The sequence below is a fragment of the Lolium perenne genome, chromosome 1 (genome assembly GCF_019359855.2).
Source record: "Lolium perenne isolate Kyuss_39 chromosome 1, Kyuss_2.0, whole genome shotgun sequence".
Taxonomy (NCBI): Eukaryota; Viridiplantae; Streptophyta; class Magnoliopsida; order Poales; family Poaceae; genus Lolium; species Lolium perenne.
The window spans coordinates 85,789,428-85,861,348 of NC_067244.2; the positions used below are offsets into that span (position 1 = coordinate 85,789,428).

Consider the following 71,921-nt stretch of genomic DNA (forward strand, 5'->3'; position numbering starts at 1 on the left):
ACTGTGATACTTAACTATTATGCCTCGCAACAACAATATTCCTGGGATTGCGATGTATGACATAATAGGCATCCGGACTTAAAAATCCGGGTGTTGACAAGTTGGTATCAGAGCCGTTGTTTGACCTTAGAAGACCTTAGTTAGAATGGGCGTTCTGAAAAACTTAACTTTGAAATCAAATGAAAGAAAGTATTTGTGAAAATCTACTTACACTCTTGTCTTTGAGACTTTGCCAAAATTTGATGAATCATGTCTATCTTATTTGAATCAACCTAAATTTTTGCCACACTTTGCACTCTCTAACTTACTCATCCAATTCTCTTTCAGATGGAGCCGAATGAACCCATCAACACCAAGTTTTACCAGCTTGGGAACGGAGGGAGCTTGATCTTCGAGCACGACCTCAACGCCGTCTCTGACTTCCTTGGGCGCCCACACCCCGAGTTCCACGGGGTTCAGCTGGACGACACGCCCGGAGGAGAGTTGCAGTGGGTGATCACTGCCGACTTGAGGGGCAAGATGGAGCCTCCCACCTCGGAGAGGATCCTATTCTCCTTCCGCGAGAGCAACTGGCTCGACGGACTCGCACGTGGCCTTCAGGAGGCACTTGCGCGCCTCTGTGGACAGAACGTGGTGCGCATCCTTGCGTCGCGCTATGCACACCTTGTGAGGCGTGATGCTGTGGGAGTGCCCATGGAGCTGCAGCCGCACCCGGAGTTGAGGCACCATGCTGAGCACCTGGACTTCATGCTCTACCAGACTCAGAGGGACCTCGATGCCACTCGCGCTTACGCGAATCAGACCCATGCTCACATCACCGAGCAGGGTGAGGCGATCAAGCTACTCAACAACGACCGCAAAAGCCTTCGCCAGCAGCGTGCCAAGAAGGACGCTACGATTCGGCGCCTTCGCGCCAAGATAGCATCACTCGAGGCCACTGTCAAGGCCCAGGAGGATCAGATTCGTGAGCTGGAGGATGACGATGGAGGCATCGACATTCAGGGAGGAGGAGCCTTCCTGAGCGATGACGACGACTTTGAGGAGGATGAGAACACCGAGGAGGAGGACTACGAGTTCCTGGAGGCAGGACCCGACGACTACGTCCCGATCGATGTCGAGGATGAGGAGTAGTTGCACTAGTTCACTTATGTAGGTGTGAGTTGTATCCCGTCCCTTGTATCGTAGCATGAGAATGGTTCTTAAAACCATTAGAGTATGTGTGTGTAGTTTGTACTATGTGTTGAATGAATGAATGAATGTTATGTTTGTCATGAAAAGATTACAAGTTTTCAAACGTTTTTCAAACTTAACCAAAATGAACCATAGAATGTTCCCTCTTATCTCATGATCTTCTATATCTTCAGATGGCCCCTCCAAATCGCACCAACGACGCAATGTTGCAACTGCTGCAGACCATGCTTGCCGACAGGGAAACAGAAAGAGCTGAATGCCAAGCCAACCTCGTTGCCTTGCAGAACATTGCCAACCAAGGCCATGGAAATCATGACCACCCCGGATCCAAACTCAAGAACTTCCAGAACACCAATCCCCCGGTGTTTAGCAAGACCGAGGAACCCCTCGACGCCGACGACTGGCTCCAGACTATGGATAACAACCTGGAGGTAGCCGGAGTGGAAGCCAACGAGAAAGTCTTGTTTGCAACCCACTATCTCGCTGGACCAGCCCGCGCTTGGTGGACAAGCACCCGTGCCATGAACGGAGGTCAGTTCATGACTTGGGAGGATTTCAAGCTAAAGTTCAGCAAGTACCATGTACCCCCGGGTCTTATCAAAAAGATGAGGGATGAGTTTCGTGAACTGAAACAAGGTCGCATGACGGTGGTTGAATACGCGACAAGTTTCTTACACTGTCGAGGTATGCCCCTGATGAGACCGACACCGTTGAGAAGAGGAAGGAGAGATTCCTGAACGGACTGCATGATGAGATGCAGACTGTCCTCGTCAACATCCCCTTCGCCGACCTTGAAGCCCTTGTTGACTCCGCCATCCAGATGGAGGGCAAGTTGAACCAAGCCAATGAGAACCGCAAGCGCCGCATGGCGAATCAAAGTGGATCAAGCCACCCCCAAAAGTATCGCCCTAGCTCAAGTGGAGGTTTCACTCTGAGAAACAATAAGCCACCGATGCAGACTCGCGCCCCGGTTATCAGAACCGGAGCGGAGGAAACTCCAAGCCAGGAGGCTACAACAACAACAACTACAACAACAACAACAACTACTACAACCGCGCTCCGCCCCGAGCCCCCAACAACAATAACAACAACACCAACACCGCTCCCAGAACCGGAAGCAACGCCGTCCCCGTTGCGAACAAGCAGGACAAGACCACCATCACTTGTTATGAGTGTGGTGTAGTGGGGCACTACTCCAACGAGTGTCCCAAGCGTCTTGCCAAGCTCGCTGATACGCGTACAGCACGCGTCCGTTGGGAACCCCAAGAGGAAGGTGTGATGCGTACAGCGGCAAGTTTTCCCTCAGTATGAAACCAAGGTTTATCGAACCAGTAGGAGCCAAGAAGCACGTTCAAGGTTGATGGCGGCGGGATGTAGTGCGGCGCAACACCAGAGATTCCGGCGCCAACGTGGAACCTACACAACACAACCAAAGTACTTTGCCCCAACGAAACAGCGAGGTTGTCAATCTCACCGGCTTGCTGTAACAAAGGATTAGATGTATAGTGTGGATGATGATTGTTTGCAGAAAAACAAGAAACAAAGATTGGCAAGAGATTGTATTTCAGTATAGAGAATTGGACCGGGGTCCACAGTTCACTAGAGGTGTCTCTCCCATAAGACAAACAGCATGTTGGGTGAACAAATTACAGTTGGGCAATTGACAAATAAAGAGGGCATGACCATGCACATACATATTATGATGAGTATTGTGAGATTTAATTGGGCATTACGACAAAGTACATAGACCGCTATCCAGCATGCATCTATGCCTAAAAAGTCCACCTTCAGGTTATCATCCGAACCCCCTCCAGTATTAAGTTGCTAACAACAGACAATTGCATTAAGTATTGCGCGTAATGTAATCAGTAACTACATCCTTGAACATAGCACCAATGTTTTATCCCTAGTGGCAACAACACATCCATAATCTTAGAGATTTCTGTCACTTCCCCAGATTCATGGAGACATGAACCCACTATCGAGCATAAATACTCCCTCTTGGAGTTACAAGCATCTACTTGGCCAGAGCATCTACTAGTAACGGAGAGCATGCAAGATCATAAACAACACATAGACATAACTATGATAATCAACATAACAAGTATTCTCTATTCATCGGATCCCAACAAACGCAACATATAGAATTACAGATAGATGATCTTGATCATGTTCGGCAGCTCACAAGATCCGACAATTAAGCACAATGGGGAGAAGACAACCATCTAGCTACTGCTATGGACCCATAGTCCAGGGGTAGACTACTCACTCATCACTCCGGAGGTGACCATGGCGGCGTAGAGTCCTCCGGGAGATGAATCCCCTCTCCGGCAGGGTGCCGGAGGTGATCTCCTGAATCCCCCGAGATGGGATTGGCGGCGGCGGCGTCTTTGGAAGGTTTTCCGTATCGTGGCTCTCGGTACTGGGGGTTTCGCGACGGAGGCTTTAAGTAGGCGGAAGGGCAGGTCAAGAGGCGGCACGAGGGGCCCACACTACAGGCCGGCGCGGCCAGGGCTTGGGCCGCGCCGCCCTGTAGTCTGGCCACCTCGTGGCCCCACTTCGTCTCCTCTTCGGTCTTCTGGAAGCTTCGTGGCAAAATAGGACCCTGGGCGTTGATTTCGTCCAATTCCGAGAATATTTCGTTACTAGGATTTCTGAAACCAAAAACAGCAGAAAACAACAACTGGCACTTCGGCATCTTGTTAATAGGTTAGTTCCAGAAAATGCACGAATATGACATAAAGTGTGCATAAAACATGTAGATATCATCAATAATGTGGCATGGAACATAAGAAATTATCGATACATCGGAGACGTATCACTCGCCGGCAACACCACGGCACCTGCTCAGCAGCAACGCCGTGTCTCCACCGGCAAGAAGTTCGCCCCCAACAACCCCAATAACCGCAACGGCCGCCTCTACCACATGAACGCCGAAGAAGCCCAGGAAGCACCAGATGTTGTACTGGGTATGTTTTCTGTCAACCACATCCCTGCCAGAGTGTTGTTTGATTCCGGAGCATCTCATTCTTTTGTCACTGAAGACTTTGCATCAACAAGTAAAATTCAACCCCTCAGTTTGAAGCATGTTATGATAGTTCAAATTCCCGGATCAACCACCAAATCCAGAAAATTTTGCAAAAATGTACCAATCAAAATCCATGATGTAGATTTCTATGCCAATCTAATCATTCTGGGAACCAAAGGTTTGGAAGTCGTACTAGGAATGGACTGGATGTCCAAGCACAATGGATTGATAGACTGTGCCAAGAAAGCCATAACCATGACTAGCAGCACCGGTATCGTAGTAGAGCACGTCTCTGAAAAACTACCCAGAAAATTCACCTGCAACCAAAGTGTATCCAAGCCAACTCTGGATCAAATCAGGGTCGTTTGTCGCTACCCTGATGTGTTTCCGGATGATCTACCCGGTATGCCCCCGGATCGGGATATCGAGTTTATCATCGAGTTAATCCCCGGAACTGGACCCATCGCCCAGAGAGCCTACAGCATGAACGCAACCGAGCTTGTGGAGCTGAAGAAACAGATAGATGATATGTTGGCCAAAGGTCTGATTAGACCGAGTGCATCCCCTGGAGATCACCCGTCTTGTTTGTGGACAAGAAGGATGGTGCAAATCGTTTATGTACGGACTATCGTAAGCTTAACGATGTCACCATCAAAAACAAATACCCCCTACCCAAGATAGAAGACTTGTTTGATCAACTCACCGGATCCAAAGTTTTCTCCAAGATCGACCTTAGAACTGGATACCATCAGCTAAAGATCCGAGCCACCGACATTCCAAAAACTGCCTTTACCACCAGATATGGGTTGTATGAGTACAACGTCATGTCGTTTGGACTGACCAATGCCCCCGCTTATTTCATGAATCTCATGAATAAGATCTTCATGAACTTTTTGGACAAGTTTGTCGTTGTGTTCATCGACGACATTCTCGTCTACTCCAAGTCCGAAGAGGAACATGAACAGCATTTGGAGACTGTCCTAGAAACCCTTAGACAGCACAAGTTGTATGCCAAGTTCAGCAAGTGTGAGTTATGGTTGGAAGAAGTTGGATTCCTGGGACACATCTTGTCTGCAGGAGGAATTGCCGTAGATCCCGCCAAGATCAAAACCGTTATGGAATGGCAAGCCCCAACCACACAAACCGAGGTCCGCGCTTTTCTTGGACTAGCCGGATACTACCGCAGATTTGTAGAAGGTTTTTCGAGCATCGCTCGACCAATGACCCAATTGCTGAAAAAGGACAGGAAGTTTGAGTGGACCGACAAATGCGAAGAGAGCTTTCAACAGCTCAAGAGTAGACTGACAACGGCCCCAATCCTGATCATGCCAGATAGCGCAAAGCCCTTTGACGTATATTGCGACGCCTCCAAGACTGGTCTTGGATGTGTGCTTATGCAAGAAGGCAAGGTTGTATCCTACCTCTCAAGACAACTCAAGCAACATGAACAAAACTACCCAACCCATGACCTCGAGCTTGCTGCCGTGGTCTTAGCCTTGGAAGTTTGGCGTCATTACCTCATGGGTAATCGATGCGAGATCTACTCCGACCACAAGAGCCTCAAATACATATTCACCCAGAAAGAGCTAAACATGAGACAACGCCGATGGATCGAATTGATCAAGGATTACGACATGGAGATTCACTATCACCCCGGCAAGGCCAATGTGGTAGCGGATGCTTTGAGTCGACTGCCGTGTCAGTTGAACTCCATGCTCGCAACCGAACAGCCCAGCTTGCATCAAGAGTTTGAACAGTTCAGACTTGAACTTGTTAGTGAAGGATTCCTAGCCAGCATAGAACTGCAACCCACCTTGGTTAGTCAGATCAAGGAAGCCCAGAAACACAACGCTAGCATCGACGGAATCAAGAAACAGATAGCCGCAGGAAAAGCCCCCGGATTCACCGTAGACGAAGCCGGAGTCCTTTGGTACAAAGAACGTCTCTGCGTACCATCGGACTCTGACTTGAAACAAGTCATCCTGCAAGAAGCCCATGACACCCTTTATTCAATCCACCCCGGAGGTACCAAGATGTACCAAGACTTGAAGGAGCAATTCTGGTGGCATGGAATGAAGAGAGAAATCGGCAGCTATATCGCCAAGTGTGACATCTGTCAGAGAGTCAAGGCAGAACATCAACGACCCGCCGGACTGTTACAGCCACTCCAGATTCCGGAATGGAAATGGGACTCCGTAGGAATGGACTTTATCACCGGACTGCCCAAATCCAGCAAAGGCAATGATTCCATATGGGTAGTTGTCGATAGATTGACCAAAGTCGCCCATTTCATCGCCGTCAAAACCACTTACCAAGGCCCAAAGTTAGCTGAACTATACATCTCCAGAATAGTCGCCCTGCACGGAACCCCGAAATCGATAGTGTCAGATAGAGGATCACAGTTCACCTCAAGGTTCTGGCAGAAAGTGCATGAAGGACTAGGCACCCGTCTGAATTTCAGCACCGCCTATCACCCTCAGACCGACGGACAGACTGAGAGAGTCAACCAGATACTGGAAGACATGCTGAGAACATGCGTACTGGAATACGGATCCAAGTGGGAAGACTGCTTACCTTACACAGAATTCTCTTACAACAATAGCTACCAAGCCAGCCTACAGATGGCCCCCTTTGAAGCCTTGTACGGAAGGAAATGCCGTACCCCCCTGAACTGGTCAGAAGTCGGAGAAAGCCAAGTTTTTGGCCCAGATGTTCTTCGTGAAGCCGAAGAGAAAGTCCACACGATTCGCGAGTATCTCAAGACTGCGCAATCAAGACAGAAGAGCTACGCCGATAAGAGACGTCGGGAGATGACCTTCGAGATCGGAGACTTCGTCTATCTCAAAGTATCTCCCTTGAAAGGAATGCAGAGATTCCAACTGAAAGGAAAGCTCGCACCCCGATATGTCGGACCTTTCAAAGTCCTCAGCCGCCGAGGAGAAGTATCCTATCAACTGGAGCTACCGGAAGAGATGTCGGCTGTGCACGACGTGTTTCACATCTCACTCCTCCGGAAGTGCCTTGAAGTCCCTGAGAAGACCGAAGTGTTCAAGAACATCGATCACCGATCGGTGGATATCAACCAGGATTTGACATACCACGAAGTGCCGATTCGCATCCTGGAAGAAGCTTACCGAACCACCCGTACCCGAAGTATCAAGTTTCTGAAGATCCAATGGAGCAATCATACCGAGGATGAAGCCACATGGGAACGCGAAGACTTCATGAAGAAGGAGTACCCAGATCTCTTTAGTACCTAACTTTCTTTTCGATCTCGGGACGAGATCTTTTGTAAGGGGGAAGGGTTTGTAACATCCCAAATTTCAATAAAAAGAAAGTTAGAGAATTCCAGAGAGCAAAATTTCAAACAAACAAAAACTTTTTAAATTGCATATAGTGCCATGCATAGGACTTGTGCATTTGAGTGATATGCCATGATGAGTGTTATTATTTTTATGTGCTATACTCTAAAACCCTAATGTGATCATATGAAGATCACCAACTAAATAAATCAAAGAGGAAGAAATTCACATAAATGAAAAACCCTAAAAACCCTCACATATGCTCTATGGCATTTTTATAAATTTTGACCCTAGACCATTTTGGTCTTCACCATTAGTTGAATAATGTTACTAAACACTTATTACAACTTTTGGAATCAAAGAATCACAATTCAAATAATTTCCAAACACAAATCTTGCTCACATATGATAATGGTCAAAATTGACAATTATAGTCTGATCACTACTTTGAGCCATTGCAATTCAATTTTCTCAAACCAAATCTTGCTAACTCTTTGCACCATTTCAAAGTCAACATCAAGGTGAACACTTTTTGTAAAGATAACCATGCTAAAATCTTTCTTGATCATTAGCTATGCTCATCCAAAGTTTCAACTTTTTAACATATGTAACAATCTCCCACTTATCAAATTTTGCAAAACTTTGAATTAAACTTTGCCACCACCACCTCTCATCATCTCTGGTCAATTACAACTCATCTAAACACACACCATTCAAATTTAGCAACTATTTGAATTAAACCAAATTTAGACAAAATTCACAAATTTCCAATATGGCACTATTTGCCACTATTGCAAATAGTGATCTACTCCACCTAATCTACCCCAAATCTATTCTACATTGTCCCCTGGTCCCCTTAATCCCATTCAATGCCAAATAGAACACTAGGGAGAGAGAGAGGAAGGCTAGACATGGCCATGCCGGCCATGTCGCCCAACCCGACGCTCTCCCCTCTCTCTTCTCTTCCTCTGCCCTGGCCCTGGTGCCACAGCTCGCCACCGCACCTCCCTACCCCTTCCTAGCACCGCCACGGTCGAGCTCGACGACGACACTGGCCGGACGACGCGCGCCCAGGACGCGCCCAGACGCCGCTCGTGTCGCGCATGCACGTGCATGGACGCGCTCTGGCCACCTCTCGCCTGGCCACCTCGCGCTCGCCCTGGCCCCGTTTACTAGCCGTTGAGCATCACCACGCCACCTGGACGCCGCCAGACACTCGCTCGACCAGACCCTGGGCCGCCGCCGCCGTAGACGGAGAAGAAGATCCCGCCACTGCCGCGACATGCCTGGAAGCAACGCGACCCAACCAAGCCCTGCCCGACCAAGCTAACGCCGCCAATAGCATCGCCAGGAACCGTAGAACACTGCCGCCACCTCGCCTAGCTCTCTAGCTCGCCAGAGACGCCGCGCCATGGTCGACCACCACCCTGCCCCGCAGCACTCTCGCATTGCTATAAAAGGAGACCTCCCCTGGACAATCTAAGCACACCACCGCACTCACCACCTCTCACTGCCTCTCAACCACCTCACCACTCTCTCGATTCACGCCGGAGCAAGGCCAATCTGGAGCTCGCCGCCGCGGAAGCTCTGCAGCAATCGCCGGCGAACCAGACCACCTCAGGCGACGCCACCTGTACCTGGAGCTTCGCCGTCGTCCACATCTACCCCGAGCACACTGCCATCCCTTGCTGGAGCAGTCGTAAGCCCTCCGACCCCCTACCGCCGCCGCCAGAGCGTCGGGTTCTCATCGGAGACGATGATGAACCACGGCCGTAGATCTTTGATCTAATCCAACGCATCATATTCACCCATACCGTTTCGGGTTTAAAACCCACTGACGGGTGGCCCCCGCTGTCAGGCAGCCCGCGCGTCACTGGACCGTGGCTGGGCTGGCCTTGGGCCGTTTTTAAATCTTTCAGCCCGTTTAGTTTTCCCGCCCGGCCTTTTAATTCAAATTCGTTTTAAACAATTCCAAATGAATTTCAATACTGCCTCCACTTTGAAAATCAATAGATTTAAATTGGCTAAACCAAATTCAATGAATTTTATGTTGTTGGAAAGCTAATGAAATTATCTACAAAATGCCACTGGTCTCATGACCAGATTCATTGTAGAATTAATGTGATAAAAAGAATAAGGCAGGGACTTTTCCCTATTCAAATAATTATTAAAAATCAACCAAAATAGATATTAAGTTAATTCCAACTCTAATAGCTCACATTTGACTTACACTAATTGATTATGCAATAAAATGGTGTGGTCACTTTGCATGATCCTGCCCTAGTTTAATTAATGGATAATATGGCTAGTTTAACTAGTTGATATTGTCCAAAACTATTAAAGTAAATTATGTGGAGTCTTATACTTCATTTAAACTTGTCTCACATGAATTCATGGGATGTTTGGACCCCTGGTCCCAACTCTCTTATATGAATTACTTGAGATTTAAATCATATGTAGTATTATTAAATGGTATGAGGTGAGCTACCCCATTTAAATCATCTTCTCAAATGATGATGATGAACATTTGACTTAGGTCAATATAAGTTCATACATGATTGTGTGAGAAATTAAATCTTAAGAAGATTTCAATGAGAGGAAATTATTTCTCAAGAACCCTATGGAAACTATCATTTACATATTTGATACAAAGAAGTAATTTCTCCTCAAAAAACACAACCCATGTACTCTAATTAGATTACTTGTGTGCATAGAATAGTTTGTGTGTTTATATGTGATATACGGAATAGCCATTGAATTAGTGAGTAATTATACTCGTATTCAAATTTAGACGCTAGCACCGGAGAGTACACCGAAGAAGAAGGTTGCTACCAAGAGGAGGAGGAGGAACAGTATGAGAACTACCAAGGCAAGCTAATATTCTTGCAAAGTGCAAAGCCCCTTGGGGCAAGGCACCATAAATCTTATCTTTTCTTACATAAGCCTATCCCAAGTTTTTACTTTACAAGTTTTACTTGTTGTTTTCCAAGAGTTACTTTTATAGTTAACTTTGGTCAAAGTAAAGGATGGTTACTAGAGTAGTGAAGTGGTCTCAATCAAGCAAAGCAAGATAGCACCCCTCAAGATTTAGAGCTAGTGCTAATGAAATAAAACTTGACTACTCTAGATGGGAACAATGTGAATTGAAATGAGTTTGAAACCTTGGAATGATGATGCATTCATTGAATGATTTTTGAAGGTGAATATGACCAAGAGAAGATGGTGATTTTTGATAAACATGATGTTGGTTTGAATGCGATACATTTCCAATTATTAAGTACCCCCACAATACCTGATTATGGGTAGGGCTTAACTGGAAGTTTATGCATCTTAGTATGGGTTCCCTCTGAACACACGTCATAGGGGTTACGCTTGAGGCTGCCTCCGTTGTTGAGAAATGATGTGAAATTGAGGTGAATTGTACGGCCAAGCCCTGTGCAGCCCAGGTTGACAGTTGGTCTTCACTGGGAGGCCAAGCTCATGGGGAGAGGTGCTCATACTAGGATTTGTAAGTGAAAGGTTATGGTTGATGATCCGCGTACTGTGTTACGATGATTCGGGGTAATCCCGACGGATGAAATCAAATGTTGTGGCACAAGTGTGCAACCTCTGCAGAGTGTAAACCTATTCGAATAGCCGCGTCCACGGTTACGGACGGTTGGAAAGGCCATACAGTTTCCGATGTCATATCTTTGAAAATGATGTTGAAAGATGATGGTGAAATGACTTGTGGTGAATTGAATTGAAATCACCACTTGAATGATGGGAATGACACTAATGTTCCCACTTGAGTTAGGGGGTGTTGTTTTTGGCTTCCAAAATCCAAAAGCCAAAAAAAGCACCTATTTAGGTGCTTTTGGTGGCTTTTGCCAAAGCCAAAAGCCAAAAAAACCACAACAAACACCCCCTTAGTTAGCACTCGAATAAGCTTTTCTCAAACATTTGTGAACTAAAACTAGCTTTATGCAAATAAACTAGAGCTTAGCAAACCTTACTAGAATGTCTAGCACTTACATTAGTAGTAGTTTGCGAGTACTTAAAGTACTCACGGCTTTTTCCCTGGCTATTCAAATGGCCAGAGTATGACGAGGAACAAGGAGATGACCAGCAGGACGCCTATGACAACTAGAAGTCTTCCGACGTCAAGCGTTGGCCTGTGGACTAGAGAGTCCTTGTATCTTACGCTTCCGCTATGAACTATGAACTTGTGTTTGTTCGTTGATCAATAGATCAACTATTCGTGTAATATGGATCATTTGATTCCAAATTTGTAAGACTTATGGTTTGTAATGAATGATGACTGCGATACTTAACTATTATGCCTCGCAACAACAATATTCCTGGGATTGCGATGTATGACATAATAGGCATCCAGACTTAAAAATCCGGGTGTTGAAAGAATGCCATCCAACCACTTAGGCATATTTCAATGGGAGCTCATAAGTTGTACCCCGCGTACCTAAACAGGCAAATAGGTTGCGTCCCTTCTCATGGGAAGAACCCCGGTCGAAGCGTCCATGGTCGGACTGCCACTACACTTGCAGGACTCAAACTAAGGCGAGACAAACTACTACGCTACGCCCCGTCCCACGTAAGGGTAATGTGGTTGTACTGGCTAGGTCCGGTTAGGTGCTCAGTCACCAAAGTTTTTCGAAAACAGTTTTCTCCACTTGCCTCCAGCAACTTTTCTTCCCGAAAACCTTTTCCTTTTCATAAACTCACTTGGGCAGGGCTAACCCATTCCAAGGTTTTCGAAACACTTCTTTCATGAAAACAATTTCACAAACCTTTTTAAAGAGGGCTCCCGACCTATAGTCCGACTTTTCTTTGAAAAGCGGCGACAAGGATGATAAGGTGCTAAGCACCATATCACTAGCAAGTGTTGGATCAGTAGGTATCACGAGGGCTGCACCCGTAAGGGTGGAATAATAAAACTTTGAGTGGCGGAACCACTCACATAAATAAATAAAAGACATGCAATTTAACAAAACCTGTGATAATGCAAGAGTAAGATGATTAGGATGAGACATGCATCAAGAGGTGGCTTGCCTTGATCAGCAAAGTGTCCCTGGCCTTCTTCCTCAAATCCTCCAAATTCACCTCCTCCTTTATTTCCGGCAGTGTCCGAATCTAGCATCGCAAAATAAAAAGAAACAAGCAACAAACCAAATCAACAAACCATCACAGAATAGATCACACAAAAATTTGGTAAAATCACAGTATGTAAATGTTCACAATAACAAGCTACTGGAAGTGGATTCAAAAATTTAGGGTTTTAAAACAAAAGTCATAATTTTTATAAAAACAGAAATGAATTAGGAACCATTTAAATGGTCTAAATCTTTCTGTAAGTCATAAAAATGCATGCAGCATACCTACTGAAAGCTAACAAAATTTATAACACACTTGCACAATAATCACTTGCAAATAATTTTTTAAATAATTTAGACAATTTAAATGAAACAGAAACCAGAGCATACAAATAGCTAGGCCCACCAGTATCAGAGCATCACCAACCAAAACCAATCATGCCCCTGGATAGCTTAAGTTAAATGTGATCTAACCCCACTGGTTTGGTATTTTTCTGATTTGTAAAAGAATTTACAAAAATCAGACACTGAAAAGATGCCCTGTTTCAGTAATAAATTCCCCATGCTTAAACTAAAATTCTTAAAATTATTTCCTTTGGCATAGAAATACCCTAACAGTATATGTACCAGAATCACTTGGCTTTGATCCAAAATCATTTGTAGTTTTCAAATTAAAAATCACGGAATAGCTCTCTGGTTGATATTTGATCTGTGAACCAAACAATAACCAGAAAGCTTATGCAAGTGGGACCGGTGCCAAAAGAAAGGTACTCACATCTGTAGCACAACAAAATTGAGCTCATGCAAAAAGGGTCTATACACAACTCATACTATTTAATATGGCTATACTGCAACATTCTAGTAATAGATTTATCTACACATGTATACAGAGAAACATCACATGCATGCATTTTTTTGTGGTTACGAAATTGTTTGTGATCAACCAGAATTTTGAATCACCTATTTTTAGCGCTCGAGGAATTTAAAAAATTTCAAAATCTAACGCAGTATTTACTGGGAGAAATAACAGCAGAAATAAAATGAGAAGGGGAGGGGCCCGAATCTCTGGGCTCGCCAGATTCGGCACATCTCCACCGAGACTGGGCGGGAGGGGCGGTTTTGAATGGCTGGGACGGGGCCCTTGCCTCGTCAGCGCACGGGGCCCATGGAATCTGCATGCATGTGGAGGTTTTCTCCCTCCTCGCGACGTGGGACAACGGCGGAAACGCTAGCTACTTCCGGTGGCCAGTGTGCTCACCTCCGGTCGCAGAAAACGGTGGGGGCGGGTGCGTTGGACGCGGCGGAGCTTGCTCTTCCGAATGGAGGTGGTGGCGACGAAAACAGAACGGGTCGGAATGGCGGTCGACGGTGACGGGCGGCTTACCGTGGGCTCGAGGACGCCCAGCACGAGGCGCATGATGATGCGGCAGTATCTGGTGGCACTCCTCGACAGGGAGAGGTGCGCATGCAAGCTGCTGGACAACAGTGAGGTTGTGGACGAGCTCCGTGGTCGGGGACGGACTCGACGGACACGGCGGCTCACGGCGATGGCGGACTTGCCGAGTCCTCGGGGTGTCCTGGAAGAAATAAACGGGGGAGCGTGAGAAGGAGAACATCCGGGCGAGTTCACGTAACAGAGAGGGAGGGAGAGGGTAATGTGGTTCCGACGGCACCCTTCGCCAAACGACGGCGGTGGTAGGCGACGAAGAGCACGGAGAGCAGAGAGAGATTGAGCCTCTCTCCGCTCGGCCTCGGTCCGGGAAGTGGAGTGCGAGTGAAAAGAGGGAGTGGTGGCGAGAGGGTCTCGCTAGGGAAGGTCGGGGCGCTTAAAAAGGAGCCACCGGCGTCCACGGTGCGCCGGGTCCGGCGAGGGAAAGAGGGCGAGCGGCAGCACGCGATAGGGCGAGCTAGGCGGCGGGGCTACGTGTCCGAGCGAGGATGCCACGCCGTGGACACACGCGCACGTCATCTGCAGCGAGAGGGAGGAAGATGGCACGGGTTTTTCGGCCGCCAGCAAGGTATTCGACAGAACGACGGGACGAGGCGTCGGCGATAGCGTTCACGGGTTGGGTCGAGGCTGTCGCTGCGTGCGTCTCTGATGACCCACAAGTATAGGGGATCGCAGCAGTCTTCGCGGGTAGTATAACCCAATTTATTGATTCGACACAAGGGGAGACAAAGAACACTTGGAAGCCTTAACAGCGGAGTTGTCAATTCAGCTGCACCTGGAAACAGACTTGCTCGCAAGAGTTTATCAAGAGTAATGCAGTTTTATAGTAGTAGCGATAGTGAAATAACAAAGAAAGCAGAGTAACAGAGACAGCAGTAGTGATTATAGTAAACAGCAGGATTAAAATACTGTAGGCACGGGGACGGATGACGGGCGTTGCATGGATGAGAGAAACTCATGTAACAATCATAGCAGGGCATTTGCAGATAATAATAAAACGGTGTCCAAGTACAAAGTAATCAATAGGCATGTGTTCCAATTATAGTCGTACGTGCTCGCAATGAGAAACTTGCACAACATCTTTTGTCCTACCAGCCGGTGGCAGCCGGGCCTCAAGGGAATCTACTGGATATTAAGGTACTCCTTTTAATAGAGTACCGGAGCAAAGCATTAACACTCCGTGAACACATGTGATCCTCACATCACTACCATCCCCTCCGGTTGTCCCGATTCTTGTCACTTCGGGGCCATTGGTTCCGGACAGCGATATGTGTATACAACTTGCAGGTAAGACCATAAACAATGAATATCATGATGAAACAATAACATGTTCAGATCTGAGATCATGGCACTCGGGCCCTAGTGACAAGCATTAAGCATAGCAAGTTGCAACAATATCATCAAAGTACCAATTACGGACACTAGGCACTATGCCCTAACAATCTTATGCTATTACATGACCAATATCATCCAATCCCTACCATCCCCTTCGGCCTACAGCGGGGGAATTACTCACACATGGATGGGGGAAACATGGCTGGTTGATGGAGAGGCGTCGGTGGTGATGATGGCGATGATCTCCTCCAATTCCCCGTCCCGACGGAGTGCCAGAACGGAGACTTCTGGCTCCCGAGACGGAGTTTCGCGATGTGGCGGCGTTCTGGAGGCTTTCTGGCGACTTCGACTTCTCTCCGTGCGTTTTTAGGTCAAAGGCAATATATAGTCCGAAGGAGGGCGTCGGAGGCCGGCCGAGGGGGCCACACCACATGGCCGCGCGGGCCCCCCTGGGCCACGCCGCCCTATGGTGTGGGGCCCTCGGGCCTCCACCTGATTTGTCCTTCTGGCTCCGTCAGTATTCTGGGAAAATAGGGCCTTCTGCATAAATTCCAAGGATTTTCCTGAAAGTTGGATTTCTGCACAAAAACGAGACACCAGAACAGTTCTGCTGAAAACAGCGTTAGTCCGTGTTAGTTGTATCCAAAATACACAAATTAGAAGCAAAACAATAGCAAAAGTGTTCGGGAAAGTAGATACGTTTTGGACGTATCAACTCCCCCCAAGCTTAGCTTATTGCTTGTCCTCAAGCAATTCAGTTAACAACTGAGCGATAAAAGAACTTTCACGAACACATTTGCTCATATGATGTATATATTCTCATGCTATGGCTAACACTTAGGCAGTTCATAATAAGATGCATGCAAATAAGATCATCTAACAGCTATGTCAATCATGGAGAGGTACCAACAATTAATAATAAGCATCATGAATCATGTATATAAGCAGGATTGCAATGTTCATAAGAAAGTATGATAAAGTGGTATCTCGCTTGCCCGTATTTGATCGGCAAAACATAAATGCCCAGGCACCTCTGGAGTTCATAGAAAGACTAGAAGTAGTGATTGTCAAAGATAAAAGCATCAAAGTTATACCACAATCAATCATATTTTGAGACAAGCATATTATACTAAGAATGACAGTTGTGCTCTCAAGATAGTGCTCAAAGAAAGAATGGAGACACAACACAAAAGTAAAAGATTGACCCTTCGCAGAGGGAAGCAGGGATTAACATGCGCTAGAGCTTTTGTTTTGAAAACATATAGAGAGTATAAAAAGTAAAATTTTGAGAGGTGTTTGTTGTTGTCAACGAATGGTAGTGGGCACTCTAACCCCCTTGCCAGACAAACCTTCAAAGAGCGGCTCCCATTTTATGTTTATTTTTGTGTGGCACTCCTTCCAACCTTTCTTTCACAAACCATGGCTAACCGAATCCTCGGGTGCCTGCCAACAATCTCATACCATGAAGGAGTGCCTTTTTATTTTTAGTTTTATTATGATGACACTCCTCCCAACCTTTGCTTACACAAGCCATGGCTAACCGAATCCTTCGGGTGCCGTCCAACAATCACATACCATGGAGGAGTGTCTATTTAAGTTAATTAATTCGGGACTGGGAATCCCATTGCCAGCTCTTTTTGCAAAATTATTGGATAAGCGGATGAAGCCACTAGTCCATTGGTGAAAGTTGCCCAACAAGATTGAAAGATAAACACCACATACTTCCTCATGAGCTATAAAACATTGACACAAATCAGAGGTAATAAATTTTGAATTGTTTAAAGGTAGCACTCAAGCAATTTACTTTGGAATGGCAGGAAATACCATGTAATAGGTAGGTATGGTGGACACAAATGGCATAGTTTTTGGCTCAAGGATTTTGGATGCATGAGAAGTATTCCCTCTCGATACAAGGCTTAGGCTAGCAAGGCTATTTGAAGCAAACACAAGTATGAACCGGTACAGCAAAACTTACATAAGAACATATTGCAAGCATTATAATACTCTACACTGTCTTCCTTGTTGCTCAAACACTTTTACCAGAAAATATCTAGACCTTAAGAGAGAACAATCATGCAAACCAATTTTAACAAGCTCTACAGTAGTTCTCCACTAATAGGTTTAAACTACATGAAAAAAAATTAATCATGATCTACTTGAGAGCTCAAAACAATTGCCAAGTGTCAAATTATCCAAGACATTATGAGGCATTTTCTGTTTCCAACCAAATAACCATAAATGCAACAGCTTCCAACTTTTATCATTGAACATTAAAAGTAAAACGAAGAACAAGTGTTCATATGAAAAAGCGGAGCGTGTCTCTCTCCCAAACAAGGATTGCTAGGATCCAATCTTATTCAAACAAAAACAAAAATAAAAGCACACAGACGCTCCAAGTAAAGCACATATGATGTGACCGAATAAAAATATAGTTTCAATAGAAGGAACCTGATAAGTTGATGAAGAAGGGGATGCCTTGGGCATCCCCAAGCTTAGACGCTTGAGTCTTCTTGAAATATGCAGGGATGAACCACGGGGTCATCCCCAAGCTTAGAATTTCACTCTTCTTGATCATATATCATCCTCCTCTCTTGAACCTTGAAAACTTCCTTCACACCAAACTTCTCATAAATTTCATTAGAGGGGTTAGTACTCAAAAAAATTGAATCCACCTTGGTCCTGTAGTGACACATTGCAAGAACTCAATAAAACATTAGCTACAGCTCTCCACGTGTAGAAAGCCTTGCTTAAAGTCCACAAGAGACAATGCAAAAAACAGAGACAGAATCTGCCAAAACAGAACAGCCAGTAAAGACGAATTTTAAAGAAATACTTCCGTTGCTCAAATCAGAAAACTCAAAACTAATGAAAGTTGCGTACATATCTGAGGAACACGCACGTAAATTGGCATATTTTTCTGAGTTACCTACAGAGAAAACAGCCCAGATTCGTGACAGATAGAAATCTGTTTCTGCGCAGAAATCCAAATCTAGTATCAACCTTCGATTAGAGGCTTCACTTGGCACAACAAAACACAAAACTAAGATAAGGAGAGGTTGCTACAGTAGTAAACAACTTCCAAGACATAAATATAAAACAAAGTACTGTAGCAAAATAACACATGGGCTATCTCCCAAGAAGTTCTTTCTTTACAGCCATTAAGATGGGCTCAGCAGTTTTGATGATGCACTCGCAAGAAATAAGAGTCGAAGCAAAAGAGAGCATCAAAAAGCAAATTCAAAACACATTTAAGCCTAACATGCTTCCTATGCATAGGAATCTCGTACACAAATAAATTCATGAAGAACAAAGTGACAAGCATAGAAAGATAAAACAAGAGTAGCTTCAAAATTTTAAGCATATAGAGAGGTGTTTTAGTACCATGCAAATTTCTACAACCATATTTTCCTCTCTCATAATAATTTTCAGTAGCTTCATGAATAAACTCAACAATATAACTATCACATGCAGCATACTTTTCATGATCCACAAACATATAATTTTTATCAAGCTCAAAAATAGTGGAATTAAAACTTTCAAACTTTCTTTTATTAATAATATAACAAGGTAGTTGATCAATCTCAAGAGATATGGGACTCATAGAATAAGTTAAGAACTCTCAAATCCCATTTTCATTAGTAGTACAATTAATAGTATCAAGTAACATAGGACCATCATCTAGAGCTTTATCATAAACATTTGCTAAGCAAAATTCTTTAGTACCATGCATTTCAACATCAGGCACAAACAAAGCATTATCATAAGATTTATCAAAGTAGCATGGATTATCATAAATAACAGTAGCATAATTATTCTCACAAGTATTACTCATAGGTACTATTTCAAGAGAATCCACAGGAACATACCATTCAACCTCTTTTGGTAAGCATGGAGGACAATCAAATAATGTAAGAGATAAAGAGTTACTCTCATTAGAAGGTTGGCATGGGTAGCTAATCCATTCTTCCTCCTTTTGTTCATCACTCTCCTCTTCTTTTTCATCCAATGAGCTTTCAGGTTCATCAATTTCCTCCTCTTTTTCATCCAATGCGCTTTCAGGTTCATCAATTTCTTCTTCCACCGGTTCCTGCAAATTGTGAGTGCATTCTTGTGCATTAATGAGTCTCTCTTTATAATCAATGATATAAGGATTATCACTGAAGCATTCTATGCAACAATTAAGGATAGAAGAGACATAATCTTTAAGGTCCTTACAAACAACACAAGTTTCATAATTCTCAACCATGAAGGATTCGATCTCAGAAGCTCCCATAAATACGACAAATTGTTCTACCTCTTCGAACCCATAATGAATATAGCAATTCCGATTATAGTTCTTAATTAAAAATTCCTCACTAAAGCCACATTGAAATTTAAGATGTTTAGTATCCTGTTGAGAGCAACAGTTTATATCGTGGCATTTAAGCAAGATTTTAGCAATTGTATTCACTTTTTCTATCATAGCACTCATTACTTCACCAGCTCTTGATTTTCTATAGTTATTATAACATTCTATAAGCTCCAAGTAAGTTGTAGGTTCTCCCATAACAGCAGTTTTTAATTTTTAGGTTTTTCAAATTTTTATGGATTTTTGGGTATATGAGGAAAATAAAACAAGACGAAAAGAAACTAAGCAAAATAATACTAGACAGAAATAAACTAAGCAAAACAAAATAAAACAAAACAAAAGCAGAGAGAGAGGTAGAGTGTACTCCCCAGGTGAACTTATGAGTAGAGCTATGCCTCCCCGGCAACGGCGCCAGAAAACAGTCTTGATGACCCACAAGTATAGGGGATCGCAGCAGTCTTCGCGGGTAGTATAACCCAATTTATTGATTCGACACAAGGGGAGACAAAGAACACTTGGAAGCCTTAACAGCGGAGTTGTCAATTCAGTTGCACTGAAACAGAGTGGCTCGCAAGAGTTTATCCGGTAATCAGTTTTATAGTAGTAGCGGTAGTGAAATAACAAGACAGAGTAACGAGAGACAAAGAAGAGTGATTATAGTAAACAACAGGATTAAAATACTGTAGGCACGGGGACGGATGACAGGCGTTGCATGGATGAGAGAAACTCATGTAACAATCATAGCAGGGCATTTGCAGATAATAATAAAACGGTGTCCAAGTACAAAGTAATCAATAGGCATGTGTTCCAATTATAGTCGTACGTGCTCGCAACGAGAAACTTGCACAACATCTTTTGTCCTACCAGCCGGTGGCAGCCGGGCCTCAAGGGAATCTACTGGATATTAAGGTACTCCTTTTAATAGAGTACCGGAGCAAAGCATTAACACTCCGTGAACACATGTGATCCTCACATCACTACCATCCCCTCCGGTTGTCCCGATTCTTGTCACTTCGGGGCCATTGGTTCCGGACAGCGACATGTGTATACAACTTGCAGGTAAGACCATAAACAATGAATATCATGATGAAACAATAACATGTTCAGATCTGAGATCATGGCACTCGGGCCCTAGTGACAAGCATTAAGCATAGCAAGTTGCAACAATATCATCAAAGTACCAATTACGGACACTAGGCACTATGCCCTAACAATCTTATGCTATTACATGACCAATCTCATCCAATCCCTGCCATCCCCTTCGGCCTACAGCGGGGGAATTACTCACACATGGATGGGGGAAACATGGCTGGTTGATGGAGAGGCGTCGGTGGTGATGATGGCGATGATCTCCTCCAATTCCCCGTCCGGGCGGAGTGCCAGAACGGAGACTTCTGGCTCCCGAGACGGAGTTTCGCGATGTGGCAGCGTTCTGGAGGCTTTCTGGCGACTTCGACTTCTCTCCGTGCGTTTTTAGGTCGAAGGCAATATATAGTCCGAAGGAGGGCATCGGAGGCCGGCCGAGGGGGCCACACCACATGGCCGCGCGTGCCCCCCCTGGGCCGCGCCGCCCTATGGTGTGGGGCCCTCGGGCCTCCACCTGATTTGTCCTTCTGGCTCCGTCAGTATTCTGGGAAAATAGGGCCTTCTGCATAAATTCCGAGGATTTTCCTGAAAGTTGGATTTCTGCACAAAAACGAGACACCAGAACAGTTCTGCTGAAAACAGCGTTAGTCCGTGTTAGTTGTATCCAAAATACACAAATTAGAGGCAAAACAATAGCAAAAGTGTTCGGGAAAGTAGATACGTTTTGGACGTATCAGTCTCCGAGGTGGTGGCGTGCTGTGGCGAGTGTAGCTGACGGCGGGAGCTACCAGAGTGAGGGCGTGAGGTAGTCGACGTGGTCGTGGTCACCGCGGCGTGCACGACATTGGTTGGTGGTCTGCGGGGCTGTTTGGTTCGAGGGAGCGTCCAGAGCGTGCCACAGAGCGAGAGAGAGGCGTGCAGGGAGTCGTCGTGGTCACTGGCCCCGTGAGCGTGAGCAGCAACAAAACGAGTGTGGTGTACCGGCCATTTCCATGGGTGTGTCCAAAAGATGGAGGGGACAAGGGAGGGAGCTAGGGAGCTAGGTAGGGTAGGAGGAGGGCAGTGAGGTGGTGTCGGACGTGCATGTGTCCAGGACTTGTCCTGGCATGGGTGGAAGCATGCACATCGGCTGCATGTGCTCACCCAGCCCCGGCTTCCTTCTCTCTTACTCAGACGATGGAAAGGCCATGCAAAGATGATCAAGGGATTTGTCCAGGGTTAGTGCAGATCGATCATGAAGAGATGCAGGTGATGGTATGGTGGTGAATATGTTAGTATAGGGGAAGAGAGAGAGAGAGAAATGGCATGGCCGGTTCTCCTCCTTCCAAAGCAAGATTGGACAAAAAAAGAAATGGTCAAAGATTGTGCATGTCGATCAGAGATGCATGTGAGAGAGAGATCATGTGAGGGTGTAATGGTGATGATAATAGAAAAAGAGTGAGAGACATGGGAAGGGATGAGAGCATGGCCGGCCACTTTTAATTTGCAAGCCTAAATGGCTCACCGGGTGCATAGGTGAAGAGAGTAAGGAAAAAAATGAGGGAAAGAATTTTGAGAAAAGAAAATAAGGAGTAGACATTTTTTTACTAGGGCATGGTCTATGTGACCATTTCTCAACCTAAACCAAGTTTCAGATTTTTAGGCAAAGCCAACCTCAAGTGGTAATGGTCAATGCAAGGATGGATAATGGGATGAGATCATTAGCACAAGGCTGAGAAATTTTTCAGATTATCAATGGAAGAAAAGATGAAAAGAAAGGGTGGAAGGAATTTTGAGAGATTCATGATCTTGGAAGATCATGATCACATGAAATGTGATTACTTGCTCTAGGGTGTTTGGCATGGTTTATTTAGATAAACCAGAATGAAGAAAGGAGTCACATGTGAAAAGGGTTTTAGGGTTTTACACACAAGTGGAGATTTTCGCAAGCAACAAACATACATACTCTACAATCAATGGCAAGATCAACTATGCATGCCAAGAGTTAAAGACGGAAAAAGTTTTTGTTGGCCCAAAAATTTGCATTCCAAAATTTTAAACCAATGCACAAAAGTTGGGTTGTTACACCTTCCTTCGCGATCGCGAAGACAACCACATATATAGGCGCACTTAGGTCAAGACGAGTGTAGGGACCCAACGATTGACGACGTAGGAGCCACGAGAGGGGAGTAGGCCCTACTCATTTGGCTAGGTATGAGGTCACATGGTGGGCTTTGTCTTGGACTTACCTCTGCTTTAGGCCCAAGTGCTACATGTTTTCATTTTGCATAAAAACTTTCGCACGAAAAATCTCATGTCCTTTAAAGTTCACGAAGGTCTGTGAAAGTCAAAATACAAAAACATGGTTTTTGTGCCCAAATAAAAAGGATCTTTTAGGAAAATCTCGAAAATCATTCTAAATCATGATTGTGACCACTTATATGATTGAATTATGCTAGAATATGACATAATGAACCACAAAGAACATACAATATAATGCATTTATGCATCGATGGGGTACTCTCACGTCTCGTAGAACTTAAAAATGTTGTATGACTAGATTACAATGGGCAAAACTTGGACCAGACATAGAAAAGGCCTATGGAAAAAAAGTTAGGCCCGAGCCCGACCCCATCTAACTATCGAGCCTATAAATCGGACTAGCACCTGCCCCGCAAAGGCCCAACCCTTGCCTAAATCACACAAAATGTAAACCCAACCCCGCCGTAACATTGAGCTCAAAAATCAGGCCCAAGCCCAGGGCAACAAGCAAGGCTGGCCCGGCCCAACCCAAGATTTTCGGACCGGGCCGGGCTGCCCATGCCAGTGGCCAGGTCTAGACTAGGTTGCCTACTCCTACGGTCCTACCTAGCGCGTGCGGGCCACGCCGTTCTCGCAATTTCAAATCTCGCCCTTCTTCCATGCCAAACGCCATATAAAGCTGTCCCCCCAAAACTCTCCAATCAAAATCAGCAAACAAGCCAACGCCTCCGTCATTCCTCCCCAATCCCAATCCGCCAGAGATTCAGAGAGCGGAAACAGCCACTCGGGTAGGAACACTCTGGAAGCTTCGAGAAGCCTCCCGCACGGAGACATGGAGACAGACGAGCAGAAGCCGAGGCCCGACCAGCTCCTCCTCGCGCTGCGCTGCTCCAAGGCGTCGCTCCTCCTCTCCTCCCTCCGCCACCCACCACGCCCGACGACGAGCCGCCGGAGTTCCTCCTCCTCCTCCTCCGTGGTAACCCGGATCTCCGCCCCTCCTCCGTTTTCGCGTACTCTGCGCAATGCTTTGCTCGGACGCGTCTTACCGATGCGCTTCCCGTCCTCGCAGGAGTTCGAGCTCCGGAACGCGCGCCTCATCGACGTCGACCTCGCGGCCGCACGGCGCGAGGCCACCGGAAACACGCGAACATCCGCTACCGAGCTTCTCCTCGTCATCGCTCTGGCCCCACTCATCCTCCTCTTCGTCGCGCTTCTACTAGCGGCAGCGGCCGTGTAGGCGGCGGCGCGCGTAAGGGATCGCTTGATCCGCGTGCCAATTGCCGACGTCGTGAGGTTATGCGGCGACAAAATCCAGTGACGCTGTGTTTAACTTCCCCTTCATGGACTCCGTAAGTTGCCGCTGTTGTATTGCTTTTCAATCGAGAAGGGAACAGGTACGGGAATTGTGTTTTGGGCCTGCTCATCCATCAGTTTTGGTGGGATCCATAGATGTGCGTTACGTGTTCGATCAAATGCTTGCTCGTCTGTAGATGTCTGTACAAAGCAAGGCCTCGTTGTAGTGGTAATTAGGAATGAAACCAAATCATGCCGTAAGAGACGATGGCTGTCTCATTCAGTTACATCAATTTGCTCTTTCTGATTGATGCATATGCAGAAATAATGCACGGATATATCCCTTGCAGCGTTATTGCCATGAATCATAGATTGTGAAATTGTGAAGTTGCTAGTATATGATTTTGCTTTGAAGTGAAACATGAAGACATGCCGTAAGAGACGATGGCTGTCTCCTTCAGTTACATCCATTTGCTGTTTTTATTGATGCATGCAGAAATAATGCACGGATATATCCCTTGCAGCGTTATTTCCATGAATCATAGATTGTGAAATTGTGAAGTTGCCAGTATATGATTCTTCTTTGAACTGAAACATGGAGGCATTGAACTCGCATGGATTGCTCTGAAAACTAGAGTCTGCCCTGTGGCAGTTTTTATCCTATGAATTTCTCTGGAGTACATTGCACCAGCATCCTCATCAGGACCGGCCATTCCCTTTTCTCCGTTGCATGATCTTCTTTAGAAACAGATGAGTGTTTGAGAGCATAGATACGCCATAACTTCTCATATGCTTTTCTTCAGCAAAATAAGTTCTCGTATGCCCCCATAACAGCTAGAAAAGATAAGTTTCAGTGCTTAGGATGTGATATGAGCTCAGAATTACCCCCGACTGCTCATTCGGCTCAGTCCAGCTGTACATGAACTAGGTAAACAATTTGATGTTCTGCCAGTATTGCAGTTATTTGTTTCCAAATTATTTGCTGTGTTTTCCTCTGCGTTTTACTACTAGTTTGGCTTGTCAGGGCTTGTTTGTTGCTTTAGTTATGCCCAGAAATACAGAACTCAGGGAAAATTACTACTAGTAACCAGACTATACTGTATTGCATTTTTCATATTTTACTGAGCTTTCTCTTATAAACCCAAATTGATCTGTAATATACAGTTTCCTTATGTCCAAGAAATAAAATGAGTTCTGGAACTTTAATTTGATTCCAACATGTGTTTGCCTGAAACAAGTTGCAATTTGCATTTTTGCCGCATCATATAATGTCCTAAGACCTTTAGGTGCACTCTGCACTATCTATGATCCTTTGGAGTTCAGACTTTGTTCATCTGGATGATATCTTGTGTTGCTGCTTTGAGTTGAGCACAACCTGCAAGTTGTTTCATCTGCAGACTAAACAATGCCCGAACTGTAGTAGGCCTGAATGGCACCCGGTCTCTGACATGTTTGATACTACTTGTCAGTGACAAGATCAGATGCATACATATTCTTGTGAATGATCATATAGTATAGTCATTTTCGTTGGTATGGTGAGATAGGTTAAAATAGAAAATACAGTTAGCAGTACGCCTGCAGTATGCAGAGGTGTGGTGCTGACCTGGTTAGAGCCAGAATGTGCCGTAATAGTAATCAGGCATGTTTGGTTTTTGTCCTGTTTAATTGATTATGTATCTATCATGGTTATGTCCCTACCATTTGGTGTTGAAGTGCACTACCCACACTTTGGCAGTTTTAGCAAGCCTTCTAGCTATTGGCATGCCTGCAATCCCAATATATCTACTCCAAAGTATTTGATGTTGAGATCTGGGCATTGCTTAAATTCCGCTTTAGCTTTTGGCACAAACTAAGCATGACTAAAACCAGGTAATAAGAATATGTCCAGGACACTGGCTAAAAATTAGTTCGAAATGAAGCAAATACAACTTTCATTCTAGAGATGTGCGTTAAGAATATGATGGGTACTATTGTTCCCACATATACATTAATTTCCTCTTATCACAGGATTAAAACAATGCATAAACAGGATTGTACGATAGCAATGGCATCCCTCTTCACCCTGCAGGGTTAGTTGTTTGGTTACACCATAAAAACATGTCGAAACTCGGCAACATTAAGAGTTTTTCCACGAGGCTTGACTCAGCAAAAGAACCCTGCAGGATAGCACGTCAGAAGTTTTTCAGATCCGGGAAAAATTGTTGCAAGACGATGCTACATGCACATAAAAAATGTTGCCCTTGTTTTTTTTTTTGATGCACTGATCAGACGCTCCAGATTTCTTTACTGAACCAGATCCGACGGCTGGAGACCGGTTGATAATCCCCCGCAGTGGCGAATCTATGATGAAAATGGAGGATATCCTAAATAATCATGGACATAGGTTCATACCATTTAACACCGTGGAGTTTGCAATAATTGAAGCAACCCCAGTAAGTTAGTTCTATAGAGAAAGGTCGTGTATCTTTGCCCCACATGTCCATTTGCTAAAGTTGAGATATTCAACAAACATGATGCCACAGGTTCAACTTAGTTTTAACAAAACAATCTCTTATCAACTACTCCTATGTTTCCAAATTATAATATGATGATTTGGTAAGCTAAAATAGCCTACCAAAACGTCTTATAATTTGGGATGATGGTATTAGATAGAGTAAAACGCTTCGGGAAGTTGCCATCGATGAGCGTATTAGTCACGAGCTGGGAAAATGGCAAGTATTGGTCACGAAGTTGCAGAATCGTGTCTCGTAAGTCTTTCCGTCAGGACGGCCGTTATGTTGGTGACGTGGCGCCATCAGTGGTCACGTGACGCGCCCGTGCGGCCGGCCCGTAGCAAAAAATCAGACAGAAATTATTGTAACATTGTAAAATCAATATAAAAATATCTACAGGCCCAAATTTAGCAAATAATATACCGTTGGATTCAGAAAAAGGAGTAGACCACTTTGGTACTGCTGGTTTGCACTTTTGCAAAACTTACAGATATTCAAATTTTAATGAGTGTTTATGGTGTTTTTGACATGATTTAAATTCAGTAAATGCGTTTAACATTAAACCAATACCAAATGACTCATATTGAAATTCCCCATCCACTAGTATGCCTGTGGTAGAATTTTGAAACTGAAACTATTTTCATCATATTTTTACTGTTGTGTTAAAATGCATATTTAAAATCATTTTGAATTTAGAAAATTCCATATGAAGTGTTCTAAATCAAATTTTGCGGTATGGGCAAGAGTGTGTGTCGTGAAGCGCCGATAGCTCAGCGCTGCTCTCCAGGCCACGCATGCTCTGGACACAAAAATTTGATGGCAACTTCGTGTACTCTATTAGATAATAATATTTATCACACAATGATAAATATAATTTGTGAGGCAATCAGATCAGCTTCTTTTTGAACTTATTTCCCTCTCTAACTAACAAAATTTTGAGCTTTGATCATTAACCATGGTTTAGGCACAACTTTTTTAGGATGTCATCGTAAAAATGGAGGGTAGGCTCAGAGCCCATCGCAGCCTAGCTGTGCTTGCCCATTTCGCCGTGATTTTTCAGTCATGATTATGTTACCCTGCGCAAATTGCCATTATTGCGTTGAAGCAGATACATAGCAGAAACTTTTGTATAATTGGTTTGCAAAGTGATAGAAGTGGCGTAATGGCGTAATGTTCATGGTTAATGTGCGTCCATATGCTGCGGCATGGAACTGGAAGTACGGTGCGTGCGAGGGCTGCCCACGTCTTCCCGTGTTTTCCCCGTGAAACTTTTTTTCAGAGTTTTATGAGAAGAGCTGCTAAATTTATTGATTAGAAAGAAGAGTTATATTACCTCCATTTTAGAGAATAAGACGCACAGGTATTCCGAGATAAACTTTAACCATTAAACTTGAGCGAAAAAATCTTGATTATGTTATATGTAATTAGTATCATTGGATTCGTATTGAAAAGCACTTTCTAATGATGTTAATTTCATACGAACAATTTTTATATAATTAAAGTAATTCTTGATCAAACAAAAAAAAGCACGAAAAACAAGAACGTCTTCTGAAATGGAGGGAGTACAAGCGAATTTAAAAAAAACGAAAATTATCCAATTTGCTGCGAAGCTTCCGTCCCGCCTACTGCTCACGGCTCACGCTCAGCACAGGGCAAAAAGGTCCGTCCAGGCCTTTGTTAACGCAGGGTAGGACAGTCATTTGCCTTGTACTAATCGGCCGTCAGCATCACCAACCTCCTCTGTCTCTCTCCACTCTCCCACTAGTCTCACACTCCACACGTCAAAGCTAAGCTAAGCTAAACCCGGGAGTAAAAAAACATCCTCGCTTCTCCAGTCTCCCCAAAAATTCCGCAGAAATCCCCCCAAAACCCCTCCTCGCTCGGCTCGAACCCGACACGCAAGGATTCCTCCTCCGCTCCGAGCCAAGTGGATGCGCTGCCGCCGGAGCCGGACACGGCGTTGATCCCCCATGGCGGCACCGGAGGCGCGCCGCTTCGCGGTCGTGCCGCAGCTAGGTGAGCGGGCCCTCTTCCTTGTTCCATCCACCCCTGGCTCCGCGGGTTCCTTGGCACTTGGCTCTGTTTGGTTCGATCCGATCTCGCTGGGAGCGCTGGTTCCGGTCAACGCGCGGTCGTGGTTCACTCGAGTAGGGTTGTTGGGAGTTGGGAGGAAGAGCGCGTGCGTGGTTCACTTTTAGGCCGACGCATTTCTGGTTTATTTATTTATTTATGTCCGAGGTGGAGTTATTGGGATTTTTTGGTGGTTATTAAAAGGAAACTGCTGGGCGTCCCCCGGGGGATCTGATTCCCCAGCCCCCGGGTCCCCAGCCGTCGGATCAACCATTTTGACGGTTAGATTTGCATGTAGCAAAAAAGCATCTCCGGCAGCAAAAAATCACCCCCGGCAGCAAATGACTGAAGCAAAAAACGGTTCGTTCAGAAAATAAAATAAAAAGGCTGGGCTCGCCGGAGACCTCGTCGGAGACCACGTAGCAAACATATTACCCAGATGTAGCAAAACCGCAAAATAAATTGTAGCAAATTTTTTTATTCATATGTTACAAATCCTCTAAAATATCAACGGAGACATCGCCTGCAGCCGGCAGCAACCCCGTCCGAGGTTGTAGCAACTCCGTCCATCAAGGAAAGCAACGCCACAAGCTGCTAGTAGCAACACCGTATGCCTATGGTAGCAAAAATCCACCCTCCGCCGGAAAATCGTAGCAAACCCAAACTCGTCGGAAAATCGTAGCATAATTTTGTACCAAAAGTAGCAAAACGTTTTAATAATTGTAGCAAAAAAATATACTATTGTAGAATCGTGGCTGCGTAGCACTTTGAGGTAGAAAAAAAAGCCAATCCATCCTATCCTCTCCTCTGGCTCAGCACACACGAACGCACTTCCCCGCCGCCACCGCCGCTACTGCTAGCTTCGCTTCAGGCCGCGCTCCACTGCCCATCGATGAGGTTGCCTCTCGCGCCGGGATGCACCCTGTTCGCTCTGCGCTCGCCGGGAGGCACGCCGCAGCCTCCTCCTCCCGCTCGACCACCTCGCTCTGTGCCCGCCGTCGGCCTAGCCCGTCGTCGTCGCGCCGCCGGTCCAGCCCGTCGTCGTCCCGCCGCCGGTCCATCCCGTCGTCGTGGGAGACGGGCGACGACGAGGGCGCGGCGGCTGCAGGTGGAGGAGGCCCCGGGGAGCCGGCGGTTGCGAGCAGGGGCTTGGTGTGGAACTGACGAGGGCACAAGAGCAGCGGGGAGTCGGCCGGCGACGAGGGCGCCGCGGGCGCGACGCCGGGATCGGTGGCGACCGGCCATGCGGGGGTGGGGGGAGCACGGCCGATCCACCCAAGTCGCGAGCGGTGCAGTGAGTCGAGCGGATAAGGCGACTTTTTTCTGTGGACGGTGCGTTGGGTGGTTGTTTGGTGGGCCTGGGAGAGTGACGTCCGTCCGTAGGATGAAGAGGATCCAACGCTCGCGCGTCCGGAGGTTGCGAGCGAGCGCAGCCCCCGGCTGATTACAATCATTTTCCTTATTAAAAGGCGGCGGCATGGTGCCTTGTTGTTTGGTACGTGTGCGATAGTTGGTTCGTGCAATCTCGGACTCTTCCGAGGTTCTTTCATGGCTGTTGAGATTCCTGGATGGAACTATGATATTGTAGTGAATACTACGTGGTTCTGGGAGAATTTTGGTTTGGAGGACTGGCGCTCGATTTTGGTGTTGTGCGTGCCATTGAAAGTTGGAGGTGCATGAGTTTGCTGTATAAACAGAATTCTTGCGTTATAAGGTTTTGACTTGCATATCAACCAAGTCAGCTCGAGTAAGGTTTGGGTTGGGAGGGTTGTTTGTGTTAGGACGAGAGATCATGGTGGTCTGCACTTCTGCACTTGTGTGTGCTAATGTTCCTTTTGGTTGTTGGCTCACTTCCATTTTTCTTTTTGAGAGTAACCACGTATTTCATTAATAGAAAATCAAGTTAGATGAGTAAACAAACATGGAAACAACCAGACAGACCAGGAGGAAACAGTTGTCATGGAAACTTTGCAGAAAAAACCCTAAAGGATAGAAATATACAAAACTATGCCTAGGGTTTCCTGCACTCGTCGAAGCCAGCGGCCGCCGCCAAAACCCAACGCCGCCTAGACGCGCGTTGGAAGGGACGCTGAGCCTCCACCAGTGCCAGATCCAATGAGGCTTTGTGAGTCGATGAACAGGCCAGCTGCAAGCAGCGAGGCACATGTCGCCGTGGCACGTCGACCGGGGGACGTCCCCGTGCTATCTTGGACCAAGATCTGCCGCATCCCATCGACGAAGTCGAGGAATAACGGTAAATCCACCACCTCCGGACCAGTATCCTTGCACCAGAGCATCCACCTCGCCCTAGTCCCCGCGCCATCGTGGACAACGACAAACGCCAGCGACACGTCGAGAAACAGATCTTGCCAGATCTGAAGAGCGGCAAGAATACCAAGCTGCTGACCTAAAAGATCGACAAGCACATGTTGCCAACAACTCCGAGACGCCGCCGTGAAGGTCACCGCCGGTGTGGGAGTGGATTCGAGGCAGATTTATTTGCCCGGGCGCCGCTCCCACCACCCCAACGACGCACCACAACAGACAAGCCCTAACTACAGAACGGAGGAACGAGGTCCCCTCCCCCTCCTGCCGCCGGAGCGGCAAGCGGAGGGAGAGGGGCCCAAAGCTCCCACCGGTGGAGATGGGATCTGGCCGCCCGCCCGCCTGAGAGAGAGGAGGGGCAAAAACGGTTCGCTGATTGAAGCGAGTTGGAACACCGTAGACTTCCGATTCACTTCCATTTTGGTGTCCCCGGCAGTGTCTATGCTTTCTAGACGAATATGCTCTGTACCAACGTTGAGAGGTCCACATTCACACAAAAAAACGTGGTGGACGTTCTTGTCAGCGGAACCTTTCTGTTTTTCTACTTGAAATGTTCCTGTGATCTTATGTCAGTTCCTTTAGCATTGATTTTGAGTGGTAAGGCTGAACCATCTGCTATCTTTTTAATAACAAGCTTTTGGTTGCGGGTGCTCTGTATCTCGATGTTTGACGTTATTAGGTGTGTGATCTATTGGTAGGAAATTGGTATTCGTCAATCCTCGGAGATGTTGCAGGGGTGCTCATTTGTTAACTTGTTTGAAGAGTTAAGATAGTTATGCAATTTGGTTCTTAGGTTTCATATTGTGTGATGAAGTCCTATCTGCTTCGTTTTGAAATCAGGTCATAAGAAGAACAAGATTCACAGCTAGTGGTGAATAGGCTTTTAGCGTTGTGGTCCTCTTGGAAGTTCAAATATGAAAACAATACTCAATTATAAACTGAACATACTACACATTTTTGTGATGACATGAAATAGATGTATTGACAGTTTCATTAATGTTCAAGAGTCTTGGTTGCAACTATGCTGCGGTACTTAACTGTTTTGTATTATCTATGAACAGATATTGAGCAGATACTGAAGGAGGCACAACAAAGATGGCTGCGCCCTACTGAAATTTGTGAAATACTTAAAAACTACAGAAATTTCCGTATCGCACCAGAACCACCAAATATGCCTCCAAGTAAGGACATATCTCTGCTCTATCAAACACTGCTGCAATTTATTGTACTATGAAAGATAGAGGTAAGTTTAATTGGGGAATCATGATAACAATAGTATTTTATAAAATTATATTTTTTACTCAGAATCTCCATAGTTCTGATTGTTTTAACATATGGACGTTCCCTTTTTCGTACAACTGGAAAAGTCATTGTGGTTCCTGAACTATGCTTTACTGAACAAATTTTGTAAGCTACTGCGGAAAAGCAGCTATGTAAAAGTTAGTGCCCTGTTTATGAAACCAGGCTGTATCTCCTAAAGTGCACCAAAGTGAAAACACTAAGTACAATATCATTGAATGTATATCTTCTGTTTTCTCGTTAGGAGGACATAATCTCCTTTGCTTTTACTTACACCAAAAGCAGATCTCCAACAGGAATAAGTGTAAAAGATCGCCAATTAAACGGGAATGTCATACTCCACTGCAGTGCCAAATAAAACCGAAATGAACTTCAATCGCTGATTTTCATTTAGACTAGTTTGCTATTGCCCTTTGTACTAAGCAACTGTATTTCAGTGGGAACTTGTATGTGCTCTAAATATAACTAAAACATGATATGTTAAACCGAGCTCTTTATGTTAAACATTTGTCAGTTTGCATTTATCTGGCACCATAGCACAATTGTTTGCTAGAAGATGTTATGTTCTTTTGCTTTGGCCAAACTTTCAACTGCTCTAGTCATGCTTCTTTTCTTCCATGAATCGCTGCAGTATTGCACACTATTCAACTCTTAGTTGCATATTAATTTCTTTTACTTACCTTCCATTGAGCAGACCATCTGTATCGCAACATAACCCATTTAATCATTTCTGATATGCTTAGGTTGATGTAGCGCCTCAATATATCCGCAGCCACAATGCTTTAGCTCTTAGCAACTGACATTCTTCATCTTGCCTAGGTGGCTCACTTTTTCTGTTTGATCGGAAAGTATTGAGATACTTCAGGAAGGATGCTCATAATTGGAGGAAGAAAAAAGATGGAAAGACTGTCAAAGAAGCCCATGAAAGATTGAAAGTAAGCTATTGTGGAACATCTACATAGTTATCGTCTTTCAATGATCACCCAATATTTTCCGTGAGATTTTTTATGCTTGTTGAGGTTTTTGTTGTTGTCTAGAATAAAACTGACTATAGTCTGTTAATCAGTCTGGAAGTATTGATGTGCTCCACTGCTATTATGCGCATGGGGAAGACAATGGGAATTTCCAAAGGAGGACGTACTGGATGTTGGAAGAGTAAGTGGATTCCCATTGGACAACTTGCATGTTGCTTACGTAGTTCTATTTTTTGCACATGCGCAGAGGAGTAATACACAATTGCAGGTTTTTAGACCATAATATCCTCTTATTTGATTTTGCAGGGATTTCATGCACATTGTCCTCGTACATTATCTTGAGACCAAGGTAATACCAAAACATCATCTTTTTAACTTGGGTAGTTGGGTAACTCCATATCTGCCATGCATTTGTGTTTTTCATCATTTACCTTTATGCAAGAGTACCATTGCTTCTTGTTAGGATTCTAATATTATCGATTATGTTTGTTTTTTGCTTGTCTGGCATATGCTTATATCATGTTGTTCAGGTTTACTTGTTTCAAATATTGGCAGTGGTACAGACCTGGCTAAAATGTTATGTCTAGAAAGCCATGTGAGTTTTATAATTTTTATTACGAATTACTCAATGTTTAAGTACACTGGGAGCCCGACATTAGTTCCCTCATCACGGAACACACTGTTATCCATGTCAAGTTTCATGCACTAGCCAATGAAACCAAAAGTCCGAACTGACGGAAAGGGCTAGGCAATCCACACATACCGTAACACCCCCTCTCACGTGTGACTCGGGGAGGCCAACACGTGCATAGAGAAATCTCAGGTATGCTTCAAAAGGCCTATACGTGGACAGAAAGGGGGCTACCATTAAATTGTGAAGGCTGAGATTGAACCCAATACCCCAGGTTCTGATACCATGTCAAGTTTCATGCACAAAGCAACGCAACTAAAAGTCCGAACTGATGGAAAGGGCTAGGCAATTCTTACATTCTGTAACAATCCAAATATGTTGTGAGATTGAGGCCTTCATTATACTTTGGTGGCAGTTGTTATTGTGTTAAAAATATTTCGTTTGATGCTGTTTCAGTAAGTATGGCAATTTCCACATGTTAGTGTATCACATTATTTAGAATGATTTCACATTCCAGAAAACAAATCTTTTGAGACCCACCACTAAGAGTTGGGAGTTAGAGGAGTTTGGCTTGAATTGTAATCCAGAAAAGCTACATTTGGTATTCAAAACTGGAAAAACATTTTAACTCGGTACAACATGGCACTATGTAAATTGTCGAACCCTTAATTCGGTGGCTTCATCAGATGCTATCGTTAAATAATTATAGTAAGGGTTATTGGAGGAAGATTCAAGAGAATGTATTCTGTTATAGCAGCTGTACTAATCTAGCTAGTGAAATGCAATACCTGTTGCAAGTTGAAACTGATTTTGGAAACACGGAATAGTGCTATATATTTACTGATTTGTATATACAACTTCATTTTCATATAATCTCTTGTTTGGTTCAAATAATTGTTCTCATTTCACATTCTGAGAAAGTTGCGGGGTCCGCTTTACTCCGAAGAGTTGGTTTGGTTCTGCGTTGCTCTTGGAAGAAATAGATTAAATTTCCGTTGTATCTCTGTGAATATGATCTTCAGGGTGGTAAGTCATCTCGAGCTAGGGGGGATAATGACATGCTTCAAGCAGCTGGTGTGGATAGTCCATTAAGTCAGTTACCTTCTCAAACTATTGAGGGTGAAAGCTCACTCAGTGGACATGCCTCTGAATATGAAGAAGCGGAATCAGGTAGAGATGTTTGGCTATCTTCTGTTATGTGTAATGACAATGGAAATATTACACCACTAAAATAGTTTCACTGATACATATTCTATGCACAGCGTATCTAAAGCAAAATTCGGTGCAGCAGATATTTATTCAGGAGGAGCCGGATACAACTCTTTCACTCAGATGCAGCAGCATCAAAATGGAGTTGGACCAGTGATTCATCCTCCTATTTTCAGCTCTTATGGTCCTGCTTCATCTATAGGTAATAAACACCAGAATCAGTCTTCATATTTCATACCTAAGTGCAGTTGACTTAATCCATTTCGTTGTTACAATTTTCAGGTACTTATCCAGTACTGCAGCATGCTATGGTGAACAATACAAATATGTATTCTGGCAGTCAAGATAGTTTCTCTGTTCTTCTGAGTGATTCAAGAGCTGGATTTATACCGAATAGCCATGAAAGTCACAATGATCTTTCATCATGGAATGAGGTTATGAAATCGAATAGAGGATTTATGCCACATCTGCAACCTCCTGTTCCTCCTGAGCTTGGCATTTCTGCAGAAGGCCCAGCAGTAGAGTATTTGACATTTGATGAAGTATATTCGGATGGACTTAGTCTCAATGATATTAGTGCTGCACGTGCTGACGGAGAATCATTCTGGCAGGTATGCTGTGTGTGTGTTTTTTTTTTTCGCGAAAACGCAAAAGACTTGTGTTTCGATGCATTGATAGATAAAGAAGAGTTTATGTACAAGTCCGAGGACGGACACACCACGCCGTACAACTCGACCCAAGAAAAAGGAAAAACCCTAGACTAGGGGAGTAACTGGCGCACACCCCGGGCTCCCGCGTCCGCCCAAAGCCGCGCGTCAGCAGCGATGTCGTTGAACAAGGATGTCACCGAAGGCCGCGCATTGTTGAAGACCGCCGCGTTCCGATGCTTCCAAATCCACCATGCCGTGAGCATGATAACCGACGAAGTGCCCTTGCGCAGCTGGCGAGGGGTAGTCCGCACCACAAGCGACCACCACTCCGCGAAGTCACCCTCAGCCGTGGGTGGGCCTGAGGTGGATCGGATCCACGACAGAACCTCAAACCACACCGTCCTAGAGAAGGAACATCCTGTAAGGAGGTGCCTCATGGTTTCAGCAGATTGATCACATAACGGGCATCTCGGCGCATGCGGCAGCCCCCGCCGTGCCAACCTCTCACCCGTCCAGCACCTGTCAAGACAGGCCAGCCAGATAAAGAACTTCACCCTAGGTGGCGCCCAGGATTTCCAGTTGAGCTTCCAAGACCCTGAGATGATTGACCCCTCGAAAAGGGTATCATAGCAGGATCCAGCTGAATACTGTCCATCCGTCGTCCACCGCCAAACCAACCTGTCCGGGTCCCCAGATAGTTGAATGTCCCTGAGTCTACCCCACAACTGGACATACTGCCACAGTGCCAGGGCGCTCGGTGCACCTACAATATCGGGGATCCAGGTGCGATCAACCAGCGCTTCATGGACCGTGCGCGCCTTCCGTCGGCGCTTTGGAACCAACGCGTATACCTCCGGCGCCATCTCTTTGATGGACCTGCCGTCCAGCCATCTGTCCTCCCAGAACAGGGCGGATTCCCCGTTACCAACTTCCATGTAGGTAGAGGCCGCAAAGACATCCAGCTCCGTCCTCGAGAAATGCATGTCCAACCCACGCCAAGGTCGCAGGGGGTCGGTGTGCATCCTCCAGATCCAACGCACCCTGAGGCTGATGGCCGTGCGTGCGAGATCTGGGATTCCCAGCCCCCCTAGCCGAAGCGGCCTACACACCCTCGCCCAGTTGACGTGACAATGTCCGCCATTGGCGTCAGCCCTACCAGCTGTGTGTGTTCTTTTTTGCTTATGATAAATTTCATAGTAATAATTATTGCTGAAATGCATGATTGTGTAATCCTTAATCAATAATAGAGACATTATATGTGCACAACACTTTCAATTAGCATAAATTAAGCATGAAAAATAGTTCTCTAGGTTTTACAATTATAGTTCCTTACTTCTAGATGTATTTCACCTTATTGAATATAGTTTAGTTGAAAGAAGACCATACGAACATGGATTACTAGTACAAGAAAATTTAGTCTACATATTCATTGATCATTGTTTCAAAAAAATTAGTATAACTCAAAAAGACGAGCATGCATATTTTTCCTGAATAAGAAAATAGAACATGAAGTACAAATTTTTTATGCATGAGAAGCAACTATTTTCATGCATACAAATTGAAATAGCAAAATAACTAAGAGGCAATAATTATAGTTTTGAGGCAATAAGTTTAAGAGAGATCAGATGGAAGTCTAATATTTATCCACAACCGTCCATTGGTCGGAAAAGCATGAAAATGATTAAAGATTTTTGACGTCCCAGATAAAAAGTTTTCCAATTAAATTTGTGCTTATGATATTGGTACAGATGGAAAAGAAACATTCACTGTTATCTTTATCAAAATGTTTCTATTATTTGGTTGGAGTCTTTTTTATTGAAACGGGCATATCTATCGACTATCGAGAGCACATTCAGTGGTTAGATGCACATGGTTGCTTCAAGCTAATTCTGCCATAGTGCTGAATATTCTTACTTTCTCTTTATATATGGATATTTGCATGGCTTATTTGGAAATTTTAGTTTGCCAAAACGTCTTATATTAAGGAATGGAGGGAGTACATGTTTCCTATTTCATTTATTTACGCTGATACAGTAATAGCTTTGTATAGTCAGAATATTGTACTCGGCCTGTGCCTAGCTACCTAGTGCTACTGGTGATTTATCTAACGAAAACTGTTGCATTTCAGTCCTCCAGTGCTACTGGCGATTCTGCAATGGAGAACAGTTTTGCACAAAATAATGGATATGGGGAGGCAGCCATCAGCCACCCTTTTTTGAAGACTAAATCATCCAATTTATCTGATATCCTAAAAGATAGCTTTAAGAAATCTGACAGTTTTACAAGATGGATGAGCAACGAGCTTCCTGATGTGGAGGATTCCCAAATTCAGTCTAGCTCTGGGGCGTACTGGAACTCTGAAGAGGCAGATAGTATCATCGAAGCATCAAGCCGTGAGCCACAGGATCAGTTTACTGTGGCACCAATGCTTTCACAGGACCAGCTCTTTAGTATAGTTGATTTTTCACCAAGCTGGACATATGCAGTCTCAAAGACTAAGGTATAGTACATTAGCTGTAGTAAGACATGTTGTCTTACATCCTTTTCATAAGCTTGAAAGTCTTTTCACCTTTTTTTTGTGTTCCATCCATATAGGTTTTAGTTAGTGGGAGATTATTAAATGCCAACGAGGTGACTGAAAGATGCAAGTGGTCATGTATGTTTGGAGAAGTTGAAGTTCCAGCAGAGATTTCATCAGATGGGACTCTACGTTGTTATTCTCCTCCACACAAACCTGGTAGAGTCCCTTTCTATATCACCTGTTCCAACAGGTTGGCCTGCAGTGAAGTACGTGAGTTTGAATTTCGACCAAGTGACTCTCAGTACATGGATGCTCCTAGTCCACATGGTGCAACAAACAAAATTTATTTCCAGATACGCCTTGATAAACTATTGTCCCTCAGGCAAGACGCATACCAAGCAACTTTATCTAACCCCAGTCTGGAGATGATTGATTTGAGTAAGAAGATAAGTTTGCTGATGAAAAACAATGATGATTGGTCGGAGTTATTAAAGCTTGCTGATGATAATGAGCTGCTTACAATTGATCAGCAGGATCAGTTTGCTGAAAACTTGATCAAGGAAAAACTGCATGTATGGCTTCTTCATAAAGCAGGTGATGGTGGAAAGGGACCAAGCGTAGTAGATGATGAGGGACAGGGCGTACTTCACCTAGCAGCTGCCCTTGGGTACGACTGGGCTATTAGACCAACTGTTACCTCCGGTGTGAACATCAATTTCAGAGATGTCCATGGATGGACTGCACTCCATTGGGCTGCATTCTGCGGCAGGTAAGTAATTCAAGAAGTGACATCAGTTCATGTGTTTACCTTTCTGTTTTGATTACTGAACTTTATGTGACATTCTTTGACCAACGATGCAGAGAGCGGACTGTTGTCGCACTTATTGCGCTGGGAGCAGCTCCTGGAGCTTTGACAGACCCAACTCCCGATTTCCCTGGAAGCACACCAGCAGATCTGGCATCTGCTAATGGACACAGGGGAATTTCTGGTTTCCTGGCAGAGTCTTCTCTGACTAGCCATCTTCAGGCCCTCAACCTGAAGGAAGCCAATATGGCTGAAATATCTGGCCTACCTGGCATTGGAGATGTTACTGACAGAAGTTCTTCTCAGCCTGCAATTGGAGATTCCTTAAGTGCTGTTCGTAATGCTGCTCAAGCTGCTGCTCGGATATATCAATTTAATAGAATACAATCCTTCCAAAGAAAGCAAGCCGTTCAATACGAGGATGACAAAAGTGGAATATCAGATGAGCGTGCACTTCCGCTCATGTCTGTCAAGTCATCCAGACCAGGGAAGCTTGATCCCCTGCATGCTGCTGCATCTCGTATACAAAATAAGTACAGGGGATGGAAGGGGAGAAAGGAGTTTCTTCTTATTAGGCAGCGGATTGTAAAGATCCAGGTAAGTCAACTGTATATGTCAGAACCCTAGATATTCTTGTTTTGAATAATACTCAAAAGTCACGGTACTTCACTTTTTCTTCAAATTGGAACACATTGAAGTTTGTCGTCCATGTGTTGTATGTCATCTGGCTAGCAGCAGTTCGATGCATTGCCTAGAGATAGCAAAACTTCTGGGATGGGCTGGGGTATCAGAATGAATACTCCCATAGTGGGACAGTCGCTTTGTTGTGCTTTATAACTGCTCATTATGCCATCAATTTCATGTGTTTCGAGAAAATTGTCCAATATGAGTCATTGGCTGCTAACAGTCATCAAATGCCTGACTTTGTAACTTTTTTACTGGATAGGCTCATGTGCGTGGCCACCAAGTGAGGAAGCATTATCGGAAGATAATTTGGTCCGTTGGGATAGTGGAGAAAGTTATACTACGCTGGAGGCGCAGAGGGGCTGGGTTGCGTGGGTTTCGGTCTTCCGAAGGTGCAATGGAGAGCAGCAGTGGTGGAACAAGTACCAATTTGGTCACGCATAAACCTGCTGGGGATGACTATGATTTCTTGCAAGAAGGACGAAAGCAAACTGACGACAGACTGCAGAAAGCTCTTGCCAGAGTCAAGTCCATGGCTCAGTACCCGGAAGCAAGAGATCAGTACCAGAGGATTTTGACTGTTGTATCAAAAATGCAAGAGTCACAGGTACTGCCCTGGTTTCGTAGATATTCCAATATTTAACTAAATTGGACCATTTACTTTGTTGATTTCGGCAGTTCTATCCAAATGGTAGGCATACACTGCTTATACAACACTCGTACCATTTTTTAACTGCTGGTGTGACAGGCCACTCAAGAAAAGATGCTCGAGGACGCAGCAGAGATGGACGAAAGCTCTTTCATGAGTGAATTCAAGGAGCTGTGGGATGATGGTACACCTGCCCCTGGCTATTTCTAGTGTACGAATTGGTGGATGCCTTTGTAAATCACCTTTTTTTTTTCTTTTTGTCCCAGAGTGCTGATGATTGATACATACTGACAACCCAAGTACTGATATCTTGGATTTGAATTCTGTTTTGTTATTTGTTGCTATTTATGTACAGTGATACCTTATTAACCGTATGGAACTCATGTACAAAGTTCAACATAGGCAGTCATGGATTCTAGGCTGCATGAGGAGTTTGAGTAGGTTTTCAGTCAATGTTAGGAGTTTGCGTCTGTTTTCCCTTTGGTTGGCTAATGATGATCCAATGTTGCTTGCACCTTTATCTTGAGGGAGATGCATATTGTAAGATCAATAGCAGCGTGGTTTGTCTCCTACTGATACTTCCATTTTGTTCTAACTAACTTAATTACTCGCGTTGTTATGGGATAATGACTAGAACTCCCCCGGAAAAGAGGGGCAGAGCGACTCTAAAGCTGGGTTAGAGAGAGAAGACAAGAGCAAAGTGAGAGCCCAAAATGCAACATATCTACGGTTAGACTTGAGTTGAGCTATATGCTTCACACCACCTCGCTAGTCAATCCATGATCATGAGGCTGCATCATATCAGAGAGGTTAGGGTCTTAGGGATAACTATAACATGCAATGCAGGAGTAGTTAAGTCAAGCCAGGTCCCTGAACAGACGACGTGCTTGCAATTCAAATCCGACGATGGCTTGAAATGCAATGCAGGAGAAAATTCATAGAGTAACCATGCTATATTTATTGCTTTTAAGAAATCTCAATGTAAATTTGTGCATTAAATTTTCCCGTGATATGTGCTATGGTACAATATCCACCTATGTTATTCTAATCTTCTCTCTCCTCCTTAATTAGCTGCCACATCATCATTTTTGTAGGACCAATATGTATGATACTAGCTATGATTATAGCACTATGGCTAGCCTAAACATGCAAAAAGTGGAGTCGGCTTGTACGCGGGAGCTAGGCGCGAGATGGCAGGAGCCTAGGTTTTGCGGCAAAACTCAATCTCATCCCCTCTATTTAGTCACCTCTCGTCACTAGTGATAAAAAAATCCCATTATTATTTTTTGGCACCGGCGGCGGCAGGGTCACATTTCTGCATCATAGGCTGATTCCTTGAACTCTGGCACCCGACGGTGGCCCTCGTCTATTGCACAACTCGTCTCCGGCACGGGATCCGCGATGTCTTCTCCCCTACATCACGAGCCTTTCTTCTCCTCTCATCTTCCTCCTTCTCATGTTAGAACGAATTTATTAGGTCGATTGGATGAATCTTATCCATTAACCAACATCATTGACAACTGTAATTCAAGCCTAGATCATACTCTGCATTGCCTATCCTAGAGGCACATATGGTCCTAAGATCAGGGGCGTGCCCACTTGATGATGCTGGGACTCCAAGTGCAGAGTGTTGTGTCAGCAGAGTATTTTTTCCACAAAGATGACTCGAGGGTTATACCAAACTCTCGGAGAATGGAGTAAAGAGTTATATCTCCCTCTATTCTTCTAGCAATCCTACAAAATAAAATAAAGCCTTGTGTCACCAACTCCACCGTGTGGTTGTCAAGCTCGTGTAAGTCAAAGTAAATAAAGTAGCAACTAAAGTAAAGTAAACTAAACAAGTGAAGTAAACTAAGTAAAAGCGGTAAAGGTTTGTTTGTTTTGGGATTTTGTGTGCAAATAAGAAAGAGAAATATTTTTATATCTTCGAATTAAAATAGTATTGTAAATAAAAAGTAAGATAAAAGCAATGGAAATGTGTTTCTTATGATTAAAATTGGACCGGGGTTTGACTATTCTCTCTTTTAACTTGTAGTGAAGGATTTTTCCGGCATGAAAGCTCGAAAGAAAAAAATTCGTAAAGATTGCAGTTCATCGATTTTCCCCATGTTATCGAGAGGATTGTTGGAAGTGAAGATGATTCAAGCAAGGCGCAAACAAGAGGTGAAACTCGGAGAACTCTGGAGGCTACTGTTGTGGGTATACTTTATAGGTATACCACTGACAAGATTGTATCTGGCAAGCCCGGGTGGCCCACAGACGGTGATGGTGGCATATGGCCCATCGGGCGGCCCAGTTGCTGTAGATCAAGATGGATGGAGTCCAGCTCAGGAACAAGGAGCCGGATCCACTAAACGACCCTGGAAGTCGGATCCGTCCTGGCCCATCAGGGGTAGCCGGATCCAGTGCGACGCATAAGGAAGTCGGATCCTTGATGTGCACGGCAATGTAATATTCCGTAGTTAGGCAACTTGTATTCCGGTTAGGACTCTCCTTGTAAACCCTAGATCTGTGCGCCTTTATAAGCCGGATCCTGGGAGCCCTAGAGGCACAACCACAACTCATTGTAACAACGCGAAAGCGCACAGATAATTCCAGACAAGCATCAGTAGGCCCGGTCATCATGCAGGTGTTCCGAAGCTGGATAACTCGCGTACCACCGTCCCGAGGACTCTCCGCCCGATGGCCCCTACTTCTTCTTCCCTCCATGAGGATCCCTCCTCTGGAGTACCGTCGAATAGGCAACGACAAGGGGCGCAGACAAATTGACTAGACGATCGGTCTTGTTACCCACCGAGAGAATGCTTTTCTCTTGAAAAAGGTAATTTCAGAAGGTAGGTAGCCAACGTTAGCTTGGTAAGAAACAAATTGATGTTGCATCATTGAATTAAGATCAAGCCTCTCTAATGGAAATTGAAAGTCCAAAGCATGTGGAACTAGACCATGAAAGGCTAATAAACGAGAGGCAATGAGGCCTTCACAAACTCCCCCTTTCTCACGATTAATAGTAAGACGGGAGGCTATCAAAGCACCCAAATTATGCTCTCTATCTTGTTTCAAGGCACCAGCTAGGAAGGCTAAATCATGAGAGGATAATTGCTTGCAACCTTTCTAGCTAGAACGCACTTAGTAATAAAATAAGCAAAATACCGAATAGAGGGAAGTTGAATGCTTCGGATTTTACCATCTCCTCTGAGAAGCTCCTCCCCTGACAAATTTCTTTGTAGAGTTCCAGCAATGGCTTGGGTCGATCCTTGATTTTTCCGCATGATCCCCATTATGGCACTCTGATAGCTGCATAGAAATCATCGAGAGGCAAATCAACAACTATATTGTGCATTTTGTAATGAACCATGGGGTTAGGGAATTTCCAACTAAATCTGAAATCCTGGACCACACACATAGTTAGATTAACATGTTAGTATGGTTCACCATCAACAAAACTTTCCAACCTTACATTGGAAACCAAAGTTCGGAAATCCTGTAGAATTCCTGCATCACTCATGAATTCCACACATGGATAAAGAGAAGGAAAAACTCCTTCCTGCCGGTGAACCTTCATGATTTCATTCAACTCCAATTCATGTTAATTGAGTTGGTATGCGTTGCCTTCCATCTCTGAGTTTTTTTAACAAACCTCATAAAAATGATTATAAGACAATCAAATGAAGGAGAACACGATGGAGACTTATAAGAGGACTAAACATGCATCACAACAATTTATCCCATCATAATACAAGCATGCAAGCTCACTTATCATGTCATCTACAACAGCAAAATATTCAAGATATACTTCACCAATCAAAATTCTACTTGGATAATCGAAGGAGTCACATACCGGAGAGCAAATGCTTCAAATTTCAGCAGGAAATATGGGCTGAGGAAGGAGATCGAAAATTCATGATGAAGAGCAGCAAGAACACGGTTTTGAGCAATGGTTGGGTGTTTTTTCGGGAGATAGAAGAGAATGGCATAGGAGGGAGGAAGTGGAGGGCCAGGGGGCCCCACACCTGCCCTTGGCGTGGCCAGGGGGCCAGCTGCGCCACCACATGGTGTGCTCGGCTGGTGGGTCCCCCTGGGCTACCCCCAGGTGCCTCTCTGCCCCTTTTCATGCGTAAAAGTTTTCTATACATTTTCTGGAATTTTTCGATAAACTTTATTTTTGGAGAATTCTCAGAATTTGAATAATGATTCTATCGCAGGAAAAAAATTATGGAATGATGAAAAATAAATTCAAAACCAAATCTACAACAACTCTAAGGCATTCTAATGTAAATTCAATCAATAGTACATAGGTGAAAACATAGTTTCATTCATTCAAAATTACTTTGTTAACAAGGTTGATCAAGTCTTGTTATCAAAACAATTTTATATGAAGCAAAACTTTGCATTTCACACAATGATTATGTTACCTCAATCTCGATGGGAATAGTTCCAATCATGACAATATCATTCTCTTTCTTTGGCTTGGGCAAAGGCAAATGATATTTCCCAATTTAGACCATAATTCCCATCAATCTTCTTGGGAAAATAAATCATATGCTCTTTGTCATCGACATTAAAAGTTACTTTTCCTTGATTGCAATCAATAACAGCCCCTGCAGTGTTAAGAAAAGGTCTCCGAAGAATAATAGACATATTATCATCTTCCGGCATTTCCAGCACAACAAAGTGAGTTAATATCATATAATGATGAGCAACTTGAACATGAACATCCTCACATATACCAACATGAATAGTAGTAGACTTATCAGGCATTTGCAAGGATATATTAGTTGGTATTAATTTTTCTAGACCAAGTCTTCTATAGAGAGAAAAAGGCATAACACTAACTCCTGCTCCCAAATCACATAAAGCAGTTCTAACATAATTATTTTTGATGGAGCATGGAATAGTGGGTATACCTGGATCACCAAGCTTCTTTGGAACCTTACCATTGAAAGAGTAAATAGCGAGCATCACGGTATTTCTTCATTTGGAATCTTCCTCTTATTAGAGACAATATCTTTCATATACTTTGAATAATGATGCAATTTAATAGCATCAGTCAAAGGAATTTGCAAAAACAAAGGTTTCATCCATTCACATAACTTATTATAATGTTCTTCCTCCTTCGATTTATGTTTCTTATCAGGAAAAGGCATTGGTTTTTGCACCCAAGGTTCTCTCTCACTACCATGTTTAGTAGCAATGAAATCTTCCTTAGTGTATTTTGTATTCTTAGTATGCTTTTCAGGTTCTTCTTCAATTTCTTCTTTATCGGAAGCATCATTTTTATCATTACCACTTTCAGTTTCAACATCAGAAATAGATATACTATTAGGATCTTTAGTAGGTTCAGAGGATTCTACAATAGTTTTACGTTTCTTCTTCTTTTTCTTAGACTTAGTCATAGTATCATTAGCTTGTTGAGAATAGTGTTCAATTCTCTTTGGATGTCCTTCAGGATATAGATGATCTTGAGTAGAAATACTGCTTCTAGTTCTTATTTTATAAGCTTGTTTTTCCCTATAAGTATTTGTTAGCAAATCTTTTTGCACCTTAGTGAGCTGATCAATTTGAGTTTGAACCATATGGAAATGTTTAACAAGCATTTTAACATCATTAGAGGTTCTTTCCACAATATCATGCAAATTGTTGATAGCTCTAGAATTTTCCGTTAGGTGATGTTTCACTCTCTTATTAAAATTATCTTGCTTAACAATATAATTATCAAATTCATCTAAGCATTGATCAGGAGGTTTGGAGTAGGGAATATCACTATTATCAAAGCGTTGGAGAGAGTGTACCTCAATAGTGTAAGAACGAGGGACTGGCTTACATAATTCTTCTATAGGTGGTAGATTCTTCACATCTTCAGATTTAATACCCTTCTCCTTAAGAGATTTCTTGCTTCCCTCATCTCTTCATCGTTTAATTCAATCATTCCCCTTTTCTTTGGTGTTGGTATTGGCTCCGGTGTAGTCCAATCATCATAATTCTTGCTTATTTTGGCCAATAATTCCTCAGCTTCAGCCGGAGTTCTTTTTCTGAAAACACAACCAGCACAACTATCCAGGTATGTCCTAGATTCAACGGTTAGTACATTATAGAATATATCAAGGAGTTCATTTTTAGCTAACTAATGTTTAGGTAGTTCTCTAATTAAAGAATAAAATCTTGCCCAAGATTCAAGCAATTTCTCTCCTTCTACTTGCACAAAGTAAAAAAAAATCTGCAAAGCAGCATGTTGAGCACTAGTAGGGAAATATTTCTGGAAGAAAGCATTAACCAAACCAATAGGACTATCAATAGATCCAGAAGACAAATTATCATACCAAATTTTAGCTACCCCTTTCAGAGAGAAAGGGAAGATTTTAGTGACAAAGTAAGTGTGTATCTTAATATCATCGCAGAATAAATTACTCAAAGTAGAGAGTTCATTCATATGTTTCATATCACTTTTATTTTCAGTACCACATAAATGTTCTTTCTCAACAATAGGTATGTAAGATAAATCCAGAGAGAAATCATAATTCTTATCTCTAATATTTATGGGAGATATGGCAAACTTAGAATCAGGAGACAAATTATATTTAACAACTCGTCTTGCAATAAGACTTCTCATAGCACTTGCATCTCTAGTAGCATGTCATTCTTCAATGAAGTCATCATCAAGTTCAATATAAGTTTCATCAAGATCATCGCTAGGATTCCCCCTAGCTTGAGGTGAACTAAGAGGTGCAATAATATTTTCAGCATTTTCATTTTGTTTAGCTCTAGCATTTGTAGTATCTAGGAAAGGACCTAACGAACCACTCTTGTCAAGCATAGTAGAAGCATCATCAAAATCATCAGGAGCATTATCAGATTCAGCAGAAGTAGCAGTAGCATGTGGTGGAGTAAGAATCTTACTCATAACAGATGGCGAATCAAGAGCAGCAGAGGTGTTCAGAGTTGTACCTCTTCTTGTAGTGGATGACAATATAGGGAACTTCGATTCAAGAGCTTTCCCTATAATGAATAAATTGCAGCAAACAATATCACCTTCAAGGGGGCTTGTAAATAAAGCTATGCTCTCCGGCAACGGCGCCAGAAAATAGTCTTGATGACCCACAAGTATAGGGGATCGCAACAGTCTTCGAGGGAAGTAAAAAACCAAATTTATTGATTCAACACAAGGGGAGCCAAAGAATATTTATAACCTTTAACAGATGAGTTGTCAATTCACCTGCATCTGAAAACAGACTTGCTCGCAACATCTTATCAGTAGTAACATTTTTATAGCAGTGGTAGTAGTGAAATAACAACAGTAATGAAATAAAAACATCAGTAGCGATGATTGCAGTAGACAACATGATAAAATATTGTAGGCACATGGATGGATGAACGGACGTTGCATGAATGAGAGAGTCCATATAATAGCAAGACATAGGCATTGCAAGTAATAATGATATAAGCATCCTAATATAAGATAATCATAGGCGTGTGTTCCTATTTAGTCGTGCGTGCTCGCAATGAGAAACTTGCATGACATCTTTTGTGCTACCAGCTTGTTGCAGCGGGGCCTCTAGGGAAACTACTGGAAATTAAGGTACTCATTTTAATAGAGTACTGGAGCAAAGTATTAACACTCCATGAACACACGTGATCCTCACATCATAGCCATCCCCTCCGGTTATCCCAATTATTGTCACTTTGGAGCCTCGGGTTCCGGACAATAATATGTGTATACAACTTGCAGATATAATTATCATCATGAATCAATAACATGTTCAAATCTAAGATCATGGCACTTAAGCACAACAAGTTGAAACAATGTCAAAAATACTAACAATAGATACTAGACACTATGCCCATAACAATCTTATAGCTATTACATGAACAATCTCATCCAATCCCTACCATCCCCGTCGGTGATGGAGATGGCGATGATCTCCTCCAAATCCCCGTCCCGACATGGTGCCAGAACGGAGTTTTTGGTCCCCGGATTGGAGTTTCTGGTGGCGGCGGAGCAGCGGAACTCTTTCTGGAAAAACGTCGACCCCCCCTTGATTTTCAGGTCAGGGGCTTCTTATAGTGCGAAGGAGAGGTCGAGGGGTGGCCGAGGCAGCCAAACCACCCCTAGGCACGACCAAGGCCTGGCCCGCGCCTAGGGTAGGTGTTGGCCCCTCGTGGCCCCCCTCCGTCTCGTCTTCTGGCTCTGTGAGTCTTCAGGTGAAATATGAGTTTTTCTATATTTTCCGGCAATTTTCCTGAAAGTTGGATTTCTGCACAAAAACGAGACACGAGAGCAATTCTGCTGAAAACAACGTTAGTCCGCGTTAGTTGTATTCAAAACACACAAGATAAAGGCCAAACAACATCAAGAGTGTTCAGAAAAGTAGATACGTTTTGGACGTACCATACACCTAATCCAACCCTATCATCATTGATGATATTTATTCTCTTCGTAAGGATGGGGTTGGCAATTCGTTTGCCAAATATGTTGGTGCTCAAAGTGGTGTCAAGAAAAAATTTATTTTGGTTGCAAAGCCTATTGTGACTAACCTCTTAGGACTCAACTTAGTTGGGGACCAACACACTAGAACTTTATCAATAGGTGGTGTTGGTGGGCATTGGAGACCTGGCTATATTATGAAGGATTAAGGGACCTTCATTAATTATATTTTCTCAAGCCAAGTCATTTGGGTTATCTCACTTCTATCATATATACAATGTTCTTCCTTGTGGTAACATGTGCTCAACTTATTTACATTGAAAGTTACTCGCTCATTTGCATGTGTTGATTTTGTACCTTGCATATGCTTGTATATGTTGTACCTCCTATTTGATTTATCTTGAGAAATCAAGTATTTGAATGTTGGGTGGCACACCATATATCTTATATGGCTCTCGTGAGTGATTAATGGACTGTCTCATTTTTGGAAAGTGATATGCTTTGGGAATGTCAAAACCCTAAAAATATGTGTACATGAGAAATAGCACTTAGGATTGATATTGCAAGTTTATTTAGTCTCTATGTGGTATGTTATCCTTATGAGAAATTTAAACTATAATATCTATTAATTATCTTTAATTGAATCTTATTTACCTCTTGTGAAAATAAATACTTTATCATGTTGTGGGAGAGTTATACTTTGGCATATTACAAGGGAAATACATTTGTACACCCATTCATAAGTGTGGGTGTTGGCCGTCTGATTCTTTGAGATCCAGGTATCGGTAGTCTGGTGCACAATGGTCTCCGCTCAAAAAGGCGCAAGTTGTATTTTGACTTCTCTGAACCTGAACTGGCTCATACTTAATCCCAACTGGAGTAGTACTTTGATTAGCATAATAATAATAATAGACCCAGTCCACCAGCTCACTACCACAAGATCTCCCGCCTCCGGCGAGCGGCATGCCTGCGCCACCACCGCCGACTGGCGGGAGGCGGTGGTGGAAGCACCGGCTGAGCCCCACGCTCGCACGGGACCGCTGCTACGCCCGTTCCTTCCGCTCGGCCGGGCTCCGCCAGGCCGCCGTGCCGCTTCCGGACGGCGCCGTCGTCCATTTCTGGGTCCCGCGCCCCGACCCGGCCCTGCGCCCCGTCCTCCTCCTCCACGGCTTCGGCGCCAACGCCACCTGGCAGTGGGCCCCCTTCCTCCGCCCGCTTCTCGCCGCCGGCCTCGCCCCTTTCGTCCCAGACCTCGTCTTCTTCGGCGACTCCGCCTCCCCTACGGCCGACAGATCTCCGGCCTACCAGGCCTCCTCCGTCGCCGCCGCCATGGCTGCTCTCCCCGGCGCGCCTCAAAGGTACACCGTCGTTGGCGTCAGCTACGGTGGCTTCGTGGCCTACCACCTCGCCCACGCATTCCCGGCCGTGGTAGAGCGGCTCGTGCTCGTCGCGGCAGGTGTGTGCCTTGAGGAAACCGACCTCGCGGCGGGGCTGTTCGCCGTGGAGGATATCAAGGAGGCCGCCAGCCTGCTGCTGCCGCAGCGGCCGGAGGATCTCAGGAGGCTGGTGGGGCTCACCTTCTGCAAACCGCCAAAGTTCATGCCGTCCTGCTTCATCAGGGATTACATCACGGTAGGTAACAAAGTGATCTGCCAACTAAATTAGCTGCAGTTTCTTGCGTTGCAATGTTGCACGATTGAGATTGTTCACCGAGCACTGGTTAGGTGGGTAGCAGGGTGTTGGAACTTAGAACTTGTGAGTTGATTCATAATTACTACTACCTCGGTTCTTATTTAATCGACGCGAGCCATCCCGTGAAACATACATCCGTAGGCACAACTCCGCGTCGATTAAAACCATACAGAGGGAGTACGACTATAAATCAAATTACATAGATAAAATGACATTGGTATACCTGTGTCAGTCAAAAATGGTGAATTTTAATTGCGAGGTGATCTAAATTAGTTGAAACATTTGACAGCTACATGAATTCAACAATTGGTTGATGCAAGCTCCTTAGGATATGATGCTTAGTTTTACTAATCGATTGGACATCAAATGATGCAATTACTGTCTTAGCAATGTCCGTTTCCTTAGGGCCTAGGCTTTTGAGAATGGGTATTCAGAATTACTGTCTTAGCGAAACATCTATAGAAACAAGTGAAGCTAGAAGCACTCTCGATACCTTGGCCTGCTAGCTGCTAATTCCTTGCGTCCTCACTGCCAATTACACCACTCTGTCCACATGCTTGGGCACTACTGGTCATGTTTTCGTAAGAACTAATCCAGAAATCATGGTTGTACACAGGGTTTAAAGGTTTTGCTAAAATTTATGGGTATTCAGCTGAATACCTATGAATACATGTGTGCCCGCCCATGGCCCACCCCTTATCCCTCATGGAAAACGAAAACAGAAACGGACATTGTTTTAGCATGGATATAGAAAGCAGCCTCTGCTAATGTCGCAGCAGCCAGAGGATCTGAGGAGGTGGATGAGACTTGCTTTCGAACCGTCAAAGTTCATCCCATCCTATTTCATCAGGGATTGCGCCAGGGTAGGTTACTCAGGGACCTACCAACTAAATTAGCTGCATTCTTTGTGTTGCAATGTTGCGTGATTAAGATTGTTCACCGGATTAGATGGTTGGATAGTCGCGTTAGAACTTGTAATTTGATTCTTAATTGCACCTGTGGCTCATCAAATCAAAATACATAGTAATAATTACATTTTTGTACTTGATTTGTGGACTGTGCGGTGACCTCAGTTTGTTCGAACATTGACAGTTCCAAAAAAATTCAGCAATTAGTATATATATATATATATTCATCCATAGGACATCAAATGATGTTCTCCCACCATTTCAAGCCTCATGTAAAACGAAAACAGAAACAAACATTGCTTATCATGGATACAAGAAGCAGTCTGCTGCTAAATGTTGCAGTTCAGAGACAAAACTTTTAGGCAATAAAAGTCTTAAGTTTTGATGAACATAAGAATTCATAGATTGCACAGCCGTTCTTTCACAAACATGTAAAACAAGGAGAAAATTCCTTATTTGACACTACACTAAAATGTGGTTCCTTATTTGACACTGAAAAACTTTTTCTTCCCTATTTGACACTAGGTCTAAAATTTGTTCCTTATATGACACTACTGTCTACTGTGTTAGACTATTCCGTCCAAATACAAATTAGGCTGGTCAGTTTTTAGTTGGAGTGACCAAATTACCCCTGCTATACACGTGAGTACAGACCTAAGACCGAACCATCCAGGACTCCACTCATCCGACCGAACCATCCGGGACCTCAACTGCCGAATCCTGGTTGAACGGAGGTGGCAGCGCTTGATGTGCGCAAGCAAGGTGCGGCGGCAGCAAAGGCTCGTCTGCGGCGGGAGGCCAAGGTTTGGCTCGGCAAACCGTCAGTCGGTGAGCTTAGCTGCGGGGTCTGACCATGGTGTTGTAGGGTTGGGCGTGGATGTGAGCTCGATTTTGGGCACGGCTGCAAGGTTGGGCCACAGAGCGATCGCGGGCTCGGTCTGAGGTGCGGCCATGTCCTCCCGTCAGCCAACGTCGTGGGGCTCAACCCTGGCGTTTGGAGACTGGGGAGGAAGTAGGCATGTTCTGTGAAATTGATCGCTTGGCGTGGTGTGCACTAAAATGGGAAAAAGTCCTCAAATGTTGAGATGTGCACACACTGGGATGCGTGATTTGCCTGCTATACTACTGCCTGATAATGTATGTGGTAGTTGGTAAATATCGATGAGTCATTCTCGAAAAAAAAATGTCGATAAGGTATGAAGATGCATTGTAGAAATACAAAATTAGTGTACACCACTAAATGCAAAGTATACACTCAATACAACATACACAAAGGAGGTGCTGCGTACGCACTCAGATACAGAGCATTGTTGCTGGTAGCCTAAATAGGTTTTCTTTTTTTCCTGATAAATTTTTTTTGTCACACAATGCATCAGGGGCATAGAAGTCTTTTCATGTGTCATCTAACACCGTTAGTGGTAAAATGGACGGAGTGTCATATAAGGAACAAATTTTAGAGCTAGTGTCAAATAGGGAAGAAAAAAAGTTTCGGTGTCAAATAAGGGACCACATTTTAAGGTAGTGTCAAATAAGGAATTTTCTCTAAAACAAGAGTTGTTACCAACCATTGATTTGTTTGGCTTTGGATAAACTTCTTCAATATTTGAAAAGCAAACAGAAATATCAAAAAACTGAAAACAAATTGCTCAACTGCAACTGCAGTCTTGAATGAAGAGCAGAATTCAAGCTTCTTCCCAAGGAAGCTGGATTCGTTGGGAAACTTCATCTGAACTTGCTTCCGCAAGTGGATGATCAAACTATGCTTTGGAATGTGAATGCAAATATAGGTTTATACTTTAGAAGAAACTGGGTTGCTGAGCTGATGCAGAGCACAGCATACACCTGCTCCACTCGTCGTAATAGGAAAAAAAAAACCGAAACGCATTAAATTATCTTCCATACTGTAAGAAATATAATTTTTTCCCTGTGTTTATGTTGACTATATCCTTATATTAATTATGCTAAAATGCTAATTTGGTTCATCCAGTGGGAACAGTCTAATATGGCATACTAGAGCATCCTTGTCCTTGTAGAATCATTGCTTCCGCACACTGCTGTTAATTATGATAATGCTCAAATGTACATGTAGCAATCAACTTGTGCACCCTCGAGTTAAGATTTAAATATGACCTGCACATCTTTACGGTACTCCTCTACTTTTGTACTAGCTATACACAATTTTTTGTGTGCTTTTACACTTAATTGATTCTGAAAAGTGTACTGTAGTAGCTTTATACACTTTCTATGTTTGCAGGTTATGTGCACTGAAAATGTAAAAGAAAAGACCGAGTTGTTATATGCCTTGATCAGTGGCAGGAAGCTTTCAGACCTTCCTAAAATTAACCAGGTATCTATTTGTGGCATACATAATCATCTCTCCTTCAACGGGAGTACACAACATGATGCCTGTCATCATAATCCTTATCCTCAAATTATTATTAAAATTATGCTTTGATAATATGTACATCGCATACTTTGTTAATTTGGCAGCAAACCTTGATAATTTGGGGAGAGCAAGATAGAGTGTTTCCATTAGAACTTGGCCTACGGCTGCAAAGGTCTGTCTAGTTACAACATACAAACCTCATCATATGCTTAGCCTCTATTATGATGCAGTAACTTTTGTTGTATTCAGACATTTGGGAGATACATCGGAATTAATCATCGTCAAGAATGCTGGCCATGCCATAAACCGTGAAAAGCCAGCGGAGCTTTGCAGACTTATAACAAACTACATCATTGATCCCTCGGTTAAATACAGGGATAGTCGCAAGGTATCAATTCACTACGATAACTAAACAGAATCTTAATAGAAAATCATAAACCTGATGCCTGTCATGCTGAAGGAAGAAATTTCCGCTCTTTTGTATTTTCTGAGGAACCTTTTCTGTTGGTTCACAGGGATGTTGGAAGTTTGCATTAAGAAGATTTGCTGGGGCCAGCCTGAGGAAGATGGACTCGAGCCGACCGCTGATATGATGCATATGTACACTGATGAATATATCATGTAAGAAATGTCGACCCTCTGATACACATCTATCTCGGCATTGATTACTGTTAAGTCTTACCAACATAGAGTTCACAGTGCGAATTGTGTAGGAATGCTAGTCAGATTGAACCTTAATATAGGGAAAAAAGTAACTATGGAAAGAAGAAACCAAGCGCCAAGGCCAGCCATGTTCCTTCACACATAATTTGATTCAACTAACCTAGATGTTTGGTACCTGGCTTTCTGGCAGATACCTGGATTTGATTTTTTTTTTTTCTTTTTGGAGAGGATTGTGGACCCAACTTGGCAGGAAATTCATGCTGACCCTGACTCCAACGGGCTTCTCTCTAGGAGGCAATCAAGAGAGATTGTAATGTGTTTGACATCATAATTTGTCAATGCAAACGGTGTTATATACTCTAGCTTCTAGACAAACGCATACACATGCCTCCTGGTCCATCTTGCCACGTTGTGATTCTCTTAGCACCTACAAAGAAGGTTATAACGTCTAACGTGTTGGAATACTTACTTTGATTTAAACAAAAAGTTTGTGATTGCGACCCAAGTGGTTGCAAATTGTTGCTTGGAAATGAGGCCATGGTCAATTGCTTATGTGTGCTAAAGATTCTTAGGTGCGTGTGGTCTGTGGATACGATATCATATTGTGTCTAGTATGGTGATGATCATTCACCAGTATTCGTTGGAATCTTGTTACAGCACCACATATTAATTTAATTGAGAAAGTATACTAACTTTACAGGAAGAGCCTCGTGATTCGTAGGATTTTCAATGAGCGAGAATAAACTGTAGGGTTGCGGAAAAACTTACAATAAGTAAAATGTCTTCTTAAATTCTATGGGGTTGAGGATTGTTAATTTCTAAAAAGCATGAGTGGCAACAAAAACTTTCCTAGGAAAAAAAATCCCTTTATTGTGTGTCCCAGCCAAATTCTTTTCCAACATCCGATATACATACAAAGTGGTGAAGCTCTTACTGGGACTCAAACTCCAAGCAATAACATCAGAATCATGATTGACAGGATGCTGAACAATGTTAGCCTTGATAGTATTCCACGGGTGTAACAACTTACGAGACATACGTCTTCTGAAAGAGATATTGAAATTGGAACTGACCACCTGATAGAAGTAATTTCGTGAGCCAAAGAAATGTTGAAGAGTTGAGGGACTTGAGGATAACTAACACTAGCATCTGGGTTGAGGAGCATATATGATCCTAGCTTGGCTACAACCCAATCCAATGATCTTGATCCATCTACCACATTGAACGAAGATATCCTTATAGCTAGCTAGGATCGTGGCTAGTTCGAACCTGCCAAGCTTGATCTGTGTAGCAATAGCATCAGTCTCACCCATTACCCAAATCCACGCCCATCGAGAACGATCCAAATGAAAAGTCAGACGAAGCTGCGAACGCACTTACGTGCAGTATCATCCATGCGTTTCATGAATATCCACTCATGCATGTGGTGATGTGGCTGGACCAGAAGACAAATCTGAATCACATTGGTCTGAGCGAAGACCATGTGAAAGGCATCCGTACAGATCTCCTTGATAACATAGGAGAAAGATGCCCGACCGGTTATCATGGGTGATACCTGCACATATCGGGGTCTGCCATGTTCTTTGTGTGATTCAAGTCAGATATCTTCAAAACATGATTATTACCATCGCTTCAGAATTTTAACAGTACTGACTAATAACTGCCTCTTTGCTTGCTCTATGATATCTCCTACGTGATATGTTGCTCTTCAAATGTAACTTTATGCTATCTCCATGGTCCATGCCACAACACAATTTGAAAGGGATGCAAAATGATTGCCTTATCCATTAATTATGAATAAGAGAGTTCCCAGTTTATTAGCGAAAAAAACGTGTCAAAACCGTTAAAACATGGCCAAGAAATGACACTAAGCCACAACTCAACCAGCCAAGAAAAACTACTCCAACATCCCACAACAAAAAAACGGAACGACATACTGACTCCTTCAAATATTCGACACCAAGGTCTCAGCAACTCAACCGAGAGACTAGAAACCAACCATCAAGCAGCCGCGGATGTCTTCTCTATAGCACCCCCACTCTTTTGTTTACTTTTGCTGTTGAATGATTTCTCTTCAAGATGCCGGATCCCATCCTCTTACTTTTGTCGCTGATAATATTTGCCTTCAATAGGAACTGGTCTCCGACGTTACGCAGGTTGGCCATCAATTTGCCTCAATACCATCATTTTAGCATTGTCAATATTGGTGAATAGCTTTGTATTGATGTTCACCAATTAACCCATATCCGAAAACAACATTTATTATCACACAACTGTGCTAGTTTTAAACTTCAATCAGCAGATCATAATGTACAAGAGGTGTGCTTCGGTGTCCTCCCCTCCCCCTCCCAACCACTAAAATTGAAGGAATAAATTAGTTCACAAAGGGCTATCAAGAGATACTGACCGTCCACAGGGGACCAAAGTTTGGAGGGGGGTGGGGAGGAGACACAAAAGCAAAAGCCAATGTACAAAGCGACTTTCAAAGTTAAGGATGCCATCGGTAACGTTTCTTTTCGAGTAATCAATATCATAAATGATGTGCAGAGATATCTGAACATATTTGGAGATTGATCTATCAATTCTTCTGGTGGAGTACCATCTGACAGATCTGCAAGAAACAAAAACTGATTTGGTTGTGTGCTCATGCAGTCATCTGCACAGCATAATGTGCCCATGTGAATACCGCCCATGCATAATGTGCTCATGTGGCAGGCCAAAACAGACATCTACACAGCACATAAGACACACCATAGTAGCTATGTTAAACTTATGAAAATAAAATATGTTTCACATTCTGGTAACTAGCAAGGATGGCAATGGGTAGTGTATGAGTAGGGTAGACCAATACCATACCCATACCCGTATAGTCAGTGGGTACATAACTCTACCCATATCTGTATCCACGAGTATACAATTTACCCAAACCCATACCCAACGGTTACCCGTACCCAGGGGAGAAGGCTATACATGCATCCTATCGACTTAACGTTCTCTAGATTTTGCAAATTCTATTTGTTAGAAAGAGGTGGCTTGTGCCTCATTCTTTGAGCTGGTGCACAGCAATGGTGGACATAACTGGTGATGCTATTGGAGAAGTCATCTCTTGATTCTTGCCCTCTACTCAGGTGGAATGCAATTTTTTTTAAACGGAGGCAAAAGCTTTGTCCCATCCATTAATTAAGAAGAGGGGGCTCAATTTTTAGGAGAAAACCGAGCGAAAACTTACAATAACAGGAGCAAGCCCACACAAACCAAGCCTAAGGAATGGATATTTCGATGCACTAGTGAATGGCGATTATGAAATATCCTCAACATCTGAAGTTTCTTTTGGATAGTGTGTGTTGGCTCTTCGACATTCTATTGTATGAAATCAGATGCTGCAAGTGGTAGTTTAGATACCACACTATTAGTAGTTCTTAATCATTGGAGTTCAGTGATTAGTCCCAAACAAAAGGACTATGAACATCCTGTTAGTTGTGTTCCAAGCATGGACCAGCTACGCAAGACACAGTACGCAAGACACAGTTTTTCATATGCTTTCAAAAGAGAAAATTCGGCTATGGGTCCAGCGAATTTGATTTTATCATGTGGTCAGCAATGATAGAGAAGTACAAGAGAGCTGTCTTTGTTCGTAGCAGTCCAACAGTGCCTGCCTACTGAAGATATATTAAGACGCAAAAAATCTGGTGCTATAACGACGTATGCACAGAACAATCAAGTCCAAGACTGCACAACTTTAAACGGTTTTAGGAAGGAATATAATTTTGACAACGTGGGAGTACTGAAAACAATTCATGCGCGAACGGCTGCTCGAGCATCCAGAAGCCGTAATGATCCAAGAGGCGTCGGAATTTTGAACCTTGTCAGCTTAGCAGAGCCATATGGGATCGACGGCCAAGCTAGCAATAATTCTACATATCCACGTGGGTCCCTGTGCGTAACGCAGTTAGGTTGTTCTATGCCCATCCGCAAGCTAGGGACCTCCACAACCACAACTACACTTCGATTCATCAGAGCGTTAGGCATATGTGTTACAATCCCCGAAAATGGCTGTCCATTCTTTGTTGCAGGAATATTCCGATATTGCGTCTTTTCCATGAGATGTGTTATTCCAAGTCTCTTAATTTGCGCCACCAGATATCAGGTCGGAAGAATTACTTCCTCAGCATTATCTCTGGCACCATATACTCAAAGCTCACCAATAATTTGCCTGTCAACACGTCAAGGAAAGAGATCTTGTCCCTATCAGGCATCAGCAATGAGATAGAGAACTTCTCCTTGTGTGCCCCAACTGAAGGAGATTAACTAAATTGTGGTACTTATCCGGGACACAAGCAACGACTAGCTAGGAACTTTTTGGTGAGAGTATGGATAGAGACAAGATAAACTTAGTACTAATAAAATATGGGCGGGAGATGTGAAGGACAGTAGATACCGTTTGACAGTTGAAGCACCAAATATTTGCCCCAGCAGGAGGAGCACTTGAGCAGGACCAAATTGAGCCTCTCAGAACTGATGCCGCGATTGGGACTATCAGTAATATTATATGAGCAGGAGATATCACTATTAGCACTGGAGCAACTGGAGGCAAAATCAGGCAGCCAATATTCTTCAGGTATTGGCAGTGGCTATCACAGCTAACCTGGCTGGCCGCACACGTACCAGTAGTCGACAGCCGTGCTAGTTTTGTTGATTGGTTCTGTTGTGGGTCTTATAACAGTTACACTTTTTGATCAGGTTCAGACATTGTTCCGCAGAAGATCGATGGGTCGTCTGATTGCCAAATTCTCCGTCTCGCATCTCCATCGAGGTCCGATTGATGATACCTATGATATCATTAGGCTGCCGAATGATAATGATAAGATATATGAATATATCATTAGGCTCTGGAGGCGTCAGGCGGGGTGCACGCTGAGCCTACGACAACCGGAGGTTTGTATGAGATCAAGAGAAAGAAATGAACTGGTAATAATTATAGTTGACAGAATATAATTTTGGTATTGTGGGTCTTTTTTGTTTTGTTTTTTTAGATCTTGGTATTGTGAAGTTGTTAGTATGGAAGATAACTGGTGATGAGGCCAGAGCAAAATTACTCAATGCTTCATAACACTTCGCTATCAGAATCCAGAAACTTACTATGGCCAATTCGGTTTAGTGTTCCATGAGTTCGAAAGAAATCAGGTTAGTTGCCGTGTTTGGGACGCGCGCTGTACGGCTCTCAGCCAACCATGCGTACGGTCATCAGGTATAGGCGTTTCGGTGGAGTACACGGCTTTAGTATGGAAAATGACGGATGTTAGTGTTGACAATGACGCTTCCCTCCCAAGTCCTTGTCTACACCATTCCTATGGTGCACGCCCTCACACGAGTTTGTGAGGCCAATCGGCACATGGTAAGGATGTGGTGCATGTCGCTAAGACCATTTTGTCAAATCGCTGAGTTTTTTCTGCACTGTGTGGAATCGTTCGTGCGTCCCACTTTCAAATAAAAACGGCTCTCCACTTTGGAACCTTTCTAACACAAATGGATTGGGGATAATAGAAAGTCCAGGTCCTTCTTTTTTTCGATAAAGGGAATATATTAATATAAAAACGATACCAATTACACCCAGCCTCTGCAACAACGCACCTCTACGGATGCACACAGTCAAAAAAAAGAAAAGAAAACTAAAAAACAAAAGTCCCGCTACAGTATCTCGGGCCTAACAACAACAATACATCCACCGTCAAGACAACACCTGAAATACAGACTCCAAAAACGACGCCTCCAAGAAGGGAACAGTGCTCTAACACCGTCGTCGCCCGATCAACGATCTTAGTTTTTCACCCTGAAGATAGTCCCCGCTCTCAAAACAATGCCTCCAACAAGGTCATTGCCAGACACAACCAGTTAAGGCCAGACCTTGGGTTTTCACCCTGAAAGGTAGAACTCTGAACTTCACCTGTGTTGTCGCCCCCACTTTCATACCGCAGATGTGAAGCCCGGAACACCAAGCAAGTCCCTCAACAGCGCAGAGACTTGAACCTCCCTTAGCTAGTCCTTCCCTCCGTCCTTCATGAACTTCTCTTCTTCCGACTTTCATCATGGATCCATAGTCACTTGATGTCAACACAGAAAAAGAGCTTCACGCCGCTCCCTCCAGAACAAATCGGTCGGAATAAAAGCATGGGTGCGCACGACCGAATACCACCGATCCAACAAACTCCAGGCAAAAAGCACTGTTACATTTGCCGACGGAGCCTTCCGGAACTCAAAACTCCGGCCAGATCATGAGTCCAGGCCTCCGGTAGGTCTTCCTCTTCACACAAGAGAGACCCTAGGACCACCGCCTTTATTCGGGTCGGACCCCCACGTCAGCGACCATCCCGGGCTGGCCACTCCAACCCTCCACCGGAGACACCGTCGCCGGCTTCCATGCTTTTCCATCTCGCCGCCGGAACACGGTGATAGATCGATAGATCCACCACCACCAACCGCAGGACGACCCTCTCCGGCGAAGAAGAGGGCCACCTCCACCGTCGTACCCAAGGCTGCTGCCCCGGGCGACCTCGAGTCACGGGTGAAGCCCGAGATCGCCTCCACTCACCGACCAGAGGCGGGGGGGGGGGGGGGGGATTTGGCGCAGGCCATGGGCCTGGCCGCCGCCCACCACTAGCACCTGCCGGAGTGCTGCGGAGAGCCGACGGGAGGAGGGAGACCGCAGCGCAGGCCGCCGCCGCCCATCCCATCCGCGCCTGTCGGTCCGCCATGCGTCGAGGAGGGGAGATCCGGCCGCCGTCCACCACGCATCGGCGAGGAAGGGCCCCTGCCGCCGCCACACCCCGTGGGTCTTTGCCCCGACGGCGCTACCGACGGCGGCGGCGGTTAGGGCTGGAGGGTGGGGTACGGGAGTGGAAAAGATGAATAACTTGTGCTTTCTCAAACAAATGTCCTTCTTAGAATGAGTTTATAATTACTTTGGCCCACCGGTATTTAGTTTAATTGTGAGCTAAATACCGGTGACCACACTAGTTTTATGTCCATTTCAAAAAGAAGTATTTTAATTTAATTACCGAGGAATCCTGAGTATTTCGCAATGTGCTGATATCGAGGATTTTGTCGCCTGGCATTATGACAACAAGGGTATTTTTACGGTGAAATATGCTTATAAGGTTCATGTGGATATGGAGAGGAAGGCGTGTACTAGGCAGCAAGCACTGGTGGAAAAAGGGCCTTTGGTCGCGGTTCGCAACTGCCATTAGTCGCGGTTGCGCAACCGCGACCAAAGGAGCGCGACTAAAGGCCCCCCCTTTAGTCGCGGTTGCTTAAGAACCGCGACTAAAGGCCCGTCCACGTGGGCGCCAGGCGGCCGTCGGGGCGGAGGACCTTTAGTCGCGGTTCTTCTGGCCAACCGCGACTAAAGACCGCCGCAGGTTTAGGGTTTTAGGCCCCCCTAAACCTGCCCCCCCTAAACCTGTTTTCTGTTTAATTTGTATTGTTTTATTTCTTTTGTGCTTTATTGTAATTTTGAAGGAGTTTCACATATTCTACGGTACTACATACATGCATATGAATGTACAATTTCAAACAAATTTGAAATTAGAACCAAAAAGAATTCAAGAGGAATATACAATATATATTCAATAGCATCGGATGACCATATACAAGTTTGAACAAGTTTCCATACATAATTTAATGCATGTATAGTTCTACGTCCTCGTAATGGTATTCTCCTTTAGGATCGAGGACTTCCCTCGTGAACCATCCAGCTAGTTCCTCTTGAAGTGGTCGGAAGCGAGCTTCTGGACTAAGCATCATCCGGAGGTTATTCCTCTGAGCATTGGTATCACTCGGAACGCGCTCAGAGGTGTATCTCCGGATCATCTCACAGACATAGTATCCACATAGATTGGTCCCCGATGGCTGAATATCGCCACCATTCTTAGCCTTTGACCGCATGAAATGTAGCTCTTTTTTGAATTCACCGACCTTTGTATCTGAGAACCGTCTCCAAACCCTACGAGGCAAAGAAAATTAAATGAACAAGAGAGTTATTAGTTAATTACTTGAAGCTTAATTAGGAAATGAACGAAATAGGCCGATCGATATAGAGCGCAAATGAATGAAAACAATTACTTTTGAATCATTTTTCTCATGTCGGCCCAAAGCGCCGGATCCATATTCAGAGAGTCGTGGACAAGACATTCTGATTTGTCAACTTTAATTACTAGCAGAATCCAGTGGAACCTGCGGACACGATACATGCACAGTACGTCATGCATAACTCATCGATTAGCCGGCCACATACCATGCATGGAGTAAACAAAAGAGAATGTGCTCAAGACATAAACACTCACCCAAAATGGTAAGAAAATAGAATATCACTTTTGAGTTCCTGCTTTGTAAGAAACTGCCACAGTGCGCCTCCACGTCGGCGGGGTGATGCTGTAACGTATATCCATTAACGATGTGTGGGTCAATGAACCCAACATCATGGATGTTCCTTACTTTGCATTCCTTAATCTTCATTCTGCATGTATAATAGCGGACACAACAATATAGTTAGGACATATATATATAGTGCAGGCAATATGAACGAGATGGGGAAGAAATAAATCACTTACAGAACGTAGCAACTGATGATAGATTTGTCGAGCTCGCGCAGATTGAAAAGCTGGAACAATTCACTTAGATGAATTTGTACAGAGTAATGTTTGAAGTGATGCTCATATCCAACTTCCGCATAAATATATTCTTTGGCGTTTTTATTTTTTATGTAACCCTTGTACCATTTCAGCAGACCTTTCATTTGTGGAGGTAGATCCTCTTCCTGCGCAGGCTCGACGAGAAGCTCATTCTTCACATATGTAAGTACTACCTCCTTCACTGGCGCCTCATCAAGGCCTAACAGTTCACGAAGAGTAATACCTAAGTTGGCCGCTTGTTCTCTGGCACTCGTTACAGTCAATCCCTGTGCTGCCGCAGCTTCTATGATATCGGGGGCATCCGGACCGGCGGATTCATGCCATCTGTACTTAGACCAAATCTTATGTTCCTTGCGTCAGCTGCAAAATCTTTGAACTCTCTGTCGATCTTTCTCCATTGCGTTCCATCTGCGGGGTGTCTCAACTCCCCGTCCGACTTACGGTCCTCTTTGTGCCATCGCAACAACTTGGCATGCTCTTTGTTCCTGAACAGACGTTTCAACCGTGGTATTATAGGAGCATACCACATCACCTTGGCGGGAACCCTCTTCCTGGGTTTCTGGCCCTCAACATCGTCACCAGGGTCATCGCCTCTGATCTTATAACGCAATGCAGTGCATACCGGGCATTCATTCAAATTCTCGTATTCACCGCGGTAGAGGATGCAGTCGTTGATGCATGCATGTATCTTCAGAACCTCTAAATCTAGAGGGCAGACAACCTTCTTTGCTTCGTACGTACTGGCGGGCAACTCGTTATTCTTTGGAAACATATTCTTCAACATTTTCAGCAAGTTTTCAAATGCCGAGTCAGCTACACCTGCCTGTGCCTTCCATTTCAGCAAATCCAGTGTGCAGCCCAGCTTTTTCAGACCATCATCGCATCCGGGGTACAGCGCCTTTCTGTGATCCTCTAACATGCGATCCAAATTCTCCCTCTCCTTTTCAGTTTCGCAGCGTCTCCGTGCATCAGCAATGGTCCGACCAAGATCATCAACGGGCTCATCACGTGCCTCTTCTTCACCTTCCCCTTCACCTTCAGCATCCTCCATGAAAGTATCACCGAAATGAGCAAGATAGCTTTCATCGATGAAATCATCCCCTTCTTCATCTTCTTCCATTATAACCCCTCTTTCTCCATGCTTGGTCCAACAATTATAGCTTGGCATGAAACCGTGCCGAAGCAGGTGCATGTGAACATCTCTTGAGGAAGAGTAACCCTTCTGATTCTTACAGTTAACACATGGACATATAACAAAACCCCCCTGCTTGTTCGCATTAGCCACTACGAGGAAATCTTTCAAACCCGTAGTGAACTCGCCGGAGAGTCGGTTACCGTACATCCATTGCCGATTCATCTGCATTATTATAATATAAAATATATAATTAACCATCATGCATTTGTTAAACTAACTAGCTACAAACAATATAAATTAAACAATGAACTACACACATGCATATTTTATCAATGACACACATGCATGAAAGGTTCAAGTTGCTAACCGCGACCGAGGAGGAAAAAATAAATGAGGAAGCTCAAGTGTGGCTCCAACACTTCATATCATGTTTGTTTCATGCCCTTGGAGCATTTTATCAAACACCTTGTGTGCATAAGAGGAACCAAAAGCAAACCTACACCCCCTTGTGAAGCTTGTGAAGAGAAGTGGCACCAAATGGCTAAGTGCTGTGAGCTGATGCCCTTTTATAGGGATGGGCCTTTAGTCCCGGTTGGCCTGGCCAACCGCGACTAAAGGCCTTCGGGCCAGGCCTGAGGACCTTTAGTCGCGGTTGGCCTGGCCAACCGCGACTAAAGCCCCTCCCGTCCACCAGCTGGCCAGCGAGCGCGCTGGGCCCAGCTCTTTAGTCGCGGTTCGCCTCCCGAACCGCGACTAAAGACCCCATTAGTCGCGGTTCCTATATTTTGGCGACTAATGGGGCTGGACGGAAGGCCAGTTTTCTACCAGTGAAGGCAGAGCTCATGCACTATTCCTTTGAAACGTGAGGTCTTCAGCAAACTTTGGAAAATAAACTGTCCTCAAAAGTGCAGCACTTCATGTGGAGGATGGCCCATAACAACGGGAGTTGTGTTTTGGAATATGGGAGCATATTCTCCCTATATTTTGGAATGCATTTTACATATATTTTAAATTTCAAAAAATTGAAACAAAAAATTCGAATATACATCTTCATGTACTACTCGCTCACAAAGTCGTTTCATAAAAAAAATGAACTTATCATGTGACGTGGGTAAAAAAGACAAAATTAAGTGCTGAAAACAATGCTTTCCACAGGATACGTTTTCTCTTTTTTTACATAGGTCATAAAAATATTATTTTTTCGTGAAACTTGACGTATATACATATATTATGGAGATGTACATGTAGAATTTTTTATCAAAATTTTTCCACACTTTGAAATATGTTTTGTTAGTAGAGGGAGCATACGCAACCGGGAACCGAATTAAATTTCCGCATAACAGTCATTCTTTGTACATGAATGTAGCAAGAAAGGGAGTTGAGTTGGACACGAGGTGTGCAGTGTGCCATAGATACTTCGAGGATGGTGGACATCTTTTTCTCAAATGCAAGAATGTAAAGCAGAGATGGCGTGCTCTTGAACTGGAATATGTAGGCATAAAACTGATCCCTTGCAGCTAAGCTTAGGAGGTACTTAGAGCATCACCAGCCGCGTCTCTCAAGCGTTCACTAAAGGTTTTTGGGATGCGCAATACATTTTTTCGTTTTCAGCCGCGCACCCCAAATGCCCTTTCCGTCCGGCGCGGTCCAATACGGTGTCCGGCGTCCCGAGCCCGTCCCCGGTCCACATGGGACGCTCCGGGCACGCCGGACACAACAAGAAGCGAGGCGGGAAGCGGAGGGCCCGACGCGTCAGCGACCGAACGACGCTCAACCATCGCCTACCTAGCGACGATGCAGTTGCTGTGAAGGGGAACCGTCCGCATCGATCGACACGCGAACCGCCAGAATGGAGAGCGAACTCCGCGGAAGAGCAACCGCATCCCTCTTCGATATCTGCGCCGCCATTCATCCCCGCTCAATAAGACTCATACGTATGCGCATTTCGATCTTCAACCAGCCGGCGTCATTCATCTCTCCTCTCCTCTCTGACCATGAGCAACCTCTCATTGCCATCGAACACCAATAGCGAGGGGAAGCCGCCGGGATGGCGCCATTGGAGTGACAGAGTTGCAATGCCTAGCATCTCTAGTTCCCCGCAGACGGACAACCAGGACGAGGATTGGGAGGCCGACGATGGCCATGAGGAGGAGGGGAAGGACGTCGCCGACGACGGCCATGATAAGGAGGAGGAGGAAAAGGCTGAGGAGGCGGCGGCGGTAAAGAAGGAGGCAAGGGACCGGGCGAAGGCATAGCCAGCAAGCACCGACGACGACGAATACAACAAGGACTACTCGTCGGAGGGGGACACAAGTTCCTCTGATGCGTCGAACGACACCGGATCTTCGGAAGAGGTGACGAGCAGGAAGCGCCTCCGTGAGGACGACGAGGCGGGTCCATCAAAGGAGAAGTAGTTTAAAAAATTAGTTCATATTTTTTGAAATTTTTATGTGTAATTTGTTATGTTGCACTACTTTGAAAATCTTGATTGTACCTACAAATTCCTTGTCTCTATTGAAATAGAAATGAAAAAAAAAGTTATTTTAATATTTGGGGGCCGTGTTTGGATACACGGCTGCGGAGCGACGTTCTCCAAACGCGACACGAAGAAAAAGCGTCCCCCAAAAGGCTCGGTCCAGCGCCGTCTGGGGGATGCGGCTGGTGACATAGGCATCCCGAATGGGTCTGCCAAATATAGTACCCGGGGTTTACTGAAGGCCCACTACCCGAAGAGTAAGAAGATTCGAGAGCCCAAGATGTATTTAAGGAAAAGATAGAGTTGTAATAGGAAGTGTTATTTGTAATCTGGCGGGATGAGTTAGAAACCATCCCGGACTCTGTAAACTTGTATAGCACGAATCCCTCGGCTCCACCTCCTATATAAAGGGGGAGTCGAGGGACGAAGAATCAATCGAATCATTGTCTGCAAACCCTAGTTTTCATAATCGTCGAGTACTTTTCGGCTGAAACCTTCGAGATCTACTTACCCTCTACTTCCAACTAAACCCTAGCCTACAATCCATAGGCATTGACAAGTTGATACCTTGTCAATTGGCGCCGTCTGTGGGAACTAGAGGCGTAAGGAGCTGATCTCGATGGCACGCTCAAGATCTTCGACATCGTCAACCGCAAGCAACACAATGGATCGAGGTAAACAGATCGCTGCTGGTCTTGTCGATTTTATTCCTCACCCACCCTCCCGTTTGGATGCATATGCGTATCTGGCGGAGCCCATGGAGATGACGTTCGGAAGGTTTCACTTTCGCGTCGAGAAGGAAGGATCGTATCGTGTCGAGATTCCGATTTCGTCGGGATCGTCGGTGGTCGATTCAGATTTTTCAAGCTATGCATCGTCAACCGAGTCAGGAGAAGAAGAAACCTCGGCGACACGTTACGTCAGCACCAGAACAAGAGAGAAACTCGCCAAGATCTTCAACGACATGTCGTTTGAGTCCTCTGCGGACTCATATATAAGCGATGGCTCAAGCGATGTCGACAGTTACGACTTTATCGACAAATCTCTCACAGTGGGCAAGGTCTTCATCAATCTCAACGATGATGTCACCAAACCCAACGTAGATCTGAGTACAAAGTATCATCAGATTTACGCCATTGAAGATCAAGAGGAGACATCCGAGGCTTTCGACGATGCGGGAAATCCATGCGTCGATCCCTCCAATCTGCGGCAAGGCCTGGGCAACAAATATGTCGGGCCAGAGCCGCGAGATAGAGTTCAACTTTCACAAGCAGCGTGGGACAGAGCCGCGAGAGCTATGAACGGCACAGAACCAATGGCTACCACAGCCACACCAGAAGAATTGCAAGCATATCAATATAGGCTCGCACGAGCTGCCAGGGAATTGGAAAAACAGACAGCTGAATTGAACAGGAGGAAGGAGGCAGCTTACGCATCCCGGCGGGAGAAGGGCAGATCTAAGTCGACAATCTAGAACTACGGGTGATAGCCACCGGGAGGCGCGGAACAGAGCAAGATCAAGGCTGCAACATATACCCGAAGCAGAAAGAGAGCACTTGGTCCAAAACCTCGACATGTCCTTTATGTCGATAGATACAAGAGGAAATATCATCCCTAAGACACCAGAGGCTGGGTATATGGCGACATATGCTTTTATCCTTGCATCTAAACCACCTCCAGGTGATCCAAGGGAAACACTATACAATATGGCGGTAGCAGGAGTTGGAGCTATGGGGACAGCGTTTGTATCAACGCCTCCCGAAGGAGCGGCAAGACAAAATAGTCCACGACCCGCAGCAGCAACAGCGGCAGCACCTGAAGGACCAAGTGGAGCAAGAGACACAGCAGCACAAGCAAGAGTCGACAGAGCGCGGCAGAGCAGGAGGGATCATCGGCAATCTCCGGAGCTGACCGACGAAGATATGTGTGGCTTGCCATGCTTCACGAGGAGAGTCCGGAAAACTCGAGTCCCCTCAGGATTCAAGTTACCCGATAATTTCAAGAAGTTCGACGGCCTTCAAGATCCGGAAGGACTGGCTAGTCGACTATCTAGAGACGGTGAAGCTGACAGGAGGAACTAGGGCAACAGCCATGCAAAGCATCCAGGTGCATTTGAGTGGAGCCGCACGATCTTGGATAAAGAAACTCGCTCCAGGATCCATCGACAGCTGGGAAAGTTTCGAGGATGTGTTCGTCAAGAACTTCAGGTCCACGTGCAAAAAACCCGCGTCGTTAGAGGAGTTGAGAGCGTGTCGACAAAAGCCAGATGAGCCAATGAGGAAGTACATCCAGAGGTGGAATATCATCAAAAATTCGGCAGAAAATATATCTGACGAGAGAGCAATAGATGCGTTTGTTGCAGGAGTCAGGCGCGGAGATTTTGTCGAGGACTTGGGAAGGACCAATCCAAAGACAGTATCCGCGTTAATGGAGCTAGCAAATAAATGGGCAGATGGAGAAGACGCTGTCCACAACAAACGACACAGGTCGCCAGAGGAGGACCGCGGTCGAAACTATCAACCGAGGCGAAGATTTCCTCGGCAGTACCAGAACTACGACGCTCCAGGACAAATTTCGGCAGGTTTTCGGACAAACACAGGAGGAAGCAACAGAGATGATTACCAGAGAAGCAGTGAACAGCGAGGTGATAACAGGGATGATTCACGCAACAGGCAAAATAGCGGGCCTAGGTTCCCAAGACCTTTTGTCTCCCCTGAGGAGATGATGAATGGACCGTGCCAGATGCATTTTTTCCTCGACAGCAACGGTAAAAGACAGTCTGGGCACTTGCAGAAAGATTGTCGAAATTTTCAAGCAATGTTGCGGTATGCAGAGAACGCTAATGCGCGGGCAGCACAGAGAAATCCTCGAGAACCCAGAAGCGAGATTCACTTGCCGCCTCCTCCTGCGATTACAGACGACAATCGGCATCAGCTCAGAATAGCGGCAGCACCTCCACCACCACCTTATGTTGATCCTAACTCCAACGGAGCAGTGTCGATGATTCAGAAAGGAAGGCCGTCTAATAGAGCGCAGAAAGTAATCTCACGACAGGTGTTTATGGCAGAGAAAATGCCTCCACCAACAGTTGAGTACCTTAATTGGTCAGGACAAGATATCGGCTTCACAATAGCAGATCATCCGCAGCAAGTTCCTCGACCAGGGCAGTCAGCACTTATTCTGCGGCGATTATCGCGGGATTTGATGTCTCTCGAGTGTTCATAGACGGCGGCAGCAGCTTAAACCTTATGTATGCAGATACATTGAGGAAGATGAACATATCCTTAGCAAACTTGAAACCAACAGACACAAGGTTCCACGGCATCACACCAGAGAAACCAAGTTATCCATTGGGAAAGATCAATCTCGACGTTCAGTTTGGGACCCGAGAAAATTATAGAATCGAGAGGCTCGAATTTGAAGTCGTGGATTTTCCATCGCAATACCACGCTCTGTTGGGACGACCAGCATATGCTAGATTTATGGCGGTGCCACACTATACATACCTGCTGTGGAGGATGCCTGGACCAAAGGGACCAATCACAATCAAAGGAAGCTTCGCCTTAGCCGATAAGTGCGACAAGGATTTTCACCGGTTGTCAGAAACCTTCGGGATGCAAGCTGAGTACTTGGCGTCAAAAAGCATGACTGATTACGACGTACTGCCAGACGTTGGAAGGCCAAACAAAGAATCAACTTTTAGTACCGAGAAAAATTCAAAAGAGGTGCAGATTCACCCGACAGACCCAAAAATACGACATCTATCGCAAATGACATGGATATCGCATAGGAAAGCGCGCTCGTCGAGTTCCTCCGTGAGCTTTGGAAAATCTTCGCATGGTGTCCAGCTGACATGCCGGGAGTACCAGGGGAACTTGCCGAGCACCACCTAAACTTGGATCCACTAGCGAGACCAATCAAACAACCTTTGCGGCGTTTTTCGGAACCAAACCGCAAAGCCATCCTGTCAGAAATTAATCGACTACAAGAAGCTGGTTTTATCAAAGAGATATTCACAGAAGCCACATGGGTAGCAAATCCTGTGCTGGTGCCGAAGAAAAACACTAAGGTCCTTCGCATGTGCGTCGACTTTACGTGTCTCAATAAACATTGTCCAAAGGATCACTTTCCCCTCCCGAGGATCGATCAAATTATCGACTCCACGAGAATTTGGATGTGAACGTCTTTTCTTCCTGGATGCATATTCTGGTTATAACCAGATCAGATTGAAAAGAAGAAGATGAAGTAAAGACAGCGTTTATTACACCTTACGGCGTGTTTTGCTACAGAACAATGCCTTTTGGTCTAAAAAATGCGGGAGAAACATATCAAAGGATGATGCAGAAGTGTTTGGCGAAACAGATTGGGAAGAACGTGCAAGTATACATTGATGATGTCGTCATAACATCAAAAAAGGGGGCAACGCTGATCGAGGATCTCAAGGAAACTTTCAACAACCTTGATAAGTTCTGCCTCAAACTGAACCCGACGAAGTGTTCCTTTGGCGTCCCAGCAGGAGAACTTTTGGGGTTTCTAGTCTCAGCAAGAGGGATCGAAGCAAATCCCGACAAAATACAGGCTATCGTAACAATGAGGAAGCCAACAAAGTTGAAGGAGATACAACAGCTAACGGGGCGAGTCGCAGCTTTGAGCAGATTCGTCGCTAGGCTGGGAGAAAAAGCACTGCCATTTTACGCTTTGATAAAACAAGGAGATAAATTCCAGTGGAACGAAGAAGCCGACAGAGCTTTCGAGGATTTGAAGCGCACAATTTCGACATCGCCAATTCTGGTGGCGCCAAAAGAAAGGGAACCTCTCCTGCTATATATCGCAGCCACGCCCCAAGTGGTGAGCACGGTGCTAGTTGTCGAAAGGGAAGAAG

At 44.5% G+C, this 71,921-nt stretch overlaps 3 protein-coding genes across 10 annotated transcripts; all 3 read left to right on the plus strand.

Annotated features, from left to right (window-relative positions):
• Positions 1 to 23,763: 23,763 nt before the first annotated feature.
• Positions 23,764 to 24,655, plus strand: LOC127304255 (uncharacterized). Its single transcript, XM_051334953.2, has 2 exons — positions 23,764 to 24,047; positions 24,141 to 24,655. Exons 1-2 carry the CDS (start codon positions 23,904 to 23,906, stop codon positions 24,306 to 24,308), a joined length of 312 nt encoding a protein of 103 aa, XP_051190913.1. The 5' UTR covers positions 23,764 to 23,903; the 3' UTR covers positions 24,309 to 24,655.
• Positions 24,656 to 28,593: 3,938 nt separating this feature from the next.
• LOC127304267 (calmodulin-binding transcription activator 3) lies at positions 28,594 to 41,070 on the plus strand. 3 transcript variants are annotated; one of them, XM_051334961.2, is made up of 13 exons: positions 28,594 to 28,872; positions 32,313 to 32,432; positions 33,370 to 33,485; positions 33,617 to 33,705; positions 33,831 to 33,873; positions 35,178 to 35,325; positions 35,444 to 35,566; positions 35,647 to 35,975; positions 38,143 to 38,514; positions 38,610 to 39,304; positions 39,397 to 39,937; positions 40,287 to 40,631; positions 40,773 to 41,070. In XM_051334961.2, the coding sequence occupies exons 1-13, from the start codon at positions 28,827 to 28,829 to the stop codon at positions 40,881 to 40,883; spliced, it is 3,078 nt and encodes a 1,025-aa protein (XP_051190921.1). In that variant the 5' UTR covers positions 28,594 to 28,826; the 3' UTR covers positions 40,884 to 41,070. The 3 variants fall into 3 exon arrangements, with proteins under 3 accessions (XP_051190921.1, XP_051190926.1, XP_051190932.1); XM_051334966.2 differs by having other exon boundaries at positions 35,447 to 35,566; XM_051334972.2 differs by lacking the exons at positions 28,594 to 28,872; positions 32,313 to 32,432; positions 33,370 to 33,485; positions 33,617 to 33,705; positions 33,831 to 33,873 and having other exon boundaries at positions 35,186 to 35,325; positions 35,418 to 35,566.
• An 8,908-nt stretch (positions 41,071 to 49,978) lies between these two features.
• On the plus strand, positions 49,979 to 59,836 carry LOC127304305 (uncharacterized). 6 transcript variants are annotated; one of them, XR_007853357.2, is made up of 7 exons: positions 49,979 to 50,724; positions 53,947 to 54,039; positions 54,183 to 54,250; positions 54,328 to 54,466; positions 54,594 to 54,699; positions 59,215 to 59,359; positions 59,482 to 59,836. XR_007853357.2 is itself a non-coding variant. In XM_051335005.2 (6 exons), exons 1-5 carry the CDS (start codon positions 50,056 to 50,058, stop codon positions 54,669 to 54,671), a joined length of 1,047 nt encoding a protein of 348 aa, XP_051190965.1. In that variant the 5' UTR covers positions 49,979 to 50,055; the 3' UTR covers positions 54,672 to 54,699; positions 59,482 to 59,836. The 6 variants fall into 6 exon arrangements, 4 of the variants coding, with proteins under 4 accessions (XP_051190965.1, XP_051190981.1, XP_051190975.1 ...); XR_007853356.2 differs by having other exon boundaries at positions 59,218 to 59,359; XM_051335005.2 differs by lacking the exon at positions 59,215 to 59,359.
• The last annotated feature ends 12,085 nt before the right edge of the window (positions 59,837 to 71,921 follow it).

Coding starts and splice junctions, on each gene's coding strand:
- LOC127304267 (XM_051334961.2), top strand. CDS start 28,827: ATGGCGGCACCGGAGGCGCGCCGCTTCGCGGTCGTGCCGCAGCTAG. Junction 33,706..33,830: donor ACGTACTGGATGTTGGAAGA/GTAAGTGGATTC, acceptor TTGATTTTGCAG/GGATTTCATGCACATTGTCC. Junction 33,874..35,177: donor TACATTATCTTGAGACCAAG/GTAATACCAAAA, acceptor TATGATCTTCAG/GGTGGTAAGTCATCTCGAGC.
- LOC127304255 (XM_051334953.2), top strand. CDS start 23,904: ATGGAGACAGACGAGCAGAAGCCGAGGCCCGACCAGCTCCTCCTCGCG. Junction 24,048..24,140: donor CCTCCTCCTCCTCCTCCGTG/GTAACCCGGATC, acceptor CCGTCCTCGCAG/GAGTTCGAGCTCCGGAACGC.
- LOC127304305 (XM_051335005.2), top strand. CDS start 50,056: ATGCCTGCGCCACCACCGCCGACTGGCGGGAGGCGGTGGTGGAAGCAC. Junction 50,725..53,946: donor TCATCAGGGATTACATCACG/GTAGGTAACAAA, acceptor CTATGTTTGCAG/GTTATGTGCACTGAAAATGT. Junction 54,040..54,182: donor ACCTTCCTAAAATTAACCAG/GTATCTATTTGT, acceptor TTAATTTGGCAG/CAAACCTTGATAATTTGGGG.